At 49.5% G+C, this 70,596-nt stretch overlaps 4 protein-coding genes and 1 pseudogene across 4 annotated transcripts in view; 2 read left to right on the forward strand and 3 right to left on the reverse strand.

The window, feature by feature from the left end:
* Positions 1–14,227: 14,227 nt before the first annotated feature.
* Positions 14,228–14,620, reverse strand: LOC114625512 (annotated as a pseudogene).
* A 4,097-nt stretch (positions 14,621–18,717) lies between these two features.
* Exd3 (exonuclease 3'-5' domain containing 3) lies at positions 18,718–46,961 on the forward strand. The gene is given in 12 exon segments (XM_028772829.1): positions 18,718–18,851; positions 19,520–19,627; positions 19,886–20,027; positions 20,838–20,938; positions 21,175–21,347; positions 21,808–21,909; positions 22,516–22,685; positions 22,984–23,118; positions 32,545–32,676; positions 44,886–44,979; positions 46,739–46,900; positions 46,903–46,961. Coding segments are annotated over 12 exon segments (1,512 nt in total).
* Positions 46,962–51,347: 4,386 nt separating this feature from the next.
* On the forward strand, positions 51,348–53,207 carry Nrarp (NOTCH regulated ankyrin repeat protein). Its single transcript, XM_028772899.1, has one exon. The coding sequence runs from the start codon at positions 51,695–51,697 to the stop codon at positions 52,037–52,039; it is 345 nt and encodes a 114-aa protein (XP_028628732.1). The 5' UTR covers positions 51,348–51,694; the 3' UTR covers positions 52,040–53,207.
* Positions 53,208–63,288: 10,081 nt separating this feature from the next.
* On the reverse strand, positions 63,289–67,074 carry Tor4a (torsin family 4 member A). Its single transcript, XM_028772875.1, has 2 exons — positions 66,909–67,074; positions 63,289–66,251 (listed from the first exon to the last, which is right to left on the reverse strand). Exon 2 carries the CDS (start codon positions 66,213–66,215, stop codon positions 64,932–64,934), a length of 1,284 nt encoding a protein of 427 aa, XP_028628708.1. The 5' UTR covers positions 66,216–66,251; positions 66,909–67,074; the 3' UTR covers positions 63,289–64,931.
* A 2,775-nt stretch (positions 67,075–69,849) lies between these two features.
* The window catches only part of Nelfb (negative elongation factor complex member B), a 15,107-nt gene continuing 14,360 nt past the window's right edge, over positions 69,850–70,596 (reverse strand). The window contains exon 13 of the mRNA XM_028772935.1: positions 69,850–70,574. Within this exon, the coding sequence (XP_028628768.1) occupies positions 70,428–70,574 (147 nt within the window). The 3' untranslated portion in view covers positions 69,850–70,427. The remainder of the gene's footprint in view (positions 70,575–70,596) is intronic.

A 70,596-nucleotide genomic window follows, 5' to 3' on the forward strand; every position in this document is an offset into this window, starting at 1 on the left:
TTGTGCGTGGTAGAACAGTATGTGTGCCTCTGCGTACTGGTGTATTAATATGTATGCATCTAGTGTAAACAGGTGTGCATGTGTCTCTGTGGCTTGTGTACCTGTGTGAATGTATTCACATATGTGAGTATGTGTCTGTGTGATGTGAGGGGTTTCTGTAGGAGAGGGGGCTGAGGTGCCCCCTGAGGGTTGCTGCATCTGGAGACTATCCCACTGTGTTCTCATTGCTGGCCTGGGTGAGTAGCACATAGGTCTGAAGAGCCGTGGCTGTCTATCAGGCAGCAGTGGTGAGACACCTATGTCAAGCCTATGCAGCATCTAACTTGAAAGGAAGGAAGTTGGACCCAGTGTCAAACCTCCCTGGACCTGTTCTTGCTGACCTTCCTCCCTACGATCGGTGTGTGGTGATAGTCAATTCTAAGTTTCTGCATCCTAAGAATGGGGCACTATAGCTGCCACAGAGTGGCCATGATTGATATGGAGGAAACGAAGCATGCAGGGCCAGCCTGGGTCAGGCAGGGCCAGCCTGAGGCAGGCAGATAGCTAGCTGCTCTCGCTAACTTACCATAGTAAACAATCCAACAGAAAGCAGAAAGCTAGTGAAGGGGCTGGTCAGCTGGAACCAGAGCTTCTGTGGAGACAGGGGATATATGTCTGGAAAGTGGGCACACGGGGAAGTTTAGTGACAGATGCTGGCTTAAGTTAATGACTTAACATTTTCCCCCTACCTTTGTTCCCCAGAAGACTAGATGCAAGGACATCCCATACTAACAAGTGTGCCTAGCAACCAGATCTGGGTTTCTGAATGCTAGTTACCAGTAAAAGAAACAATGGCTCTGTCGAATAGACTGAATATCAAAGTGATGGTTCTTTGAACATTTAAAACTACGTAAGTCCGTGGTGGTGTGCAAGGGAAGTGCAAAGGCCTTATGGCGTATCTCAGACGAATGAAAAGGCATGACCAGACACTCTGCTCCATGTGACTCCCAAGGAAGCAATTGATTCAGGTACAAATTGTTAAGGAAAATCCAAATTACTAATTAAAAAGGAAGCAACAGGTGTTGGAATGATGATGCATCCATCCTTTGCTGCTTAATTAAAATGTATTTGACACAAGAGGATGAATACTTAAAAGGCAGTTGGGGGTAAATGTTGAGCAGTTCTATTTGTTAAAGGAACTGAATCTGTATTTTAAACTTTTGTGTGCAACAAAGGGAACATACTCTACACTAAGATGGCATAGATTCTCTCTAAAATTTGGAAAGAGAAATCACATCAATCCTAGGTAGGATTTTTAAGAGTATTGAAAGGATACAACTTTAATTTGCTTTATTCAGCCACCAAAACTTTTAAAAGATCAGTTTCTTTCATGAACACAAGTGACAAAATACGAAACAAAAGCCCTAGGGGCACGGCTCAGTGGCCCGGCTGATGCAGAGCTTTCATGAGGTCCTAAATTCAAACTCCAGTACTTCTAAGAAAAAAAACTAAAACAAGACAGTACTGCACACAACTGGATGACAGAAATCATATGTGTTAACCCTATGTGAATTAGTCAGGGTTCTCTAGAAAACAACTTATAGAATCTCTCTCTTTTGTTCTCTCACTCTCTTGCTCTAATATATATGAGATTTATTAGAAGGAGTTACAGGCTGTGGTCCAGCTAATCCAACAATGGTGCCTATGAATGGAAAGTCCAAGAATCCAGCAATTGTTCAATCTGTGAGGCTGGATGTCTCTGCTGGTCTTCAGTATATACCAGAATCCCAGAGAAGTAGGCACTAATGCTAAGCAAGAATCTCTCACAGGTGTGTCCCTCCATTGTTAGGGTTCAGCTCATCCCAGATGTAGTCAAACTGACAACCAAGAATAGAATATCCACCTTAAGTGCACCCTTTGTCAACTTGATACACAATTAGATCTCCTTCTGTCATGGTTAATTTCCAAATGAAATGTTGCAGGGGAGGTGCATAGGGTTGTGGGTCACAATTATGCCTAACATGATATAACTATTCCTTGTACAACTGCGAATGCATTATAGATTTAGAATGGGTGGTAATGTCCCCTGAGGGACTTTTTTAAAATATCTCAACCATAAATATAATTACCACTGATATTCTCTTAATTTATGTTAATTAGAAGATAAAGAATCCAAAGCTCCTGTAGCACTGGGAATGCAGGCCCTGACCTCTCTTGGGCAGTACAGTAGACCTGATGCTGGTGGTGGGGTGTAGGCAAGCAGGGACCCGAGGGTGAACTTGTCTGCTGTGTGACAGCATAGGTGAGAGAGAGATGCCCTTCCCCTCTTCATCTCTTGCCATCTCCAGCAGGTGGGAGAGCTGCCCTGGGATCATAATAGCAGAATTGGCCCTATCCCTCACCCTCTGTAGCAATCGGGAGAGCAGGCCATGCAGCTTGCCTGGGCAGCAAGAAGAGCTAGACTTGGACAGAGGGGTTGCAGGTGAGCTGCCCTGAGGCAGCGAGGCAGCTGTGAGCACAGGAGTGCTGGCCCTGTCTCTTGTTTGCTGTGTAGTGGCGAGGACTAGGGAGAGATGCCTTCCCTCATCCCTTGCAGGTGGGATCCCTATGGCAGGTGGGAGAACTGGCCATGTTCCTCACCTGCTGCAGCACTCAGGAGAGTGGGCCCTGCATCTTGCCAGGGCAACAGGGTACAGCTGGCCCTGGTTGTGGTGGGGAAGGGTTTAGGAGGTTTGGTGGGGGGTTGCTGGTGAGCCAGCCCCAAGGGCATGAGAGTGGGGAAGCTGGGGGGCTAACTAGCTCAGATACCTCTTAAGCCCAGATCCAGGGATTCAACTTGGCCCACCCCAACATCTACCCCATGGATGAACTGCTGGAAGGCATGAAGGAACCCGTCCTACAGATCCAAAACTACAGGGTCTCCATGACACAGGACAACAACAGAATATCTGAGAGGAGTCCCAGTGAGATTCCAGTATTGAAAGAGTAGCAGAAGCCAGAGGCCTCGGACCAGACTAAGGGCTCATTGCAATAAAGATTTGCAAGCAAAGAGGTATGGACAAAAGGGTGTCCTGTGGGACACACTGTGACACACTACAGCTTCCACAATGAGATTTTTCCCCCTCTGTTGCAGGGAAGTTGCAAGGGTGGAAGAAAGATATGAGGGGAGAGGGAGATGACTGGAATTGGGGTGCATGATGTGAAATTAACAAAGAACCAATAAAAAAAAAAAACAACTAAAAGCTGGGCATAGTGGTGCATGCTTTTAATCCCAGCACTCTGGAGGCAGGTGGATCTGAGTTCGAGGCCAGCCTGGTCTACAGAGTAAGTTCCAGGACAACTAGGACTACCTGGAAAAACTCTGTTTCAAAACAAAACACTAGAAATTGAAGAAAGAAAATATGAATATCTGTGCAAATACATTCTTAACAAAATATGACAGAAACACTCATGTCGATTATAATCCTCATTTCTGTAACTGATCACATGACCTTAGCTCGTTTTCATGACTACCTTCCTCAACTGTATCTCCTCCACGTTCTGCAAGACATTCCACAGGTCTTGGCTCTTTTCCTGGAGGAGGGGCCCATACTTTCATCCCTGATGGGATCTGTGCTCTTGGCCATCCTGGCTGAATTAGTTTCTTGGAGTTTCCCATTGGCTTTAATCACAGGATGAGGTTGCACTATGAGATGCCCTAAGGCAGTGGCTCTCCACCTTCCTATGGCCGAGACCCTTTAACGCAGCTCCTCGTTTGTGGTGACCCTCGGCCAGAACATTATTTTCATTGCTACTGTTATGAGTTGCAATGCAAATATCTGTTTTCTGATGGTCTTAGGTGACCCCTGTGAAAAGATCATTCAACCCCCATAGGGTTCACGACTCACATATTGAGAACCACTGCCCTAAAGGATCTCCTGCACTCCGGAGATAAACTTTCTTATCTCAACTGCAGAGAAGTGATCCAATTTTCCCTTGATAACCTGGATCTATCACTACTCCTAAAACTGTTATTCCTTTCTTAACCTGTTGACTTAAGGGCATCAAAAGGGCAAAGTGGTCAGGGGGTAACACTAGGGGTAACAGCGAGTGGAACTAACTATTCCGTTTTCCACCCATGATTTCTGGACCCATGGATCCTGGATATGGGAGAAACCATGTTGATTCAAAACTCTGGCCCAACCCTTCCATCTGTTGCCTCCTAATTAGGTCTGTAATTGTGTCTTCAAAAGGCCACTCCATCTTTCTATCAGGCCAGCTGCTTCAGAATGGTGGGCAACACAGTAAGACCGGTGGATTCCACGACCATTGGCCCAATGGCACACGTCTTCTCTGGCTGTGAAGAGTTCCTTGGTCAGAAGCAATACTGTGTTGGAGAATAGTGCATTCTGTAAGACCACAGATTGTGGTTTTGCCAAAGCATTACATGCAGGAAAGGCAAACCCGTAAGGATAATAAGCATCTGATCCAGCAAAAACAAAGCATTGTCCTCTGCATAGAGGAAGTTGAATACAGTCAATTTGCCACCAGGTTACTGGCTGGTCACCTTGAAAACTATGCCATATCTGGGGCTCAGTGTTGGTCTCTGCTGTTGGCAGATGTGGCACTCAGCACAGCTGTACCCAGGTCAGCCTTGATAAGTGAGTGTTCACACTGTCAAGCCCATGTATAACCCAATCTCTGCCACCATGGCTACTTTATTTATGGGCCCACTGGACAATGCCAGGGATGGCTAGGGAAAGAGTGACTGTCCACAGAATGTTCATCCTATCTCCTTGATTACTGACCTCCTCCTACTGAAATCACCTTTTGGTGAGCATTTACATGGGACACAAGTATCTTCACATGACTTCACCCATTTGGGGAGACCTAGCCACATACTTCTTCCCGAGATGTTTTCTTCAACAATTTTCCAATTATACTCTTTCCAAGTCTCTGACCATCCAGCCAAGACACTGTCTACAGCCCATGAGTCAGTAAATCATACATCTGGCCATTTCTCCTTCCAAACAAAATGTATGATGACCATGTGTACTACCTGAAGCTCTGCCCACTGTGAAGACTGCTCTTCACCAGTGTCTTCCAGGGTTGTCCCAGAAAGGGGCTGTAATGCTGCAGCTGTGCACTTCAGCATAGCATGAAGAATCATCAGTAAACCAGGCCCTAGTCTTCCCCTCCTCACCCCGTGAGGCCATAGGTATGTGCTCAGAAGCAGACAACATTGGAACAGAAGTAGAAACCATAGACTTCATTATGTAACTTGCTTGTGTCTTCAGGACCTGCTCAGGCTCAATCAGGTATAACCACTTCCATTTGGTAATGGATGCTGCTATGCACTTCCTACTTTATGGCTTCATGGGTCAGATAAAACCCAGCTCATGATGGGCAGGCAGTCAGGTCACATGGTAACTATGTGGCCCATTGCAAAAGGCTCATTTTCCACTAAAGCCCAATGGCAGACTCAGATCTGTCTTTCGATGGGAATAGTTGCCTGCAGATGATAGGGCCTTGCTCTTAAATCTCAAAGGTCTCTTCTGTGTTTCACATATAGGGGACTGCCAAGGTTACCAACAGCATCCCTATCTGTCACTGACACCTCAAGTACCATCATGTCTGTTGGATCATACACTCCAAGTGCTACAGTGGCCTGCCTGCACAGCAGCCTGGACCTATTGAAGAGCCTTCTCCTGTTCCAGGCCCCACACAACACTAGCAGCTTTCCAAGTCACTGGTATATGGGCTGAAGTAACACACCCAGGTGAGGAATGTGCTGTCTGCAGAATCCAAATAGACCCACTAAATGTACTTCTTTCTTGGTGGGGGGAGGGCCAGGTGCTATAACTTATTCTTCACTTTGGAAGAAATACCTCTGCATGCCCTATACCACTGGACTCCTAAGAATTTCACTTAGGTAAAAGGCCCTTGAGTTTTGGTTTTGAGTTATTTCCATGCATTGATTTGCATATGTGTGAGTCCAAAGTGATTGCAACGTCCTGCTCACTTGGCCCAATGAGCACAATGTCATCAATGTAGTTCACCAATGGGATATTTTGTGGAAGAAACAGATTATCAAAATCTCTTATAATTATGACACAGAGCTGTGGAGTTAATATATATATATATCTTTGAGGTAAAACCGTAAAGGTATACTGCTGGCTTGCCGACTGAAAGCAAATTGCATCTGGAGTCTTATGGACAGGTGCTAAGAAAAAGTCATTTACTTGATCAATAGCTGCATACCATGTACCAGGAGATGTGTTAATTTCCTAAAGTAAGGACACCACATCTGGTACAGCAGCTGTAACCACAGTCACTACCTGACTGAGTTTTCAATAGTCAGCTGTCATTCTCCATGACCCATCTGTCGTCTGCACTACCCAGATGGGAGAGTTAAAGGGGGATGTGGTGGGAACCATCACTCCTGCATCTTTCAGGTCCTTGATGGTGGTACTAGTTTCTTCAGTTCTTCCAGGGATGTGATACTGGTTTTGATTCGATATTTTCCACAATTGAGGCAACTAAAAGCTTACATCTAGCCTTTCCAACCATAACAGCCCTCACTCCACAGGTCAGGGAACCAATGAGAAGATTCTGCCAACTTCTAAGTCTATCTATCCCAGTTATACATTCTGGGACTAGGGAAATAACCACAGGATGAATTCAGGGACCCACTAGACCTACTGTGAGTCAGACTTCAGCCAAAACTTCATTAATCACCTGGCCTCCATAAGCCCCTACCTTCTTTAACTAGAGGCCACAGTGTTTCTTGGGATCTCCCAGAATCACTGTCAATTCACAACCAGTATCCAGTAGACTCTGGAAAGTCTGATAGTTTCCTTTCTCCCCAGTGTACAGCTACGCCTTTCAAAGGCCATACATAGATCTCTCTGGACAAAGACTGGAGAAAGGCTAACAGTAAAACTTTTAGTTACTTTATCAAGGTCCTTCCTCAAGGGAATCTGAGCATCCCTACATTTAAGGGGTTCTGGGTCTGCAAACTGACTCAAGATTGGAAATTGGTTCAGTCTGGTCAAATTGGTTCACAGGCCAAGACTTCCTTTGCCATGATCCAATGTGGCCTTTCTTTTACTTGTTTGAGAATTTTTTTCACTTATTCAGATCAAACAAAACTTCCACAGGCTTGTTATCTATCTCATGCCTGGAAACACCATGCCTGATTACAGTACCAAAGGTCCAGATGAGTGATGCCACCTCAGAGTTCACTTTGCCTGTCCTGACCATTACGGGTTGGCCATCACTCAAGGTCAGACATTGTTTGGTCTGGGCTGCCCATTGTGGCATCTACAATCAGCTCGCCTTTCACAACTCACTGCTGCCTTGGGCCCAATTACACCTCAGCATTTAATTCATTCAACTGAGCAGCAGCATCTCCAGCCAGCCTATAGTCTGGCACAAGAAAAAGGACGACGAAGCTCTTCAAATGTGCCGGTGCTCCTCTCCACATTTTGCATCTTACAGGATTAGTGAAGGGCTTGTCTTCTGGGCCTTCCCACTGTGGAGGACATCGTTTTATACAGTGTACCCGCTCTAGCATTGCAGTTTCCCTGAGCTTTACAATCCCTTCGTCGACACTAAGCCAAGGGATATCAGGCATCTCCAATTCCTTTTCAGTAGGCCCTCTTTTGACAAACATTTCAGCCAACCATTCAAACAATCCTTTGACACTTTTTTTTAACTGTGTGAGTGTCCATATTAAACCTAGATTCTTTACTTGGAGGGTTTTGAATTTTCACTGTAATTCAGCGAACTTTATAATGAGTACTTCGGTTTGACTTTCCACAGCTTGACTCTGCAGCTGCTGGAGGGAAGATTCTCTTACGGGGAACACTTAGAAACATTTAGACTGTTTGTGGCAGGGGTTCTCAACCTTTCTAATGTTGTGACCCTTTAATACAGTTCCTCATGTTGCAGTGACCCCTAACCATAAAATTATTTTATCGTTACTTCATAACTGTAATTTTGATACTGTTATGAATTGTAATATAAATATCTGATATGCAACACACACAGGGGGTCGTGAGCCACAGGTCGAGAACCTCTGATTTGTGTGTATCTGGAGCTGGTCACTGAGTTCATTGCTATCCTTTATATATTCTGAGATCTTAGAAGTTTGTCCATTTTATCATGAAGCTCATTCTTTTCCTTTGTCAATTTATCTAGAGATGCTAGGAGCAACCATCATTTTCCTTATTTTTCCATAAATGGTCAAAAGTTTTGGTCCATTGGCCTCACAATTGGTGAGTCAGGAGAGTCAAGTGCCTTTGTCTCCTTAAGTTTGTAAATTGTTCACACCATGGGCTTTCAGTACTCCCCGAGCTTCCAGGAGAGGCTGCAGGAACTAGAGAGGCTTTGGCAACTGTAGGTGATGGCAAATTGGAAAGCCTATCCGAGATACTTAAAAATCCATCCTTGTTGGGAAGTAGTGGTGCACACCTTTAATCCCAGAACTGAAAAGGCAGAGGCAAGTGAATCTCTGAGTTTGAGGCCAGCCTGGTCTACAAAGCAAGTTCCAGGACAGTCAAGGGTACACAGAGAAACTGTTTCAGTAAAAAAGAAAAGAAAGATTCATCCATATACTCCTGTTGCTCTAGAACCACTTCTGGTACCAAAATCTATATTAGTCAGGGTTCTCTTATTAGAATCAATCTCTCTCTTTCATATACATGAGAATTATTAAAATGAGTTATAGGCTGACAGACTGTGGTCCAGCTAATCCAACAATGGTGCCTATGGATGGAAAGTCCAAGAATCCAGCAATTGTTCAATCCGTGAGGCTGGATGTCTCTGCTGGTCTTCAGTATATACCAGAATCCCAGAGAAGTAGGCACTAATGCTAGGGAAGGAATGGACTTGCTATCAAGGCATGGGCAAGCAGGCAAAGAATGAAGCTTCCTTCTTCCATGTGCTTTATATAGGCTTCCAGCAGAAGCTGTGGCTCAGATGAGAGGTAGGTCTTTACTGCTCAAAGACCTGAATTAGAAGTGGATCTTCCTACTTCAAATTAAGCAAGAATCTCTCACAGGTGTGTCCCTTCATTTTGGAGTATTAGTTAATTCCAGATATAGTCAAATTGACAACCAAGAAGAGCCATCACATTATGGCTGCCAACAAAAAATGCAACAGCAGGGACTTGCACTCTGTTGGAAGGAACGTAGACTCATATAGCCACTTGGGAAAACATTTCCATTTCCCTGTAACCAGCCCAGTGTGTGTACCAGCTTTAACCATCACTTGAATTTGGAAGCAGCCAAGACGTCCTCTAGTGGAGCATGGTCCGTCAGAAGAGTAGACTACTTAGTGGTGAAAAGGAAGGGAAGGAACGACAGCCAGATGCTGCTACACATGCTGTAAGACAGTCACTTAAGCCCAAAAGCTCAGGGGCCAGCCTGGGTAACAGAACAGGGCCCAGATCTCATCTTTTAAAGGAGTTATCAAGTTCAAAAGCCCTTGGAAGAAGCAAATACATGTTGCTAACTGAAAGAAGCCAATCTGAAAGGCTGAGTCCTTTTTTTATTTTAACCAGGGGAACTTCTGGAAAAGGGAAAGCTAGAGACAGACAGGAAGGCTGATAGTGGATTTTTTTTCAAAGCACAAACTCCTCCTTTATGCTTGTTTCTAGAATTCTGTTGGCTTTAGATTTTTCATTTTTAGGTAGTTTTCATATTCTGTATGAGGCACAGGTCTGATTGTCTTCATGATGTCTGTCTGATTTCTCTCCCACTGAATCTCTTTTGTGAGATACTAGAGACCTATGGGTGGGTTAATCCATTAACGGGCTCATGACTTGAGGACTGGTGGGAATTTGAGAGAGACCGGGCCTAGCTGAAAGGAATAGGTCTTTGGGAACTATACATCTTGTCGTTAGATGGTTCACTCATTCCCTTCTTCTCTGTGCTAGTCTATAATGCCCTGCCTTTCACAGTCCCACAGCAACCGGGTCACACAGCCTCTGACATCATGAGCTGAAGTGAATCTGTCACCCTCTTAAGTTGTCTCACCATAGCCAGAGAAAGTTGACCACTCAATCCTGAATTTGTAATTTTCTCAGATTGTGTAAAATGTTGTAATTTTAATTACAATGTGCAATTTTAAGAATATTTGGGCTAGTCATGTTACTTAGTTTCTTTTAAGGAAGCTTCACATAGTCATCTTTCAAGAAATTTGTCCATTTGGGGCCAGAAAGAAGAGTCTGTGGAGAAGGGAGCTTGCCACCAAGCCTGACGACCTGAGTTTGATCTCCAGAACCTATGTAAAGGTGAAGGAGAAAACCAACTCCACAGAGTTGTCCTCTGACTTCCACTTGTATACTGTGACACACACAGACACACATATGCACACAAACACACACTCGTGCATGGATGTGTGCTCAAGAATGCACGTGCACACACACACTAAAATAAAATGATTTAAAAGGATATTTATGAGGCTGTGTTAATGGCTCAGTGATTAAGAGTGTCTTCTGGCCGGGCAGTGGTGGCGCACACCTTTAATCCCAGCACTTGGGAGGCAGAGACAGGCGGATTTCTGAGTTCGAGCCCAGCCTGGTCTACAGAGTGAGTTCCAGGACAGCCACGGCTACACAGAGAAACCCTGCCTCGAAAAACCAAAAAAAAAAAAAAGTGTCTTCTGTGGGGGCTGGGGAGATGGCTCAGCAGTGACGAGCACTGTGTGCTCTTCAGAGGACTCAGGTTCATTTCAAGCCCCACATGACAGCTCACAACTGTTTTAGCTGCAGTTCCAGAGGCTTCAATATCCTCGCACAGACATTTGTGCAGGCAAAACACCAATGCACATGAAATAAAAATAAATAAAAGAATTTTAAAGTATCTCCTGCCCTGCGCTCATACCAGGAAGCTTATAACTGCCTTGAATTCTATACCCAGGGAATCTGGTAACATTTTCTGGCCTCCATGGTCATGTGAGAGTGTGTGCACATGCCCATACACAGACACAAATAAATACATACATATACATTGATAAAAATAAATCTAAAGCTTGCTCATTTAGTCTGAGTTGTCAAATTCACTAGCTTTTAAACTCTTTATAATTCACCTTGGTACTTTTTAAAATTTATTTACAGTCAAGTCCTTTCTGGATAGGCTGGCCTGAAACTTAGTAATCCTCTGGCTCCACATCCCAAGCACTGGCACACCTGGCCTCCTTGTAACTTTTGTCACCAGCACGATCTGTATGGATGTCCTTTCTTCACTCCCAGTGTTTGCAGTTGGTATTCATGTGTTGTCATGTGTTGTCATATGGTTGAGTCATTTGTAGCCCAGTTTCCATGGACTTTCTCTCCCTTCACACCTTATATTTCTACTGGAGGACAGACACCATAAATTTTGCCTTTAGGCAAATTAGGGTGTTTGATATTTTTAATGTTTATTTAGTAGATTTTTTTTTACGTGCACATGTGCATGCAGCGCCCTCAGAGGTCAGAGGTAGTGTCAGATCTCTTGGAGCTAGAACTATGGATGTTGTAAGCCACCATGCAGGTGATGAGAACTGAGCCCTGGTTCCCTGAAACAACTCAGCCATCGCTCCAACTAGGGCTTGATAATTTTTTTCTTTGTTTTTGTTTTTTGAAACAGGGTCTTTCCGTGTAGCCCTGGCCAACCTGGAACTCACTCTGTAGACTAGGGTGGCCTCAAATTCAATCTGCCTGCCTCTGCCGCCCACATGCTGGGATTAAAGGTGTGCACCACCACACTTGAGTACCAACTAGTGCATTTATGTGAGGAAGCTCTTAAGCTAGAAAAGAAGGCCAAAAGGAGAGTTATCAGCCTTCAAAAACAAAACGATCAAAAAAAAAAAAAAAAAACAGGGAATATTGTGTCCCCAAGAGCTAGTATTTAGAAAAAAATTCATAATTCGTAGAGCATTGATTTCAGAACCAAGAAGCCTCTTGACTCAGAAATGATCTGTTCAACAATGCTCTGCCCATAGCAAATAAAGCCTATAGGAAGACAAGGAAGAGTCAAACTACTTCAAGCAACTTACACACAGGCCTCCAGTTCCTGCCCTGCTGAAGTTCCAGTCCTGACTTCCTTCACTGATGAACAGTGATGTGTGACCCAAAGCTAAATAACCCTTTTCCTTCCTAGCTTGCTTTGGTCATGGTGTTTCGTCGTGACAATAGAAATCCTAAGACAGAGCCTGTTTGTTTTCTTTTTTAAAAGATTCTCAGCTGGGCGGTGGTGGCGCACGCCTTTAATCCCGGCACTTGGGAGGCAGAGGCAGGAGGATTTCTGAGTTCGAGGCCAGCCTGGTCTACAGAGTGAGTTCCAGGACAGCCAGGGCTACACAGAGAAACCCTGTCTCGAAAAACCAAAAAAAAAACAAAAACAAAAACAACCAAAAGAGATTCTCAGTGAACTATGAAAGTATGAAGACGGGCCAGCCAGAGAGATGGCTCAGCAGTTATGACTTCAGATTGTTCTCTCAAAGGACCCAGGTCCAGTCCCAGCACCGTTGTCAGAGGGCTCACAACCAATGAGCTTCAACTCCGTTTCTATTGGTATTCATTTCCCTCAGCCTCCAGGGCACCTGAACTCATATGCACAAGCCAAACACAGACACCTACAAGTACAAATAATTAATAAAAATAGGGTTGGGTGTGGTGGCACATGCCCTTAATCACAGTAGTAGGGAGGCAGAGGCAGGCAGATCTCTGGGAGTTCAAGATCAGCCTGGTCTACACGCAGAGTTCCAGGACAGGCAGGGTTACATAGAGAGACACTATCTCAAAAAAAAAAAAAAAAAGCAATAAAAACAAATCTTTTTAAAGGCACAAAGAATAACATAAGAGATTGGCAACTTTTATTTATTTATTATTTATTTATTACATTTTTTTTAGGTAAAGTCTCATTGTGCACCTTTGACTGGCCTAGAACTCACTATGTTGGCCAGCTATCCTTGAACTCACAACGATCCCCTGCCTCTGGGAGTAAAGGTCGGTGCCACCACACTCACCTGAAATTGACAAGTTTAACTTCAGTGACAAAAGCCTCTCACATGTTCACAGCAATAGGATGGAGAAGACACTGCATTCACAGAGTAATAAAGGACTGAGCATGGTCACTCTTAGCCACATGATGAATGTCACAGATATGCATTGCATGGAAGACATTTGGAAACTTTGTGGTGCTGGAATGCTGGGGTGGTTTGAATAGGCATGGCCCCCATAGGCTCACGTGTTTGAATGCTTGGCCATAGGGAGTGACTATAAAGAGGTGAGGCCTTGCTGGAGGAAGTGCATCACTGTGTAGACAAGCCTTGAGGTAACATATGCTCAAGCTTTGCCCAGTGTAGCACACTGTCTCCTTCTGCTGCCTGTAGCTCTCAGCTCCTTCTCCAGCACCATCTGCCTATGTGTTGCTGTGCTTCCCAGCATGATGATAATAGTCTAAACCTCCAAACTGTAGGCCAGCCCCAATTAAATCTTTTCCTTTATAAGACTTGCCATGGTCGTGGCATCTCTTCACTGCAATAGAACCCTCACTAAGACAGATGTTTTCTACCGAGACTCGAGAGTAAGCTCACGAGTGCATAGGCACTTAGATTTTGTGTACTTACCATGGACCAGTTATGTCCCAACAGATAATTTATTTTAAAAATGATGCTTATGTCCAAAAAAAAAAAAAAACGGACTGGAAAACATTTATTGCCTCTACTTTAAAGTGAAGAAAAAATTCTAAGACAGGAGTGATAGTGACAGCCATTAGGGAGCTGGAGACTTGGAAGCAAGAGGTCTGGCAATGACTTCAAAAACTACAAATGCAAGAACATGTCAAGATAGTCATGGGGCCCAAGAGGACTCAGGAGCCAGAAGCCACATTTTTTCGAACAACCAGGATGAAAGCAAGATCCCAAGAGGCCTTGCCGGGGACAGGGTGAGCTGACAGAAAAGCTAAGGATGAGGCTGGGCACCTACAGAGAAAAAGAAGTGTCCCTCAGGTTAGCTTTGAAAGCTGAAATTACAAGTTCCACCAGCGCCATTGTTTGACCTCTCTGGAGAGGGTTCCTGCAGTCTACACCACAACATCATCATAGAGAAACAGACAGGAGAGTGCAGGGACACACACACACACACACACACACACACACACACACACACAGAGTAGCTATACTACAATTAACTCAATCCCAGAAACCAAGTCACACTTTTTTTTTTTCATTTGATTCAATAAAATTTTATTTTCCCAAATGTACAGCTGATTGAACCTGTTCATGCATCTTCACCAGCAGCTAGGGCATCTGTCTCCACCTTTGTGTTTCTGGTGTAAGTTACTTGGGCTCTGTGCTTTGAAACCAGCTTGATAAGTCTTTTACTAAGTAGCTCCTGAAGGGCTGCCCTGGCCAAGGAACCTCGACTCTTCAGTGTCTCAGAGCCCACAGCTGGAGTAACAAGCTTGTAGCTGAGAACTTCCTTACAGAGTTTGTCCAGTTTGTCGTGTGTAGCTGTGTCAGACAGGATGAGGTTGTTCAGCTTGTCCTGAACTTTACCTTTGGACAAAGAAGTCTTCTTTTTGGCTTTGCCACCAGATTTATTTATTGGGTCTTTGTCTTTTTTAGCTGACTTTCTGGCATCTTTCTTCTTGTTGTCATCTTTGGGTGGCATGGCAAAACTCAGAGACTAATGTGGACCACAGCAGCCTCACTAAGATGTCCCGCACTTTTTTTTTTAAGATTTATTTATTTTTATGTATATGTGTGCTCTGTCTGCATGTACACCAGCACACCAGCAGAAGGCATCAGATCACATTACAGATGGTTGTGAGCCACCTTGTGGTTGCTGGGAATTGAATTTAGGACCTCTGGGAAAACAACCAGTGCCCTTAGCTACTAAGCCAGCTCTCCAGCCTGAGCCCTGCCTCTTACTACTTCCACACCTCAGCAGAGCCACGCCAGAAGCTAAGATTCCAGCTCACATACCCATCATCCAAATCCTAGCAGGCTCCATGCTAAAGCTGAAAAGTTCTTAAAGAGATACCCAGTCCACACCCCATCCTCCAGGAGGGCAGAAGCTGGCAGACACTGTTACCCCTGCTGAGCCTTGCTTTGTAGAGCACCAGTTGTTATGCCTCAGGGTCATAGGCCAACCTTATACATACTAGCACAGATCACTCAAACTGGAGCCCAGGAAGGCAGAAGAAAACAGACACAGGAAATCTCTAAGTAAATAAATGCTGTCTTTCTCGTTGGTATAAAAAACAAAACAAAACACAAAGGCTTAACAAAATCAACTGAAGATGTCTTCTAAAAAGTACTATAAAAGAACTCGAAAAGAAAGAAAATAAGTAAATTTTTTAATTACAAATTTTGTCCAGAAAGCCAAACATCTAGATAATGATAGCCTTAGGGGAAATGAGCAGACACTGGCCATAGGAGAGCAGTGAGGACTGACAGACAGGCCCTGGACGAGAGGACACAGTAGCTTGACAAACAGGCCTGTCTAGGCATGATATCCTGAACTGTCTTAACACGATGTGGAGAACTTCCAAACTTCCAAAAGAGCAGGTCACACCAGGGGTCAAGTGTAGGAATGGTTCTCACTCTGTCACATGCCAGAAGCCTGTGTCTGGGAGCCACCCTGCATTCTAGATCCTGATCTCTATCCAGGATCCACAGTTCCACCGAGCCCACAAAGCAGCCTGAGAGGGAGCTACACCTCGGATGGACACCACCCCATACACATCCCAGGAACTGTGTGTAAGATACATCCAGAAGTTTTGTTTTATCACAACCTGAAAGGTGAAGCCTCATTTGCAGGAAGATGGGCGGGCCATCCTTGGTGGAGTGAGAAAGACTCATCATCAGAAATATCAGAAATAATTAGCTCAGAGGATGTGGCTGGGTTGTGGGTCACATGTTCATACTCAGAACGTGTTGCTTTAACCTGGACCTCTCCTGCTGTTACTTTTGGGCTGTTTAACCTCCTGAAAGTGACGACACTGGGATCACGCTCTCTCCAAGTTGACCTTCAGGTGGTTGGGCCTTGGGAAGGGATAAATTTCTCCTATAGTTCTGTAGAATTCCTGTTCACAGGAATGACTGATGAAAAGAAAAACCTTAAAACATAGTAACTTGATATCAGCAATAGACAGGCAAGGCTCTCTCCCTACAGCAATATCCCAGGAAGACCTCTGTGAGATGGGGAAGGCTGAGCCCCAAAGTCCTCATTTGGCATCTGCAGCAGCAATGCCATATGGCCCCAATGTTTCTAGGGAAGGGGTTTGGAAGAACACCCTTGAACTTCCCCCACTAAGAGCCCAGGGCCCCCAGTGTTTCCCAGGGAAGGGATTTGGAGGTACACTCTCAAACCCGCCCCACTAAAAGCCCAGAGCACTGTATGCCCTTTGCTCCCAAGCCTCATTGTCACTGTCTGCTTCTGGACAGCTGAACTTTTCCAGCCAGGCCAGGCTCTGACCGATGCAGAACTAAGTGAATGACCTTAGCTTTGGACTTCCGCTTCTCCTCTGAGCATCTCCTCTTCCCTCCTCCTTCCTCTCTCATCCCTCCAGAAGGTGTTACCAGGTTTTGGACACCAATTAGGGGTTTTTACCTGGCCTAAAGGACAAACACCCTTGTGTCCTCAGCCACCAGTCATAGTCTGGATAGCTGGCACAGTTGTGGGGTTGGACGTAGGAGGAAGCAGAAAGACACCTGAGGCTGCTCTAGGGAAATCTAGGCATAGCCTTACTAGGAACTGCCATCCTGGTAACCACAGATACTCAGTCCCCTCCTAACAGCCTTGCCTCTGGCCCCTTCTCTGAGTAGTGTAGATCCTATCAGCCCCTCAGACAACATCCTGCAGTCTGGAATGGAGGTCAAGGCTGGAAGCAAGGGCAGTCTTGAGGGAGGGCCTCTAGGTAAGTGAAGACCAACCATCCTGACAAGACAGCTGGCCCCAGCACCGAGAGGTAAGGGGAGAGGCGGCTCAGCATGGTGTGCTCTCTGTGCTCTTCCTGAGGAAGACAGAAGTGAGGCAGATTGAAGCAAGTGTCGATATGTAAACATCAGGCCTTGGTGTTTGCTCTGAGGCCTAATCCAGACACAGTAGAAAGTACTCACCCACTGCTGAGTGCTTTCTATTGAGGAATCCCAGTTTTAGTGGGAGAGCACAGGAAGCAGAAGTCATGCCACAATGTCAGGAAGGCCCTGCCCTTAAAAGAGACATAAAAGCCCTTAGCAGGGCTGCTGCCCCCAGATCACCTGGTTGAGATCTAAAGGAAGGGCCTCTGCTGTGCACAAAACACATGGCCTGACTGAAGGAGAGGCTGGGGTGGACTTCCGGAAAGGCAAGGCAGGCCTCTGTCCCTGGGATTAGTGGGACTGAGCCAGGAGAGGGACCTTGGGGACATTGTATAGCTCAGAGTAGAAATTGGAAGACACATACCTCTGCTGCCTCTCCTGTCTTTGCCCACAGGAGGCCAGGGCCCTGTTTTGGGTGTCCCAAAGTCCCCTGGTTCTCTTTCCACACTATGCCCAATGTCATTGTCCAGCACTGCCTAGGAGTACCTGTGCCACAAGTGGTTCACGGAGGTGCACGTATTGGTGCCGTGGTTAGTCTGTCATCAGTATGTGGCGACTCCACTAGCAGCTGAGCCCTGCCACCACTTATGGCCTCAGGTAGACACTAAGTACCACCAAAGGCCAACACCTATCCTCAGCCACATGAAGTGCCTGGGCTGCCAGCCTGAGAGGCTGCATCTTACCTAACCACGGCCATCCACTCACAGTGCCCTAGGTACAGGCTGGGCACTTCTGCCCATCTGCTAGGCTGATATCTGCCTGGCCTCCACACCAGGCAGCTGGACTCTAAGGTCAACATGTTAGCTGCCCGTGATGGGCAGATGGGCATGTGGGCCACTGTGCCGAGGATATGGTCCTATGTAGGGACCAGATGCAGACCTGTGATGAGAGCAGCTCACAGCCTCTGGGGCTGTCACTGATGACAACTTTCTTTTTGCTTCTGCAGAAAAGCATGTAACAAGATTTGGGCTGGCCATGCTGAAGAGTTATCCCGGGTTGCTATATACACACCGCACTGCCGCAAGGAGCTGACCGATTCCTTTGAAGCCTAGAGCAATCCTGGGGGAGGTGCTTTCCTGTTTATTAGTGTGCACTTCTGCGCTGTGTGGCTTCCTTAAGCATCAGGTGAGGTGCACATGCTGGGCCAGAGAGCTTTCCAGCTGCTCACAGGCCAGCTGGACCCCTGTAGGTGCAGGAATGGCATGAAACTGTGAAAGGTGCAAAGGAGTGGCAGGGTAGGTATGTGCACATGCATCTTCAAAGAGCAGCCACTCTGTGTGGATGTGTCCGTGTTGTAATTCAATCCATTCTTAGGTGTGCAGGTGGTCCTGGGGCCAGATCCCAGAGTCGTCTCATGGGTGCAAAGCTGTCCCTGGTCTCCAACTACAACATCCTGGGAAAATGGAGGGGTTCTTGAAGTCTCGATATGGCACACACAGGAGTATGGCTGACCAGTGAAGCTAGCCCTCCTCCCCCGCCTGGCAGAGGGTGGCATCCAGCCAGAGCAGCAGTAAGTCACTGGGGAGGAGAGACAGTGAATCACCAGAGAGGAATGCACAGCCCTTGGGTGAGGTCCGGAAGGCTAGTCCCCCCTGGGTGCCAAGGCCGAGCTGGCCGGAAGGGCAGCGGATATCCTGAAGAATGTGGAGGAGTTTCCACATATTGTCGTCCACGTGGGAACCCATGGCCAAGGGGAAACAGACACCTCAGGATGCAGGGGGCACTGAAGCCATCTGGGCAGGCAGCCCTATGGGGGCCAACATGATCTCCTTGAGGGACATGAAGGCCATGGAGGCTAGAGGTCATGAGGGCAAGGAGTCATAACTCTTGGGGGTCCCCACACTTAAGTCATTCTGTGGCTTCATGGACATGAACTTGTCCAGTGTATGTCCCTTGATAAAACTTATGATGCCCAACTGTGCCATTGTCCCGGGTTTCCCTGGATCTGAGGGGCTCTGCTAGCTTCGTTGCCACTTCTGCTCCTGCACTGAGCACGAGGTGCTGGATTAGGGTAGCCAAAGTAGGAGGACTCAGCTCCGTGAGGAGTAGGTCACTACTGCTCTGGTGCTGATTCCTGCTAGCTGTCTCAACCACAAGCTACCTGAACAACATGCTTGGTCTCCCCATCTCCCTAGAGCTCATCTGATCACAGAGGATAAAGAAGGGAAATGGCCAGCATATTGTCTACAGGGCAAGGGTCAGAGGGAAGAAAAGCAGGAGACACTATGTTCTAGGAACGTATTCTGACCAGACAGAAGGGCTGATGAACACCCCTGCCACATAGCTGTATAGAGTCAGGGCTTAGAGATGCAGACAGGCCTGGGTAGAGGTGGCTGCATGGTAACCTGGTCTCTCAGGGTCCTCGGACAGGAGAGGTCACTGTGGTTTAGCCAGACCTGCTGAGATCAGCTGAGCCCCCTGGGCCTATGGAAGTCCTCATTGATGATCCCCATAGGACCTAGTAAACCAGAGACTCTGGCTGCAGGAGCTGTCAGTGTGACCCTGTCACTGCTACCCAGTGTGCCCTGGACTTCTGACCACCCAAGGAGCAGCTGCCAGCTGTGGTAGCTTAGAAACTGAGCCAACTCAGGAGGTGAGCGCCTTGCCTCAGGTTGAAGTTCTGCTTGGGACAGCCCCATTCCTTGGGCTGTCCATGACCAAGCTGGACACATCCCAGGACCAGAGAATTAGATGTCTCATAGCCATAGATGGCAAACTGTGCTCCCCACTACCAGCCCTAAGGACGAGCCCCAGAAGATAGAGCCTTGTGAGCCCTTTCTATGAACAAGCCAAAAGCATGCCACTGTGTCAAGGCACAGGACAAGAACGTCCCCAGTTCTGCTCCTCTTAGGGTAACCCTGACTGATTCAAGCCTGTAGGAGCTGCAGGAGAATATGAAGAAGGGTTACTGCCAGCTGCCCATTGCTAGGGATAGCATCCACTTCCTGGCCCCTTCGGAGGGTGAGGCCAAGCATGAGGCTACACTGTTGCAGGTGGGTACTTTGGTTAGGACTGTGAGCATGCTACCCACTAGCCACTCTGTAGAAGTCTTAGAGGTTGGTATGTGTAGATCAGGCTAGACCTCGATACCATGCGCAGCAGACCTCACCCTCTGACCTCTTCCTCCAGGCCCCCTGTGAGGGTGGCATGGTCCCTATGGCAAGAATAGGGACCCTCTGAGGCTGACAAGGCACCTGGACTTCTTGAGTACCAGTGCTTATAAAGCATCATGCCAGCCTGCAGAAGGTGCCTGTGTTAGTCTTTGTATCAATGGTACCAAATACCTGACATGTGCAACTTAAGCGAGAGAAAGGCTCATTTTAGCTCACAGATGGAGTGTACAGTTCATCATGCCAGCAGACATGGCAGGCAGAGTGTGGGGTGAAAGATCATTGCATCCATGATCAAGAAGCAGTGAGGTGGGTGCTGGTGCTCAGTCTCTCTCTCTTTTCCTTCAGTCCAAGACTTCTGACCATGGGGTAATGAAACGCACTGTCGGGATGAGTCTCCCATGGCAGTTAACCTAGTCTAGAAACAGTCTCACAGACATGCCTCGAGGTTTGTCTCCTGGTGCTTCGCGACTGTGAAAAGGTGACTGTTAGTCATCACAGTCACAATGCCCAAGGCCTCCCTGCTCCCCTGCTGGGGTCTGAGCTGCCTACGGACAGACAAGCACCTCCTCCATCTGGCCACACAGCTGGGCAGGCTGGGCCTTGATCCCTCTGGTTGCTCTGGGTCATAGTCCCTGCTGATCAATGCTACCCCTGGCCATCCATAATGTCTGTCCTTCTCTCTCCATATAGCCTGGCAGGGTTGGTGCGGACGTGGAGTGGAAGAGATCTTCATTTGCTGTGCTGGGCCAGTCTCATGCATACTTTCTGCAAGTGGCTGAGGAATGTGTTCTGTTGGATATGCCTGAACTCTCGCACCACCTGGACGGCAGGACACAGGCTTTCTCCAGGCTACTGTCCTAGCTTCTCTCAGACTACTCTGTCACCAAACTAAGTGAATTCAACTCCCCAGGTCCCTGCCCAGTACACTCCTCTGCACCAGGCCTTTCCCCTCCACATGCCCTTAGGAAGCACTAGGCAAGCTCTAGAGTCAGAAACACAAAACCACCTGAGCGCTGGATTTCCTCAGCCTGTGGACGGTGGGAGATCTGAAGAGACTAGGCAATGTCTGTCCTGCCTTGACTGGTGCAGAACAGCAGACTCTGAGCACTGTAGACCTGCTGCTGGTGCACAAGCAGGATAGCATCTATGCTTCCCCAAACCTGAAGCCCTCTCCTTGCTGCCAAACCTCCCAAAAAGCTGGTCAAGCAGCTTCTGTGGGATGATCTGTTTGGCCTTTCTTCCTTGGCTGGGTTACCAGCAAGTTGGTGCTCCAAAGGGCAGAGCAGAGTCCACAGAATTTAAGAGAGGTCCCTGCTGCCTGCACAGCACCCCCAAACCTCCTGATGTAAGGCACTTTCTTGGCAGTGTGCTCTGAACAGAACCCCTAATAGGCCAGGTATCTTCCCTGAAGGGTCTAAGTGGCTGGTGGTTGCAGCCCGTGGCTTGCACACAGCCATCCTCAGTGTCCTGGGCACCTCCTTCTGCACTGGCAGGATGGAGGGGACAGGGGCTTTACTGGCACAGGGGTAGGATGACACAGGATGATGTGGCAAGCCATCATCCCCCATGGCCAGTGCCTCACCCCAATAGGGTTTCTTTGGCAGATGTGTGGGGTCAGGGGTGGCAACATTATCTGTGCATAAGACTGGAGAGCCATGAGGTCTGAACCTCCGGGTACACCAAGTACTGGGCAAGCCCTTGAGCAAGACACAACAGCTCTCCAACTGGTACCAATGACCACATTGTGAGGAGGAGCTTGTCTAGATGGGTACAGAATGACAGAGCAGGACTGTAAAGACACACACAGACACACACACACGGACAGACACACACACACACTTACCTCCTTGCCTTCTGCACAGGCTAATTGTATGTTGACACGGGTTAGAGTCATCTGAGAGGAGGGAATTGCAATTGAGAAATGGTCCATAAGACCAGGCTGTAGACCAACCTGTAAAGCATTTTCTTAATTAGCGATTGAAGGGAGAGGGAGGCCCAGCCCATTGTGGGTGATGCCACCCCTGGGCAGGTGGTTGTGGGTTCTATAAGAAAGCAAGCTGAACAAGCTAGTAAGCAGCACCCCTCCATCTCCATGGCCTCCACATCCATCCTGCCTCCAGGTTCCTGCCCTGTTTGAGTTCCTATCCTGACTTCCTTTGATGATGATGATGATACTGTAGTGTGAACCAAATAAAGCCTTTCCTCCCCAAGTCGCTTTGGTCATGATGTTTCAGCAGAGCAATAGTAACCGTAACTAAGGCACCTCTGTACGGTGTAACTAAGGCACCTCTGTATGGTGTAACTAAGGCACCTCTATACGGTGTAACTAAGGCACCTCTGTACGGTGTAACTAAGGCGGTCTCTGCCCACGTGGCTACAGATGCCTCCTGCTCAGTGGAGGTGCACCAAATCCTATGCAGAAAGCCTGCCCACTTCTGCCACCCAGGGAACCTGGGCAGGAAACAGAAGTCCAGACACAGGGAGAGACCAGAATCACGGGAGTCCATGCTTCAGGTGGCTGCAACCCTCCCCAGGAAGGCAAGAACTTGAGGCTCCTTACTTAGGACTCTTGGGGAAAGGAGTCAGTGTCTAAGCCTGGGACACACAAACAAGAGGCAGCAGCTGTTGCTCTAGGTCATGGTGGGTCTTTCCTGAGGGTGGGTCCAAGGCAACACCTGGCCATTTACATGAGTTTCTTCCTCCACTCCAGTACTTCCCACTCTGTGCACCTACCCAAGGTCCTCTGTGGAGCATCGTTTGTTTGGCCTGAATTTCTGAATTCTGGAGTCCATAAAGCTGGTGACCTTTCATAAAGAGCTGACCTCTCGCTACACAGGTGACTCATGGCCAGGGCTTTCTGCAGGTATCTGTGGCCCCCAGGGAAGTTGCTCTCTCCAAGGTCCCTGCCAGAGCCTTCCATGTAGTACGTGACAGGATGCTCTGGGGGCTTGCACGGAGCCTTGCTGTCTTGGTACAGATGAGGATATGCTTGCTAGACAACAGTGAGGAGCACCACGGGGCAGCTGAGATGGGAGGAGTCCTGGATCCTTACGGTGTATACCAGCAGCCAGCACTCCACCTGCCTCCTGCACATCCACGGCTGCAGGAAGGGGCTGTGAATGAAGAACTAGCGGGGAGCCAGTGACCAGCGAGAGGCTTTCCACCTGAAATCCAGAAGACACAGAGGGTGTTGTCAGTGACGGCCTGTGAACAATGACCGTAGCAGACATCACAGTGCTAGGCCTAGGCTACTATAGCAAACTTCTGGGCAGTGCTTAAACAACTCTAGCTCACCGCTTAGCCTAGTGCCCAGTCCCTGTACCAAGGGATGAACTAGAAGTTGGTGGAGGAGCTTCTTTCTTCTTGCCTGTTGATCTTGTCGGTAGGCACCCATGTTCCTCACTCCTGACCTCCTCCATGCACCTGTCCCAGCTCTGGAGAGTCAAAGGCCCAATGCTTGTTCTAGTGAAGGTCTCTAGCAACACCAAGCTGAGCAGACAGCATCATGGTGAAAACAAGAAGCAATGATCACATGGCGAAACTGCAGGGCAGCCTGCTCTTCCCCAGTGACCTGCTCCTGCAGAAGCTAATGGGTCCCATGAGAACTACACCAGTCCCTTCCATGGCTGCCTCTCCCACATCTGACTGCCTCCAACAGGCTCTCCTCTTAAGCTCAGCACTTTAGCATTTCCACATTAGGGACCAAGCTTCCTGCGAATAGCTCTCTGGGAGTGCCCGCATCAGTCACGTGTAGCTCTCTGCCACAATCAGGTATCAAAGCACTAAGAGCCTTTTCCAGAGGCAGAGAGAATGCTAGTGGGCCATGTGGTGAGGTGAACATTGCTCAAACTTTGTTGTTCAATAATCTCCAGTGCGTGCAGGACATGGTGGTGTATGCCTTTAATCCCAGCACTTTGGAGGAAGAAGCAGATGGGTCTCCATGGGTTTCAGGCTAGCCTGATCTACATAGTAAATCCCAAGTCGCTAGAGCTACACAGTGAGATCCTGTCTCAAAGAAAAAGAAAAGGGGAATGGAAAAGGAAAAAAAAAACGCCCAGTAGGTATCAGAAAAGCAGCCTTGGATGTTTGAGTATCTGCTACTGCAGAGGCTCTCATGGGAGTGTCAAGCTTAGTGGAGGACCCTGAGTGTGCTGGGAGCTCTGACCATGCCATCCTGGCTCTAACTCCACATAGAGGAACTAGCCTATAAGTTACCTTATCTCAGCCAAGCATGGTGACAAATAAATCTGAATCTGAGACCAGCCTGGGACCTGAGACCCTGTCCCAAAAGTTTCCGGCTGGGCACTGCAGCACATGTCTGTAATCTTAGCTCTGGGGGGTTAGAGACAAGAAGACCAGGAGCTCACGGTCAGGGTAAATATCAAGTTCAAGGCTAGCCTGGCCTACATGAGACCTGTCTCAGTAAACAAACAAACAAAAAGTAACTTTTTTCCTTTTTACAGTGCTGCTAATCAAACCCAGAGGCTCATGCCTGCTTGCAAACACAGCTACAGCCCCAGCCTTCAGAGAAATTTCTCTTAAATGCTGGAGTTGTGCTGGGATAGCATGCTTGTCTCTCAGGCTCTAGGCTTAGTCCTCAGCATGAGATGACAGGACATGACTGGAAAAAAAGAGAGGAAAGTCTTTTGTCCCCTATAGCCATTTTTGGCTAGTTTAGAACAGAAATAAAATTCACAGTTGGCATTAGTAAACTGTGTTTCCCAGGCTTGCTGGCTTGGTTTTATTTTACTGCTGGCGTGTCTTTCCTTGTTTTGATATTGTTGTGTCACCAAGTGTCTTCCTGAAAGTGACCACATGATAAACCCAAAGCAAAGGATGGCCTAAGAACCCTCAATACTTGTCTGTGAGAGACACTAGCACACATTTACTGTCTGAATCCCTCATATGCTGACATATGAGTTTGGGCAGAAAGCAGTCTTCCTAAAGCTGGGGACAGCTATTAAGACAGTACAAAGTAGCTCCAGAAGTCACCTCAGGGAGAAGCAATGTTCCCAGGAACTGAGTATTTTCAATCTCTACTCTGATGCCATCCAAACACATTTAATAATCTTGTCTGAAAGATTGTGTTCCATTTGTTACGATTTTCTCCCAAGAACTTTATTTTCCAGTGCTATTATACACTATGCTGTTCTTATTTTCTGCTCATTGCAGAGCTGAGACTGTCTCCTCTGAGATTCGCTCATGCCTGGTGATGTCAGCAAATGTTCCATAGCTCCTCATTGAGCATCTCCATGAAGAGGTATTACCTACAAAGTTAGGGCCAATCCTATCTTCTACTGTTTTTCTTACCTCACAACATTAGTGAAGACCACAAACTATTAGTGCTGACGGTGCTGTCACTTCACTCCTGACTAGAAAAGAATATTTTTTGGAGGCATGGTGATGGTAAATGCCGTGGACTTGGTGTCTAGTAATAGCTACTCGGTTGTCTGTACCTTACGAGTCTCTGTTGTCAGTTTATAACCTTCCTGGAAGATGTTTGTCATATGCCACACTCATAGGGACAGGGTGCTGCTAAGCTTGCTGGCCCTGCTTCAGGATCTACATGTCATGTGGTCCTGTTCTCATTCTTCTTGTTCTTGCTCTTGCTTACCCTTCCTCTTTTTTTTTTTTTTTATCCAAAGAAGGGTCAATTGAACATCTTTGTTTTTAAAAGATTATCCAATAGATTTATATATTTGGAAATGCTCAATTAACAAGATGCCCTCACAATTAGAATTGTTGCCCAATTATCTAACCTAGATATTATAACTACCTTAGACTCCTAGAGACGTGTACATCTGCAGCCATCTTCTCTCCTCCTCTGCCTCCTTCTCTCAGTTGAACATCTTAAGAGATGGCCTATGCTCCTTGTTAATCCTTCCCTTTGCAGTTTCTTTCTGTCAGGACTTTGAACCAACCTAAGGCAAGCGCTCTATCACTGCATGTCGGCTTAGCCCTGGCTCGCTCATCCCTGTTCTTGTCTTGATGCTTTCTTGGGATTGGTCCCAAGCAGAACACATAAGGCCTCAGTGCTCAGCCTCTCTTACTCTGTGATTAATGCTCCTCAGTCTCCCCGAAGCCGGTTTTCACGGCATCCCAGCAGCTTCTTGTTTGTTTGTGTTTTGAGTCAGGGTTTCTCTGTGTAGCCCTCGATGTTCTGGAACTTGCTCTATAGACCAGGCTAGCCTTAAACTCAGACATCTGGCTGCCTCTGGCTCCCAGGACTGGGAAAAAAGGTGTGTGTCACCTGCCGTAACACATTTTTAAAATTTCAAGTCTTTACAGTATTTTCTTTTTAACACATTAATTAAATTCTACTTGTTATAATAACTGATAGAAATTGGAATTTGCATCTCCATTTGTGCTTTTTTATTTGTTTGTTTTTTAAACAAGGTCTTACTATGTAGCCTTGGATGGCCTAGAACTCACTATGTAGACCAGGTTGGTCACAGAGTTCAAACTCCTAGCCTGCCTCTGCTGGGATTAGAAGAGTGTACCACCACACCCAGCCTTCAGTTTGTGCTTTCTGGTTACTTTTCCCCCTTTTATCTAAGACCAAGTATAACTTTTTCTGTTCTCCTTTCCTTCTTCCTGATAGTCTTAACTTTCACACTGGTTCTGATTTTCCTGTTAATCTGAAATTTATAAGTTGTGTTTCTGTTCATGAACAGAAATGCCCATGTTTACTTGAACTATATTTAAAGTCTGGCTGGACGTATGGCTCGCTGGTTTGAGGGCTTGCCTAGCATGCATGAGGCCCTGGGGTTGATCCCCAGCACTGCATAAACCAGGGATAGAGCTGCAAGCCTGTAATTCCAGCACGTAGGAGCTAGAGGTAAGATGATCATAAATTCAAGGTCATCTTCTGCAGGCTGGAGGTTATCTTGGGCTACCCAAGACCCTGTCTCAAAAACTTAAAGGTGTGGCACACACCTTTAATCCCAGCACTGGGGAGGCCGAGTCAGGCGGATCTCTGTGAGTTCATGGCGCACCTGGTTCACAGAGTGAGACCTTGTTTCAAAGAATTAGAATAAAGTTAATATAGTCAACTATAGGACAATTCAGCTTTCAACTTACCTGTTATTTTCTAGCATTTAAATACTCTGATTTTTCCTACAAATCACTACACCTAACCTTATGCATTCCGTGTCATTTAGAGCTGGTGGTTCTCTGGGGACATATACTGCACTGCTATCCTCTAAGAAGAAGCAAATGCCTCCCTGTGAGTTTCCTGTTCTGTGCTTTAACCGGACTGACTTTCCCTCAGTCTCTGCTCACTGTCTCAGAAGATTAGATGGACAGAACTTTGAGAACACCGTCTGCTCTTGGCTTGGCTTGTCCTTTGGACTGCAGTGTTGCCCTCTGTAGGCAGGCCAGCTTCTGCTGTAATGCCCTTTTGCTTCATAGCCTTGTGTCAATTTAACAGTTTTGTAGACTTTTTTATATATATTTTCATTTATTCTATGTGCATGTGCCATGATGAACAGGTGGAGATTGTAGGACAACTTGAAAAAAACAGTTCTCTCCTTCCACCTAGATACAGATACAGGCGAACGTTACCAGCCTTGGCAGCAAGTGCCTTTACCTACTGAGCCATGACCTTGGTCCAAGTTTGTTTTTATTTTTGCTTTTTTATTCATCATGTAAGTATATTTTTCTTTTTTGAGATAGGGTCTCACTCTGTAGACCAGGCTGTCTTTGAGCTCCACCTGCCTCTGCCTCCTGAGTACTGGGACTAAAGGCATGTACCACCATGCCAAGAATATGTATTTTTAACATCACAAAGTATCTGTTTATTTTCCTTAATTTTCATGGCAAAATATACATCATAAAGTTTTCCAGCCAGGCATGGTGGCACACACTGTTCATCCCAGCACTCCAGAGACAGAGGCAAGAGGATCTCTATGAGTTGGAGGCCAGCCTGGTCTACATAAGGAGTTCCAGGACAGCCAAAGCGACATAGTAAGACCCTGTTTTGAAAGGATATAATGATAATGATAAAGGTTTGGGGCTGGAGAGATTGCTTAGTGATTAACAGCACTGTCTGCTCTTCTAAAGGTCCTGAGTTCAATTCCCAGCAACCATATGGTGGCTCACAACCATCTGTAATGAGATCTGGTGCCCTCTTCTGACCTGCAGGCATACATTCAGGTAGAATGCTGTATATATAATACATAAAAATAAAAATTAATAATAATAATAAAGATTGCCATTCTAACCATTTGTAAGTATCTGATTCAGTGGCATGAAACAAGTTGGCAGGGTTGACAGTTCACTACTTCATCATCTCAGACAGAAACAAAGTAGCCAATGAGACACTGCCTTGCCTCCCCTACAGTCCCTAGAAACTGCTGTTATACTCTCTGTTGCTATGGATTCCGATATCCAAGGGCCTTGCATAAGTGAAGCTATGTTGTATTTGCCCTTATATGTATTGGTTCCAAGACTCCCTACAGGTGCCATACTCTACAGTCACTGAGACCCTTGGGTAAATGGCAGCCTGGCCCATCACCACATCTCTTGATGACTTACAGAACATAAACATCATACTATGTCATTAGGAAATCATGGTGGAACAAAGAGTGTAGTACAGATGACAACCCTCGTAGACACGACTGTGATGCGCAGCAGATATGGGGAGAGCCCATACAACATTCATCAGAGGGCCTGATGCATGGCAAATCTGTTTTGATTTCTGCAGCCCTCTGGAATTTTTAAAGAACACTTTCAGTATGCAGTTGATTGAATCTCCAGACGCAGGGCCTGTGGATATAGGGAGATGATTATTGTATACAGCACATTTACAGGATTCATCCACATCCTGTCACGTGACAGGATCTCCTTCCTTTTTAAGACCGAGTAATACTCCATGGCATATTTAGGCCATTTTTTGTGTTTATTGTGTTGACTCCCTCTTATGGCTGCTGTGGGTACTGCTGCTGTGAATACCAGTTGTACACATGGCTGCTTTTGATTCCCTGGGGCACACACTGGGAACCTTTGATAGCTAGGTCCCACAATTCTGTGCTTACCTTCTTGAGGAATGAGCACACTTCGTCCAATGACCCCATTGCCTGTTCTCCAGGTCTTAAACACTTGTCTGTGTATTTTGTAGCCCAGACTGCTCTCCTACTCACATCAATCCCTCTGCCGAAGCTTCCCAAAGTTGGCAATACAGGTGTGGGCCACCACATGATTGATGTTGAGTGTACTTTTGTGTATGTGGTCATTTGTATGTCTTCCTTAGGCAAATATCCTCTAAGGCCCTTTGTCCTTTTTAAATTGGGCAGTTTCTTCTTTCATTGTTGAATTATTGAAGTTTCTTTTATATTCTGGATGTTACTGCTGGGTCAGATGTTCAATCTGCAAATGTTTTTGGCTGTGTGTGTGTGTGTGTGTGTGTATACATGTGTGAGTGTATGTGCATGTGCACACGAATGTGTGAGTGTGTGTGAGTGTCTGTGTGTGTGGTTGTGTGTATATACATGTGTGAGTGTATGTGTGTGTGCACACGAATGTGTGAGTGTGTGTGTGGTTGTGTGTATATACATGTGTGAGTGTATGTGCATGTGCACACGAATGTGTGAGTGTGTGTGAGTGTCTGTGTGTGTGTGTGTGTGTACCTGTGTCTTGGAGGAGGCTGAGGTGAGACAAGGTCCTGAATATAACTGATTCTGGCCTTGACCTTTCTATGTAACTGAGAATGACCTTGAAGTTTGGACCTTCCTGTTTCTACCTCTCAGTGCTAGAATTACAGGGGTGCGGCAGCTGCAGTATTGAGGGTCTAATCCATCACTCTGTGTGCTGGGCCATGTCCAGACCTCTCTTCCTTCTCTGGAAGGTGGGTTCTGATTTTGATGAAATGTGGTTTGTATGTCACTCTGTTGTATTTCCTTAGTGTCAGAGCAATGAATGTGCTGTCAGGTCAGGGGCATGAAGTTTCCCTGTTTCCTTCTAAGGACTTTATAATTTTCACAGACATGAGTTGGCTTCATATTCACTAAAGATCACTGAAGACTTATAAAGAACCCTTCTGCACACAGACATCCTGTGTCTGCCTCCTTACACACATGGTATCCACCACTTTGCCCCAGTTGTCTCTCTTCTGGCTTCTACATGTCTTTTACAGAGAATTTTCTGTTTTTGATAACTTCCTTGTTTCTTAGTGCAGCGAAATGTTCCTGTCTCATTCATTTTCTCCATTTTGACTCCAAGAGCTGGAAGCAGCCATTCCTTCCCAAGGCTCTGACTCCTTTCCTCACTATAGACACTTGAGAGCGACAGGCAGAGCGGCTTTCAGCCCCAGGAGTTTGTCTTGTTTCCAGGCCTCAGCAGTAGGCAGAATGGTGAGAGACATCTTTGTTTAAAATGAAGTCTAGGGCTAGGGAACAGCTCAGTCTGGTAGACTGCTTGCCTAGCATAGCATGAAACCCCCTGGGTTTGATTCTCAGAACCACATAACCCAAACTTGGTGGTACTCACCAGAACTGGAAAGACAAAGACAGGAGGTAAGAAATTCAAAGTAGGGGCCAGCCTGGGCTACATGGTACCTGTCTCCAAATTTTAAAATAGTCTGTATGGTGGTACAATACTTTAATCACAGCACCCTGGAAAGAAAGTCAAGTGGATCTCTCTGAATTGAAGGCCAGCCTGATTCACATAGTGAGTTCCAGACCAGTCAGAGCTACATGGTGAGATTCTCTCTCAAAAGACCAAAATTACCTAAATTAATAAAAACAGTGTACATCAATTCAAATTTTCTACTCAGATTTGGACATTTTTTATAACATCCTTAATTTAATTCATATACTTTCCCTCTTAGCTCCAAGCCCCAGTGCCCCTACCATCAGCAAAATTAGCCATAGTCAAGGCTAGAGAAATGCTGAAGCAGGTAAGAGCACTGGCTACCCTGGCAGAGGACCTGGGTTGATTCTCAGTATCCACATGGCAACTCACAACACACTCAGGTAAAGCATCTATAGACATAAAATAAATAAATTTAAATCCTTAATACTGAGGAAAAAATAGGATCATGCAAGGTGACACAGTGGGTAAAGGCAAACCCAGCAAGCTTGACTTTGAGCACCACAAAGAAGAGCGCGAAGCCCCATAAGCTGCCCTCTGACCTCCACATTAGTTCTGTGGCATGTGTGCGTGTATGTGCACTCTCTGTCTCTCTGTTTTTCTGTCTATCTGTCTGTCTCCCTCCCTCTCCCTCTCCCTCTCCCTCTCCCTCTCCCTCTCCCTCTCCCTCTCCCTCTCTGTCACACACACACACACACACACACACACAGAGACAAATAATTCTTTAGAAGGTTTCAGCATGGCAGGATCAACACTATCACTAACACTGATATTTGATGGTATAGTGTGTGCGTGTGTGTGTGCACGCGCACGCGCGTGTGTTGGAAGAAGGGAGTACGCTGTGCCACAGTAGCACATATGAAGGTCAGAGAATAATAACCTTGAGTGTTGATCCTCACCTTCCGCCCTGAGACAGGGACTCTTACAAAGAGTTCATCAGGGAAGTTGAGCTAGCTGGGAATTCTGCCTCTACTGATCGACCATCTAGCAACGGGAATACTGGGAAGCACAGCCTAGCGTGTCATGAGTTCTAGGGATTCAAACTCAGGTCCTTTCAAGTACTTATCCACTGAGCCATCTCCTCAGCTCTGTGGGTGCCATTTTATCCTCAACATGTGTATGATATATGCATGTGGACACCCGTGCCAAGGTGGGAAGTAACAGGACAACTTTGTGGTGTTGGTTTTCTCCTTGTACCTGGGTTTCAGGGATCAAATTCAATTAGCCATGATTGCAGAGCAGATGTCTTTACCATTGAGCCATCTCACCCACGTGGCACTTAAAATTTTTCTATCTGTTGCTTTTTGCCTTAGTGGCAAATTTATTGTTGCCGGCCTCTCAGAATACCTTTCTCCATTCTCTGGTCATTTTCTTCAGGTCTTTGAGAATTGCTTTTAAAGTTTAATTGTGTTTGTAACTAAATACAATATTTGCATTGTTCTGTAAGTATATCCGTAAAACAAGGTGGGCTGCAGGCCTCAGGACTCTGGGCTGGTGGGAACAAAGGTTGATATCAATTGACAAAGGAGACAATCCTGAGTGTGTGAGAGGCAGTGGGGCAGCCTTACCTACTGGTATCAGAAGGATCATCCTAGCCTCAAGGATGGCATACCACAAGGACAGAGTTGGGACCTGTTCCTGTCTAAGCCCCATCTATTTACCAGGGGACCTCAGTCCCACAGGTCCCTTAGGCACTCTTCATGTGAGGTTGGTGTGAGAGAGGGCTTGCCCTTCCCTGGTAGAGCCAGAAGAAGCCAGGAAAGATTTTGGAATATGTGCACTCCAGCACTCTCTGGTCATGTATCTGCAGCTCTGTGCCCAAGTTGGGGCTGGTCGCTGCCTCTCTGTAAACAATACCCTCAAGGCCCAACAGCAAGCCAAAGACATGCTCAGGCACTTCAGCAAACAAGTCATTCATGCAGGTATCTTCAGCTGCTGCCAGGTGGGTCCTGAATGCCCATCCCCCAAGGTGGAAAACACCCTGGCAGGCTGGCAAGAACCGGTGTGTCCCTGAATGGTGGTCCCTGGATGGTGGTGGGCATATGTGCTCTGAGTCCATGGGAGCCACAAATCATCCTCCCTCCCTGTCTAGGCACCTGCACACAGGCTGCATGTCAGGGAAGTCACTACAGTCTGGGTCAGTTTTTTTTTTTTTTTACACAATTCCAGGTAGGCCAGCATGACCAAAGTAGTGGCCCTCATGGCCACTGGTTTGGGGAATTTACTCTGGCCCTTGAGGGGCCTCTGGGATGAACCAAGAGAATGTGAATCTCGAGGTCAAAGTCTTCACAGGTTCACAGGACCTGGAGGACCTCCAGGACACACAACCGTCTAATACGTATACTGGAGTGCTCTTCCTATCTGTGAAGGAGGGAAGAGGCGGAGCCTCTCCTGGCTGCCAGGTGTAAGGGGCCTGATCCTGCTGGTCTGGAATTAGGTTCCTGCATGGGAATACTCCCTAGAGAGCAGTAAGGAAACTCCCCCAAGCAATGGTATTTGTTTTGGACCCTGGACTTGGAAGCCTTCTATGGGAGCAGTGGTCTGAGCCCTTCAGGTAGCCATTACCAGGTTCTCTACCCACCTCCCTGGCTGGACAGGACAGAGCTCAGCCCCACTTTCCCAGACTTGGGCAGACTAGCTCACCTGGCTGGGGAGGGACCAGCCAGGACCAGTTCCTCTCCCCCTGGAGCTTGGTTTGTGTTTCTGGACTTGGCAGTCTCCTTCTATGGTGCTGAAAGTACCCAGGACAGAAGCACTCTTCAAGCTCCCAGAGCCCCTGCCTCTAAGAGTTGGGATGCAAACTGACCTGCTAGCTTCACTGCCCCACAGGGACAGTGGCTTCCTCCATAGCACTTTAGTGCAGTGAGGAAGTGTGTTCCCAACCTTTTCCTTCAGCATTGAGCTCCAGGGGCGACAGGAACCACGTCTGTCCGCTGCCTCTCTTTGTCTGAGCTCTGCCCGGCAAGTGTTTTAAAGACCCCAGGATGTCCGGGACGCCTGGGGAGGCATTTTAATGAGCTTTTCAGAACCTGGGCTGCTGCTTTTTCTTGAGAAAACAGGAAGTTGGGTAGCTGGGAGGAAACCCCTACTCTATCCAGAGCCGCGTGCAGGCAACAGCCTGCTGTCTGGATCTGCCCAGAGATCTTCAGACTTGAAGACGTCCCTCAGCACTTATGCATGAACAGTGCGTAGAGACACAGACAAGCCCACAGCCTGGCTGAGCAGAATGATAAATTTAAACCTAAGGTCAGGTTCTGAGAGGTAACTTGGGGGCAATGTTGCAACCAGATCAGAGACCAGCAGATACCCAGGCCAAAAGGGGCAGCAGCTGGCTATCTCGGGACAGAGAATAGGCATGGAGCAAGAGCAAAGAAGAGAGCAGCATGAGGGCTTTGGTTACAGATGCTGCAGACATGAACACTGTAAGGGGCTCTTGGGGGACTGTCTTGGGGGGACCATTCTTGCAAATGAGGCAGAGCATGGAGAAGAGGCTCATAAGCTGCTTCCGTCCTTGTCCAACTGCCCAGATGCAGCTCTCTTCAGCCCCATCCCTGATACCACGCCCAGCCTTGGGCACCCCACAGGAGGTCATGCTGCTGCCCTGGTCAGGGAGTGGAGCCCACCACAAAGTCACATTAGAAGAGGAACATATAGACTCAGCTGACTAAGGTCAGGACCCTTATTAGTGGAAGAAACAGCCTTTGAAAGCATTCATTGGTGTTCACGGGGACTCACAGGAAATGGTAGGAGTCCAGTGAGTAAGATCAAAGTCATTTGGAAGCAACCATGAAGATGCTGGACAGAGAGGGCAAACAGACCTTGCTTTGCACAAGCGCATCTTCTATAGATGGCTCTGATGTTCAGGCTACAGCCCAGAGGCCTGTATGCAAGTCAACTCCTGGGTCTATAATCCCAAGAGACTCTCAGGGCTTGGAAGATCAGGGCTCTAGGCCACAAGGCTGTGTCTGAGTGTGTGTAACTGGGCATTCTTCCCAGCTCTGCACAGGCCTCGGCCACATCCTCACTGCCCTTCTCAGAAATCCTTCAGAAGCAGCATTCTCGGTAGACCTGGGAGCTTGACAGCAGCAGGCAACTTGGAATCCCATGGACATCACATACTTAAACACGTGCACCAGCTACCCTAATGTCCTGCCCCAGTGGCCGAGGAAGGCTGTCCTTAAGGCCAGTGAAGAGCCTGAGAAAGCATCTCAAGGTGAAGCAAAAGAGACTTTGTGTAGGGTTGTCTTCAAAATGGCTGCAGATGTCTGCTGTGACTGACCCCCCAAACACACACACACACACACACACACACACACACACACACACACACTCACGGCTTCAGCCATGGAGACCAGTACACACAAGCCATGCCTACACAGATCCCCAGAACCCTCAGCCTGGCTTCTGGCAGTATGAGTCTTCCATCTTAAACCTATCCCACAAGACCCTGACTCAGTCCTTGGATTGGTGAGAGCTGACCACCTCCCTGGAGAGTTTCCACCAATAGAATCTTCTCTTTTTCTTCCTTCAGCTATCTTGATGCTTTTCTCAAAGGGGAAAAGCCTCTTTTGACAGGCAATACTCCCAAAGCAAAGCTCCAGCTGGTGCAGGAGGTTCAAGGAGGAGCTGAACAGTGATTGATTGTAGAACGGGGGGTGTGTTACCACACTGCTATCCCGAGAAGTGTCTGTGAGAGTCGGATTAGAGGAGACCTAACCACAAAATGATGACTGCCTACCTGAAGCCACAGGGAGCTGGGGCGTGAGAGATAGTCTCCTGGGGAGGTCACAGCCTTGTAAGCTGGACTCTCAGCGGCTGTGGGGATAGAGGCTGAATTGTCCATTAGCAATGTCTATCAGAGGGACATTCCCAGTACTGTCCACCATGAGAAAATACTTTATCAAAGAAATTTTAGTTTAAAAAAAGAAAGAAAGAAAAAGCTAAACATGAACGCTGAAACACCCAGGGTAATATCTATTTTTACTGTCCCTTTGGTCCCCTGACCCGTGATTAGGGAATGGACTGTGGCCCTGTGAGGGTGTGTTTTGAAAGAGTGACGTCAAGCCTTCAGAAATGTGTGTCCCGAGAGGCCAGTGACCCCACCACCTCAGGGAGTTTCAGGCAGAGCCAGCAGAGGGCTTTCCCTACCGCTGAAAGGAGCCACAGTCGGTAAAATAGGCTTTAAGGGTCCAACCAGGCACTTTGAACAAGAGGGGGTTCTCAGTGGAGGATGCCAGGGAGAATATGTTCCCTGCCCCAGCCTCCACACATAGACACAGACTCCTGCCAGCTCTAACTGCTACTCTGTAGAGGACCTAAGGTCCCTCTTGTCAGCACCTATTCTGATAGAAGACTCAGGAATACACAAGAAGCAGAGTCAAGTTAGGAGTCTCACCAACCAGGGGTGCAGGAGAAACCTAACCCAAATCATGCCCTGAGGTGTCTACACACCAAGGAACAGCCTCAGAGGAGGCTAAGGCCCCACCAGTGCAGGGTCCTAGAGAGTGTAAGACAGAGCGAGCACTTCAGGAGAGCTAGGAACCTCCCCCAGGCTCAGAGTGCAGATGGAGCAATGGCTTCAGCACTTTTTAAAGCCCTGGATCTTAGAGACCAACCTAAGTTCTTACCAGGTAGCCCCCAGGAGACTGAGCCTGGGTTCTGCTGTGGAAAGACCTGGCTTCTGGTGGCCTAGAGCAAGCCCCAGCCACTTTCAGAAGACTCTTGGCACTGTTGGGCCCATGTGGCAGCTATACCTCTCCCTTTAACTGAAGAAATTGTTCTCGTGTCCCATTGCCACCCCAAAACCTCAGCCTTCACAACATGGGGCAGGCCTCCCTGGATCTCAGTCCTGCCCCTACAATGCCATGAGCAGTCCCTAAAGACTACTCTTAAGTTTTCAACAAAGCTACCTAGAGGCCTCCTGTATGGCCTGCCCTACTATTCCCCTGAAGGATCCTCCAAGAATTGTCTAGGCTGAGGCACCCTTTGAGCACATCTGGGAGGGCTGTACTGCCCCTGGAGTATTGGGAGAACTGGGCCACCCTGACAGTAGCAGGCATGCATGCTACCCACTATGGAGCCTCAGCAGTGGAGAAACAGGGAAGAGAAAAAGTCAGAGCTAGGAGGTTTCTTTCTGAGTAAACACTGGCCACCTGGACCAGGGTGACCTCTCCCAGGACAAGCCCATGGTCACTCAGAACCATTACACTACTGCAGATTCATCCACAGGCTGAGTTAAGAGTCAGTGGGCACTTGGGAGACAGAGCCAGGCAGATCTCTGTGAGTTCAAAAGTAACCTGATTGACTGATTGAGTTCCAGGACAGCCAAGACTACAAAGAGAGACCCTGTCTCAAGACAACAACAAGAAGATTCAGTGGACAGTGTAGGAGACACAGCTCAGGGGTTAAGAGTACTGGTTGCTCTTCCAGAGGACCCAGGTTCAATACCTAGCACCCTTATGGTGACTAAAAACCATCTGTAACTCCAATTCTAAGGAACCTAATACCATCCTCTGGTCTCTGTGGGCACCAGGCACATGTGATACATAGATATACATGCAGGTAAAACATCTATACACATAAAGTTTAAAACAAAAAATGAAAAGGGGGTAGGCAGCAAGTAGAAGACCCTATCAGTGCCCAAAATAACATCCACTGGCTAGACATGTGAAAAGCCAGCTTCTAAGTCCCCACTCCCGCTGGGCTCTAGACACCGAGGAAGAGAGGACGAGCCCTTGGCCAGGAAGATCTGGCCTTCCCAAGGGATGAGCACAGTGTTTCCCTCATCCCCAGTGTGGCCAAACTGCTGAGATCCCAGAATCCAAGAGACCGTGCCCGACACATAGGCTATTGCCCTCACTGGGTGGCTGAGCCCAGTCTCCAGACCATGAGGTCTTTTCTACTTCCACTGGCACTGTGATGAAGGAAGGAAGACTCTCCTGAGGCTGCAAATAAAAAAGTGAGGTTGGTAGGGATAGGAAAAAAGGCCACAGGCAGTTCAGGAATGGGTCTAGAACAGTGCTGAGGGTAACAAGGCCAGGCCTGCTGTGCCTTGTTACTGTGCCTCTGGGGCACATCCTGACCCGCAGAAACACCTGGATGGACAGCTAAAGCAGGCAGACACACAGTCCTCTTCTACCTGCACAGGGCTCCAGATCAACCCGGAAAAGACACAGCCCACTGACAGGTACATCTGGGGTCTCTCCAACCCGCCCAAGCCAGACTTGTCCAGGAAATGTCCATGGCCACTTTAAGGAGAGCAGGAGAGCTTCTCTAGGATCCCAGGATATGGATTTGTAACAAAGCAAAGGAGAGGCCCCTGTTGGCCACGTGTCCACCACGCTGATATCTCTACACTAGGTCTCACACCTTCTCAACTCTGGTCCAAGTGGTTGCCTTCGGTCGAGTCCCTATGAATCAGTGTGCTGCTTCTGATAGTTTGATGCCACCGGCCCCTCACAATCCTTACCCATTTTTACTGGGTGGGTGGGTCTCTCTCTGGTCCCCTACTTCAAGTCCTGAGAACCCTGGCCACATAACCGCCTGGCAAGGAATTGTTTGGGATCTACCACCTGCTGAGGGTGGTGGTCCTGGTGGGGGGCCACCCCCTGACCTATAGTGGGCAGTGCCCAACCCGTGGAAGGCAGGGCAGCCTGCAACACGTACCCCTGCGACTGGGGCGGGAAGGCAGTGGCGGCCGTTTGCTTTTGAATCCCCGCCGGCGCCCTGAGTGGCCCTTTCAAAGGCAGTGACGGGGGCGGGGGCCGTTCCCAGGCGTGCCCCGCCCGCCCTGCGCCCCTCCTCCCGCTTTCCCACGCCTGCCGGTCCGGCGCGTTCTCACGGCTGCTGCCCATCCCCCGTCTGGGAACCTCCTGCTCTGTGCAAGGACTAGGGGGTGGGGGGTGAGGGTGGCGCCCGGGAACACCGGGGAGAAGTGAGTCGGGACCTGTGGGCAGAAGGGCACCCTGTGGCTTGGGGAAAGCAGCCTCCAGCACAAGCGGGAAGGGCACCCTAGAATCTTGGGAGATGGAAGAGAAGGAGGACCTGCGGGGGTTGGGGGGGGGAGGCAGAGCCCAGAGAGAACGGCGCTCCAGGGACTGAGGCGGGGCCTCAAGAAGTGGGGGTGGGTATTTCGTTTGTGAGCTGGGTGGAGGGGGGGGCCCTGCCAGGCCTGGGAGGAGGCGTCCTGTGTGGCCCAGACCCTGTTTTATTATTTCTCTGACAAGAGTGGCCCCGGGGCAGCAGAGCCGCAGTCCTCAGAGACCCCAGTCTCCACCTATACTCACTGTCTTGCGCCTGAGCTGACCATTGACTGGGATTGGGGCTCCTGAAGCCCGGCCAGTTTTAACAAATGCAGATTTCTTCTAGATAAGAATTCCTGAAAACAACGTTTGCCCCAGGGCTGGAGATGCAGTTGGTGGAGTGCTTTCCTAATATGCAGAAAGCCCAGCCTCAATACAGTCTTCACCCTACCCTCCCCCATCCCCAAGCACTGCAGAAACCCCATCTCTATAACCTGCACAGGAGGATCAAAAGTTCATGGGTGCCCTCAACTAATTAGCAAGGTCCTAAGACCCTGGGGTTTTTGTTTTGTTTTGTTTTTTTCTTTAAGGTAGTTCACACTTTACTGGGATTCATATGTAAGGACAGTGTTTTGCCCTTGAAGGGAGCTGAGAACTTGTAGGCTATGGCCCATTGTCCATACAGTGATCCTACCTTAAAATCTGATCCACAGAGGGACTGAAGCACCCATGAAATGTTCACATGCTGATGAATAGACAAGACAGGCCACCAGCTTTTGAATCTGCCAGTCAAATGGCACAACCTGTAAGACCCTGGCTCAAGGCTTAGGCCTAAGAACCCAGAGAAGACTGAGGAAAAGGTCCCAGCACTGGGCCATGGCTTTCCAGGGAGGTAAGCAGGACCGGGCCTAGTGAGCCCCCTGCTGGGAATCAACTTTAATTCTGTAGGCAGGTGTAGGATCAAGAGAGGAGGTCAGACTCTGATGCTGGCCTCCCCTAGTGTAGGGTGTGGTACAATGGACACCTGCAGTCACATGGACTTCCATATGTAACCTGACATGCACTCCTGTGCAGACTCAAGCTGAGTGTGTTGTTGAGCAGTCAAGCGTTTGCCCTCCCTCATGCTTGACACCCCAGTTTCCATCTCAGCATTAAGAGAAAGGGAAAAGTGACCCTGGGTCCCTGGTTCTTTTGAGATTCTGAAGCACCTTCACCTTCACCCCATTCACCCTGCCTTCCTGGGATACACACCCAGTGTTCTCTTCTTGACAGCTCTACAGTCTGAGCACCAAAGTACCAGCTGAGCCTAGCTGTCTGTGACCCCTGAGGGGACCCTCACCAGGAAGACAGTCCCAGGCACATCTCCACAGCCCATCCCCCACTTGTCTGTGGAGACATTGTCCCAGTTGCACAAAAGGACTGGGCAGCGGGGAAGGTGGGGGAGGGGTCAGACCCGTGGGAACTGCCCTTCCTTAGCCAGGGGGTGGGGCAGGGGCCAGAGGGCAAAGCCCTTACCAAGGGCTGCCATCTTCACTGGTTCCAAACACACTAGGAGTGTGAGCCCCCCAGTAGAGGGCATAGCTCACCACATAAGAACAGTATGGCATTATGACTGGACTTTAAACAAATCCTTCACACAAATAAGCGGACCTCTCCATATCCCCAGGGTCCTGAGACCCAGACCCTTCTGCCTCTCCTCAGCCTGATGCCAGCAGAAATCAGAGTCATGTTGTTAAGCTCCCAAGTGTGTTTGTCACATGTGGCTCAGAATCGATTTATTTCCCTTGAGAGAGTCTGAGCAGGCGACGCTCAATCACATTAGGGCCTGAGTCAGCTCAGGGCCCAAAAATGTTCCCAGGATACTCTGGGAAAGAGAGGTGTGAACCAGATCCAGACCATGGCAGGCTAGCACCTCACTGATTTTTCCTGGGCTCTGTCCCGCCCTGTCTAGGAAGGTGTCAGGCCATTTGTCCAGAAAGTCCCTAAGAACATGTCAGAGGGGCAAGTAAGGCTACAATCAACCCTGTGGGACTGGGAAGGAAGATGCCCCTTGCCCAGAAGCTGGATCCCTTGCCAGGGCGGGTGTGTCCAGGTATTGCATCTGCTATTGATTTCCTGCCAGACAGTGGGGCGTGATGTGTTCACTTCTCCGTTCCTTTATGTTTTGCTCCTCCCAGGTTGTGAGAAATGGACAGAAATGGCCTGTCACTCTGGAGCGTGTGCTCAGTATCCGAGTTCCAGATAGCTCCTGGGTGAGGGTTAGAAGTGAGAGCGCTTTTGAGCCAAGCCTATGTCTGGACCTGCTGGTGGAGTGGGGATAAGTGGGAATGCCCAGGTCAGGATGTCCCTCAGATGGACATCTTCCAGCCCCTTTGTGAGGCCTAGGTCCAGCTGGAGGTAGGGCACAGGAGAAGACAGGCCTTGATCAGATCCCCAGAAAACTCACCAGCTGGCAGGGGAAGCACTGGTATCAGGTCTGGCCAAGTTGGTATGCACCTGTCCCTTTGTTCAGAGGCAGGAGGCCCTAAGAAGTTCCCCCAATTTCTGGGTCCCTCACCCTATCCCCTAGACTTGGGGAGAAACCCTTTACAGGCCATCAGGTCACCCATCTTGTCCCCAGCTGGGAGGTGGAACATGGACCTCATAGCTGTGCCAGGTACCTGCTGTGCAGGGAGAGCAGGCTGTGGGAATCCCTGGGGCGGCCTGCCTGTGGGAGGCGAGCTCCGGTCACCTCTGCCTACACCCAGAGATCAGTTCCCATTAGCAAAGGCTCCCCATCTGACAGGCCACCACTTGCTGCCCTGCACTTTAGGGCACATGGCTCCTACAGGATCCAGGTTCTGAAGGACTAGGGCTCATGTCCCACTCTTTCCTCAGTCCCCAACTTGATAGGCATAGGACCTCAGGAATGCCTGGGGCTGGAGGACATTTGAGAGGCTAATGGCCTCTTCAAGTTTGCATTCTGTCGCCTTTGGCCTAGGGAAGGCCCAGTGAACTCTGGGGAAAAGAGCAGAGCCAACTAAAGCTGCCTTTCCAGCTCTGCTCCTGTACCCATTGCCCTGGCTTAGGGCCTTTTCTTGAGTTTCCTCCCTATGCTTGCCATATCTGTGTGCCATCAGTCCACTTTTGGGGGACACAGGGCAAGCATACCTGTAGGCACACAGTCCTTTCTTGTGGTCCATATAGCAAGTAGACATAAGGACAAATGGTCACCCAGGCATACATGCTCATGAGGCAGTGAAGAATAGCTGTTGTGACCATGACAGCTGATCAGCTTTGGACCTTTCAGCCATGATCATCCCTTGTGACATCACCATGATCACCCCTTATGATATCTCCGTGATCGCCCCTTATGACATCACCATGATCACCCCTTATGACATCACCGTGATCACCCCTTATGACATCATCTAACAGTAGCCCCACTCACGGTACGACCCTAGCATTCTGGAAACAGATCCTCACCCAACAAATCTCTGCTTCAGTTGGAGGAGCAGGCAGATGGCGCCCCAGAGGGAGCTATAGGGTAGGCCTGTGTGTGTTGGCCTCTCTTTGCATACCCTAGAGGCCAGAGGAGAAGCTGTAACTGCTTGAAGGATCAGTGTCCACCTCCCAGGATTGCCATCTTGAGACACACTTGAATGAGCTCTTTCCCTCATTCTTGCCCAGGTGTGCAAAGAGCAAAATCAAATTAACATCTGGCTGTAGCTTCATAAGCCCACCAGTACCCAGCTGGTGGCCAGCTCAATAAGGCAGCTTCTCCCATGGGGCTCAGAGCTTACCAGCAACACTCACAGGCAGAAGAATCCTGTGTCAGAGCACTGTTGGTACCTCACAGATGCCAAGAGAATGAGGCACACACGGGGACCCCTGCGACCAAGCAGCAGGAGTCTTCCTAACTTCTCCTGCCTCCACTTACCTAGGCCCTCCCACACTCTCTAGGTGTTCTTCCCTACCTGCCAGGCTGGCCTACTAGGCATCAACACAGCTGTGCTGATCTAGGTTCAGGCCTTTGCTCAGCCTTAGCACCCCCAGCCACACCCCTGCAGGATCCAGTGACATCCCAAAGTTGAGGCTCCTGGCTTCACACTAGTGGAGAGCAGTATAAGCATCTTGGTGTGGGGCCTTGGACAGTTTGAGAGAGTCAGCTGGTACAAGCCTCCTCTCTGCAAAAAGTAGGCTGCCGGGCCCCCAGGTGCCAGGAGCACTGGGCATTAGGCAAAATTCTTCAGGAATGGTCACTATCTTAATGACCTAGTGTGTACTTGGCCATGATGGCCCTGGTGGCTGATCCTCTTATGGGCTGCAAGCCTGAGGGTGGAGGGTGGGTGCTGTGAACAGTGCAGAACTGGCTTTTCCAGACCAGGCGGGGGCAGGGTTCCCTGGGCCCCACAAGGGTGACAGCAAGGCCCAAGAGCGGGCAACAGGCCGTGGGAAAACCAGCACTCATGGTTCCCGAAGGTGGGGCCAGGTCCTTGTGGACAGCACCAGGCGTTTGCATGGTGGTGACTCAGCATGAGCCAGTTGCCTCACCCAGACTGCACACCCGGCTAGATCCTAGGAGGGCTCGAAACACAGAGGACATGCAGCCTTTAACACTACTGAACTATATACTGTTGCCCCACCTACAGAAGGCCATTATAAAGCAGAACGGAGCCTCGGCTTTGTAATGTGCCCAAGTAGCCTTGGGCGCTTGGTAGAGACTCAGGTGCCCACCGATCTTCCAGCCTTCCCTAACTAGCCTAGGCAGTGGCTTCAGGCAATGCACGGCTCTCTATGTGCACACCTGCTGAAAGGAAGGCCCTGCACTCAGAGCTGTACCCAGAGAACAGGTGAAATGATGGCGACAAAGGAGGTGCCCTCATGAGTACGGGGCTTCATGGTAGGAAAGATGGGAGCTAGAGCAAAAGCAGGGCCGGTCCTAGCCCTCTACCAGCCCCAGCCCAGGCCCCTGGCCAGCGGGGGCTGCAGAGCTGAAGTGGTGGCTAAGCCACAGGTAATGCAACCTTGTGGTGTCGAAAGGCCCGTGGGAAAAGGATGTGTGGGTGGGGCAGGTGCCGCCCAGCATGGCACACCCTGAGGCTGCAAATGTGTTCTTCCAGGACACCTGCCTGGTTCACCCAAAGCCCCCAAGAGGGGCGGGGACACAGCATGATCACTAGAGAGCAAGTTGCCAGTCACCTCCCTGTAGCCCTCCTTTGTGACTCAGGGACCCTACCTCCTTTCAATTGCTCTGACACTCAGAAGTACATATTCCTATAGACATATACATGCCTGCCCAGGACTCCCACTCCAGCTTATCCTGAAACTCAAACTCATTTATTTGTGTAGGTAGCAACCAGTTGGAGGTCATGAGCAGGGTCATCTGGGATTAAGTCCGACCTTCTTTGCCCTGGTCAATGGTAGCAGTCAGGTTAACAGGCACAGGTTAACAGGTTTTGAGCTGAGGTATAGCAACGAAGTCCTAACAGGCCTTCATCAGTCCTAATTAAATGTCCTAGAGGACCATTGTATATCCAATGTCCCCAAAAAGATCCAAAATGGGGTTCATTCCTGGCCCACCATGGACTTCAGGGCCACAGCAAACCCCTGTGGCTTTAGCAGCTATTCCAGATGTTATAAAATATAGACCGATCAGAGGATCCAGGGAAACCTATAGCTGGTCACAGTGATCCTTCATCTCACACATGAGCCTGGCTGTCCAGGAGGGTGCAGGCCTGGCTCTTCCCTAAGGTTCTGGGTCTGGAAGTGACCTAGGTAGTTGCAAAGGCCTTGGGAAATGGAATAGGCAACTCATGGCCTAGAGAGACCAAACGTAAAGAAGGGCTTCTGAGGACCAGACAGTACATAGGCCCTGTGCCCTAAATTTAAATGGTGACAGGCCTGTGTGTAAATCAACCCACAGAAACAGAGGGGATTGTTGACTTAACCACAGAGGAGTGCTAAGTGTCCCAGCTTCCTGGTCTCCAGGGTCAACTGCATGGGAAATAGGGCAGCGAGCTACAACCCTCACCTTACACACCATCCTTCACATGCTTATGGGTGAGGAAACTCACAACTATGTGCGTTTCCAGTTGGGGTATAGCAAGGAAGTCCTAAGCATGACTCTGACACCCTTTAGACTGCCCAGGCCTGTAACAGTGACCGATACCTTAAGGTCTCCAGAGAGTCGATGGGGCAATTGATACAGCTCAGTGGTGGGCAGGAGGGCTGGAGCAGAAAAGGTAAGGGCATCCCTGAAGCAGATGGGGAGGCTGGGGGTCCTTCAGAGGTGGATCTCAAAGGTGGCTGGGGAGGTACCTAGGGCCCCCTCTAACCCTGAACTTCCTGGTAGTGGCATGTAGAAGGATGGTAAGGGGTGGAGGCCCAGAGGCCTGTTCCTCATGTAGTTGACCCTAGACTAGGTTGCTGGAACACTCAGAACCCCTTTGGGGGTCAAGTCAACCACCCCCTCTATTTCTGTGGGTCTGCAGACTGCTGGATGCTTTGCACACTACCACCTGCCTAGCACAGTGACGCGGCCCAGTCATTCGCTTTAAGTGCAGGGGATAGAGCCTGTCTCTCATTGCAGTGGGCAGGTATACGGACACTTCAGTCTGTTTACTTCAGCCCTCAGTTCTCCATAAGTCGCCTGGGAGTGGGCGGAGTGAAACTTTCCCTCCTTGGTGTCCAACAGCTGAGGTCTCACAAGTTGCAGCTTGGAAGGCAGCCTCATGCAGAGACCTCCGTCTTGCATTTCCTAGCAAGCGGGTAAGTACCCCGATTAGCTGATGTCACAGAGATCTGCAGAGTAAACGTAGAGCTCTATAGACTGGGCAGGTAAACGAGACAGAGGTCATGGCCTCCTAAGACTTCACCTTGTGGGGAGCCGCTGTGCCCATTCATGTCCTGCCTATAGTTGATCTGGGACCTTCTGTAAAGAAATGTTTGACAAACAAGTTAAGGGGGTCACAGGAGTCGAGAGGCTGCCCCTCAGTCTGCCACCCAGACTCCCTTCAGTTGCTCTCAGACCTGCAGGAATCCCTCAGCTGGACATTGCCCTCTGCCCTCTGCTCACAGTCTGGACAGGACCTGCAAAGGCCAGCAAAAACCATCCCCAACGATTTTTGAGGCCCTGGGGGCCCCACCCTGGTACTGGCTGATTTCGAAATGGGCTCTTTGGCAGTGGGCTTATCTCTTTATCACTACAAAAGGTCTGCCCCACCCCCACCCACTGGTTCTCAGGCCCTTGGATCTCTAATCAGCAGATCTCATGCCCAGGACTTGTTTCCCAGGGACCTTTGAGCCCTAAGAATGGCCCAAAGTTTAAGTTCCCTGGGGAGGAACCCAGAAGCACCAAGGCTTCTCAGCCTCTGCTCTTTGGACTCTCCATTTGGGAGATGGGGGCAGGGCAGTGAACCAGTCACTAAAATAACAGATTCAGCTCACAGTAGCCTTCTGGGCACAGGTGAGTCTCTGCCCCTTATGCCACTTCCATCAGGCTCTAGCATCTTTTTTTTTCCCCCTCCCTCCTTTCCCTTCTCCCTCTCGTTCTGGCCCCGCTCGCTCTGGCCCAAAGGTTTTTATTTATTTATAATATGTAAATACACTGTGGCTGTCTTCAGACACCCCATAAGAGGGCATCAGATCTCATTCTGGGTGGTTGTGAACCACCATGTGTTTTCTGGGATTTGAACTCATGACCTCCAGAAGAGCAGTCAGTGCTCTTAACCACTGAGCCATCTCTCGAGCCCCCATCACCTTTTAATAGGCAATGAAGCCACCAGGAGCAAGGACTCAGATGGAACCAGATGAGTTCCACAGAAGCTGCTAGAAGGACCACGACCTTGGGCACAGCTAGTGGATGCCTGGAGCCAGCTCAGAAATCGAGTTCTGTCTCCCTGCCTAGACCTGACCCCAGAGGAGGAGGTGTGGACAGTGCTTCACCTATGTTCCCCTTGAGACTGGGCAAAGTCTGAGGACCTATATAGGCCAACACTTCAGCTACACTGACCAATGGCACACCACTGCAGCTGGAAGGGGTCCTATCTGGCCTGGTAAAGAAGCCTTAGCTGCAACATTTCTACTGTTTTTAGCAATGTGGCAAGATTTTCTGGAATAGTTCCCACCTGGGCCTCCTAATCGCACACTTCCCTGAGGTCCTGGAGAGGCCCCCAGCTGCTGTGGGCCAAGCCAAGCCCCCAACTCAACCAGTAGCCCTTTTTGAAGACAAGGCAGCCAGAAACAGCCAAACAATAAACCTGAAAAACATTTGACCTATGTGATTCAGGCTGTAGCCTTGTCTATTTGCTTAATCTACCCTCTATGCCTATGCCACATGCCTTCACGATGTTAGAGACTCCAAAGACAAATGGATTTCTAGATGGTCAGGATTCTTAGGCCCAGGATCCAGGTGAGACCTGTAAGCTCTCCGTCACCCTGGATCAGGGCCTAAGGATCAGGCAAAGGTGGTTCTCTGGGGAGAGAGAAGAGCAGCCTCCTACTGGGAGGCTGGAAGCACCAGGCTACCTACTAATGCAGCAGGCCTCTCACCCATATGATGGGCCCCTCCCTAGTCACAATTGCCCAAAAGTAGATGATGCTGCCTCTGCTCTCTGAGGAAGCTGAGGCCCCTATAAGCAAAGCTAGCTACCCTAGAGGATCTGAGAATGCTGATGTCAGGGATCACAGAGGTAGGAAAGCCAATGGGAACAAAGGGAAAGTGGGGGGCAGGGAGGGAAGAGAAGACCCAGGGTGGAGGCTCCTGCATTCAGCCAGCCTGCAGCCAACACACTTGGTGTTCTAGTAGCCTGCCTCCTCCTTGCTCACTCCCCAGGAATGTGCCACCTCCACCCCTTGCTCACATCCCTTTCCTTTGCTTCCTGCCTCAAGCGGAAACCAGCTCAGATTTGGCTGAAAAACCTAACAGATGCCTTCAGGCAACAAGGTCCTGAGCATTATTTCTGCTTAGTGCAGGGAATACCTACAGATCCAAGTGTGTGGTATTAGGACCATGTCTACCCACTGCCCTTGGAATCTGGGACCACCCTACAGCCCATGCATGATATGCCACTCGCCCAGATGTGCCTGGGACCTCCATCTCAGGCCATTCTGCCTACAGCAAACTAGCTGACACTTCATAAATGAGGAGAGTTGGGCAGGAGAGATGGGCAGAGACTGTAGCAACTCCCAGTGTGCCTCTGAGCCACCTCTAATCCAGACCTTCCACCCAACCTGCTGGGCAGTCTTGGAGCCTGAGCTTAGCATCCTAGTGTTGCGGGCATCCGGGGTGGAGCTCTAGTTTCCTCCAGAAGGAAGACCTCTAGCTCTGTGTCTCTACTGGAAGAGTTCCTGAACACACTCTTCCCTACTCCTGGATTACAAGGACAAATCAGGGAGCATTTAATTGCTTCCCAGCACAGCTGCATCTTAGGCAGCTGCAGGACCAAAGGTGAAGAAGACCTGACCACGCCATCCACCTTAATCCTACCCCTAGGTCCATCCTTGGGACAGCCATGCCCACTGTCCCATGTGTTTCCCTTGCCCTTGCCTCCTCCTTGATGCCCAGCATAGGGCTCACTCAGTGAAACACTTCCACCCTTGCCATTTCAAGGGGTTGGAGGCTGTTTGCCCCATGCAGGCTCAGACATTGGAAGCAAGCCCCAAACAGAGACTAGTTGCAATATGGCTTTCTCTGCTGCATAGACAGGTTGCTTCGAGGACTGGGTATAGTCACAGTGGTAACAGAGGAGCTATGGTGTCTATCCAGTGTTGGCTTGCCATGCTGAGTGGCATGGGCAGGAGCCTGGTCACAGCAATTGTCTGCTGCAGTTCCTGCCGGCCTCCTTCCTCTGCTCTGCCGGCTGGCTGGAGCTCAGTGTTTGTTATTTGATTCCTATCCTCTCTCTTCTACCAGGTGTCTGGGCTGCTGGGAAGAAACACTCTCCTCTTTCCCACGCTCCCCAACACATTTTAATGAATTAGCTGGAAGCCCCGCCCCCCACTGCCCACTGGCCTCCCTCCCCTTCTCAGCGCCTTTAAGGTGGCTGCAGGCCTGGCCCAGCTTTGGCCAGCTGCCCTGTCTGTGCTGTCCTCCTATGGCCTCTCAGATTGCCTGGACTACCCCACCCAGATTTCCCCAACAGATTCCAGAACGCTGTGCATGCTACCCCTTTACAGTGTTGCTTTCAGGGCTGCTGGCTGCTAAGCACCCACCTAAGCAAGACAGGGAGCTGGGCATCTGGAGGGAGAAGGATGCCCTTCCCACTGCTTCCTTCTAGGAATGAGTAGATGGTGGGCAGGATGCTCCTGGAGCAGCATCCTTAGGACCTGGCAGGAAATAAAGGGCAGAGTCCCCTATCACAGCCAGTAGGGGGTCTCCTAGATCCCAAGCAAGCATCACAAACACTGGAGCTTAATACTAGGTCCCCTGAGACTCTCTGGGAGCCCCTCCCTCCCTCTCTTAGCACGGAACAAATGTCCACCTTTTGGAAGTGTCCCCCAGCAAACACTTGGGTGGTGCTTACTAGAAACCAAATGCCCCATGGCCTTCCCCAAGCCCCTCCTTATCTGAGACAGCTACAGGAAGGCAAGGGTGTGGGCCAGAGCACAGCCATGGTGAAGGAGCATGAGCCAGCAGGGGATCCCGTAACCATCACCTAAGAAGTCCTTCAGGAAGCTGGTCATCTGGCTCATCTCAGCTGCACAGGTGGTGGCACACCAGGCACATCTGTCTGTCCTTTGAGCCTGACACAGGGCAAAATGTCCTCAGGATAAGCATTTACCACCATAGGACTGCCACACCAGCCATGCTATTCTGTAAGAACTAGCTGAGCCTTCCAGCTCTCACAGTCCCTGTGGTGCGGCCTAGCGTTCCCACACTGAGCTCACACAGGGCCCCTTTGTCTGCCGCCTGCTGCGGATGTCAACAGGACTTTTCTCCCAGGCTCTGCTCTGGGCAAGCATCTCAGATGCCCTTCCTCAGGCCAGGCTGAAGCCCACCTAGGTAGGGGCCCATCAGGGGATCCATTCACCTTCAAGGGACAGCCCTGGGCTTGGTGAAAGCAAGAACTCTGCTCACCCCAAGGTGTGGTCTCTGACTCCTGCCTGTCTAAAGCCTCCAGGCCCTGTGCAGATGCATTAAAACCATGGGCCAACCAGGAAGCAGATCCTGTCCTCCTATGCTCGCAGAACTCCCTTTTCTCCATGCCCACCTTATTCTGGGTTAGTGTTCTGTGAGACAGCCTGCATCAGGGTATCAGTCAGAATCCTCAACTGTACTTCAATCTACCTGTACAGTAGAGAGAGCCATAAGGTTCCTCTCAAGAGCTGGAACAGTGAGGCATAAGGTGTGGATAGGGGACCAATGGGCAGAACCCAACAGACTATGGATCTCAGGAAGACCAGAGAGATTCAGATTCTCAGGTTACCAGAAGGGAGTGTGACTCTTAAACAAGTTGGCCTGACAGCAGCTGGCCAAAGATGGTCACGGGGAGGAGCATTTGCCTATTTTCTCCATTCAGTTTAGCTATGGTTCCTCCCAGAGCACACAGTAAGGTTGAGGGCATGCCCTGGTGAATATGATACAGTTCTGAGTCTGGGGCAGGAGCATCCACCCAAAGGAGCTTCCCCAGATGGAGCCTGGCAGGGTGGTCTGCCCAGCTGAGGCTTACAGTTGCCTGCTTGGAATTCCCAGTTAGCTTCAGAAGAAATCAAGCCCTGACGTGCCCTGCCTCCAGCTCTGTCAAGTCTTAAGATCATTCCTCCTCTTAATTTTCAGCAACCACAGCGAAGATGTAAGCTGTAAAACATAATGAGGAAATGTGGAGCCTCCCCAGCCAGCGCCAGCACCTCCTGCCTCCTGGTCAGCTGTTAAGAGTGCTCAATAAAACGTGGGACTTATGGTTTGGAAATGAGTCATTTCACAACTCCCTCAGAGGGCAGTGCTGTGGGTCTCACAAGCCAGCACTATGTGTCCTACATGCTGACAAGGGAAACACATAAGGAGGAGTGGTGACAGACTGGCCTCCGTGAGAGAGAGACAGAGGGGGGGGGAGGGGGAGAGAGGGAGAGGGGGAAAGAGGGAGGGAGAGAGAGGGAGAGAGAGACTGACTGGGGGTGGCTTAGGGCATGGAGCTCCTTTCATCAGTGTAGAGGGGCCAAACACAATTGCTGCTCAAGCTCCCTGGGAAGTTACACTTGAGTAGAAAGGACAAGAGTGATGGTGGACTACACAACCGAGCGGTTCGTGGAATTGCCACCTGTGAACGCCAGGTCCAGTCCTGGGAGTGGCTGCGCGAGGAACTCGCAATTCCCGACATCTATGAAGGAAGAAGAAAACTGCGGAAGGAGGTTATACACTGGAGCAACCGGACCCAGGATCCGGCAGCGGTGCTGGAAAACCCCCGAGGCCGCCTGACCACCCCGTCTGGTGCGGGCTGAGAGCAGCGCCCTCTAACGTGGAGGAAGCAGCCGCACGACCCCGCCTCCGCCCCGCCCCCAAGTGGGCACCACCCAATCGAAAGTGCCCTGGTGTGCGCGTCAAAAACGTCCATTGTTATGCAAATATAAGAACCGTAAAAGACGCCGGGAAGCAGCGGGCGAATTAGAACTGTTTTGCAAAGGGACGCGGGTGGAGTTCAGCTTGAGCGAAGCCTAACCTCGAAGGCACCACGACTGCGAGTGTCGCGGCCTCCGGCTGCCCCAGCTCCTGCGAACCAGCACCCAGCCCGGTCGTCCGCCCGCTTGGGCGCGGCTGGATGCAGCAGGGGTCCCGCGCCAGCGGCCCTCGGCCCCGAGCGCCCGGAGTGAGCAGGGGCGGCGTGCGGGGCCCGAGGGCGCAGCGCCCTCCATGCGCCGAGGCGTACCTCCAGACACGCCCCGAGAGAGCCCGGGGCCCACATTGCAGCCGCCGCCCGCGCTGAGCCGGGGCGCGGCCCGCGGCCCTAGCTCTGCGGCAGCATGAGCCAAGCCGAGCTGTCCACCTGCTCGGCGCCACAGACGCAGCGCATCTTCCAGGAAGCGGTGCGCAAGGGCAACACGCAAGAGCTGCAGTCGCTGCTGCAGAACATGACTAACTGCGAATTCAACGTGAACTCGTTCGGGCCGGAGGGTCAGACAGCACTACACCAGTCAGTCATCGACGGCAACCTGGAGCTGGTGAAGCTGCTGGTCAAGTTCGGAGCCGACATCCGCCTAGCCAACCGCGACGGCTGGAGCGCGCTGCACATCGCCGCTTTCGGGGGCCACCAGGACATCGTGCTCTATCTCATCACCAAGGCCAAGTACGCGGCCAGTGGCCGGTGATAGCCACTCCGACCCCAGACCCTGGCCCTCACCCGCGTTGTCTCTGCTGTACCTTCCCGCCAACTACCTCGGTGTGCGCCAGGTTTGCTGGTCCGCGTGGAAATCGGGCTAGGTCTCTACGTCCGCAGCCACGACCAAAGCAGCGCGTCCGTGGCCCCCAGGGTTCGGTTCTCCGCAAGAGAGCGCCTCCCCTCAGCTGTCCTCCGAGCCCCTCGGAGCCCCAGAGCCTTCCCACGGCCCCCGACTGCCTAGAGGGTGGGGGCGGGGCGCAGGCTCCAGTCCATTTTGAAATTTGAGTCTCACACCGGGAGACTTCGGAATCCCGAGATACCGGATCCTCGGCTTGAAATGTTTTCTCCGGAAGGTGAAAGGCGCGGGCGGACTCGCGCTCCAGCCGCCCGTGAGACTCGCCCGCCCGCAGTGCGGCTCTCGCCGCTGGCGGCCGCCAAACAACCACTACCGGGCTCCACCATCTGCGCGCCCTCGCACTAGGAAAGGGACGCTCCGGGTTCCTGATGTCCTCAACTATTTATCACGTGTGTGTATATTTGTGGGTGAAGTTTGTGAGCCTGAGTTATTTGTTTGGAAATATTGTGCGTGGTTATGGGAGAAAGATTTTTTTTTCCTTAAAACTAAAAACTTGAGTCTACCATTTCTTGGTTGCACTGAAAATACCACCTACCCCTATGGTTTTCCCATTGCTAGCCCCTCCCCCACTGAGTCCCTAATCTTCCACACCTTATTCCTCTGTTCCTCTCCCGGGATTCTGAGTTTAGGGAGCCTAGGATCTGTCTCCAAAGGGAGACCCCCTTCTGTGAGAGGCCACCATTCCCCACACCGGCTGGTTTAGCAAAGTTCCAAAGAGACTTTGAAGCCAGTGTGGCCAGTACGTGGAGATTCTGAGAGCATGTTACCCTTCCTAGTGACTTCTATTATAGTTAATAGTCGGTTGCACACTTTTTTAAAAAAGTAAATGAATTTGCCACAATTAAATGTCATAACATTTATGACAGAATATAAAATATTAACATATTTTAAGCCAAGTTTTAGGTGTATTTTTTTGAATCTTGGTTGTGAACCCAATTTTAAAGGGCGTTGTATCCAGCGTTGTCAAGGCTGTTGTGTACCCATATTTATATTTTTATAAAATTCCGATAAAGACTGTGAATCTCTCGTGCTATTGGTGAATGAATGGAGGGGCTGCTGTGCCCTTTCTGCCTTCCCCAACCCCCTCCCCACCCTCAAACCCGGCTCCAGGACCCTATTGTGATCTGAGGGTCTGCCATGAGGGAGGGGCTGTGCCAAGGACCAGGACTGGAGGAGGAGCTGGAGCGTCACTTGATGTCCCTGAAAGGAGACTTCCTGGTTTCTGTGGTTCCAATTTTCTATGCAACCCCACACCCCTTCTTGTTTTCATCCTGGGAAATAAAAAGGGAGGCTGAATTATTCAAATTTAAATGAGGTTTCCCCTTCGTAGAAGTGCTGCTGACCCTGCTTGCAAAAATGGGGAGCACTTGAGGACACAGGTGGGTGGCGCTCTTTGTGCTGCCTAGCCATATTCTTTGGTCTTCTGCGCTTTTATGAACCAGTGTGGGAGGAATAGTGATAATGTCGTGAAACTGGCAGACATTGAGACAAGACAGATTACTTCAAAAGGAGTTCGCTGTGGTTTTTCTACATGCAAATGCCTTTTTAATTATGTTAATTAATGTTAAGACTTCCTAGGCCTATGTTGAAGCCTCAAGTTGGTCCTGGTTTGGTCTCGTCTATCTGTATGAAGTCTGTGGCACACTCCTGAGCGTACGATATAGACTTGTAGCCCATCGTGAAAAATTTATAAATAAATTTTTCATTGGTCTTTTTATATTAAAAAAAAATACTGGTTCTTAATTTTGGCACAAGTCTAAGACTAATTCCACAAGCTCCCCTCTAAGGGGATGAGGGTTGAGCCACAGCCTGCTGTCTTCAACCAGTGGATGCTGGCTGCTGGGCTTGTGAATCTAAAGACCAAGCTGAGTAAAATGTGAACTCAGCCTAGCTCAGCTGTCAAGTCCAAGTCAACCACAGGGGCTTTGGGAACCCAGATACCACTTTAGCAGCTCTTGTCTCAGCTACTTCCTAGTATTAACAGAGTGGCTGAGACCTCCCCCAGAGAAATACCTGCTGTAGCTTTCTTGCTTCTACCCAGCCTGAGAGTTGAAACCCTGGAGGAACTTCACAGATGAGGGTCTCATTAGATTTAGGAGAACATTCCAGTTGCTCCTGGGCAAGCAAAACACCTCCCTCTAGAGATTTGGGCTTCCAGAGTCCAGGGCCAAATTCACCAAAAAGTAGATCTAGGTTAGGTCCAGGGTTCCCATATCTGTGATTTGAGAAGATGCAATGGAGGAACATGGACAACCCACTCCTGGAGTCCTGAATGGGATTTAGGGGAGGAGGTGCTTGACAGGACCAGAAGAGCAGCAGCCATCAGAGGAGCTCCAAAGAAGCCATGATGTAAGTGGCTGTTCTCCTGACACAAACCCCTCAGGTTCCTGCTTCTGAGGTCTTAACATTTTCTCCTCGGCAACAGTACGGTTATTAAACTCCCAAGAGTGAGCAGACTGTGATGTGATACTCTGCAGAGGGATGGGTCTTCCTCAGGAAGTCCTGCCCCAGGAACTGTCCCCACCAGGAATAGCCATGGCTTCCCTCTGCTCTACACTATTTTCATGGGAATGAGACAAGCCCAAAGTTGTACTGTTGCTGATGTCCATTTCTCTGGAGTACAGTGGCCAACTATTCTTCCAGCTCAGCAAACTGCCCACAGCTAGAAGGATGTGGCAGTTAAGTCGTTAGTCCTCGCCCTCTCCCCAGACTGTACAGTACTAACTTGGAGTGTGAGGAGAGGAAAGCTTAGCAAGAATCACTGCCTTTACAGCACCTTTAAAATCCCCCACCTAAGAGAGGCTCCAGGGCTTCCAAGAATTCGCTTACCAACCGCAATCCTGCAACTCCCCAAAGTTCTCTCTGGAGGGGTCCAACAGACTGTGTGTGTCATGAATGAAATGAAGCTAAGAAGAGATGGCAAACCTGAGTGTGGTGGCGCAGGCCTTTAATCCAAGCACTGGGGAGGCAGAGGCAGGCAGATCTCTTGAGTTTGGGGCCAGCCTGATCTACACAGTAAGTTCCAGGACAGCAGGGCTACACAGAGAAACCCTGTCTCTACAAAAAAAAAAAAAAAAAAAAAAAAAAAAAAATGCTGAGGATCCCATGCTGTCTGGCTGTAGTGACAGCTCAAGCCTCTTCACAGTGCATTTGGAGGCGGGCACTCTGACACATGCCCAACACTCACAGCACCTCTATGGTGAGAATGCCAGTTAGGCCCACCGAGTGCACAGAGCCAGCCATCTTGCCTTAACGGGGGCTGTAGGCAAAGCGTTCCAGAGGGGGTGCTGTGCAAGCAGGGGCAGGTTCAGGAGGGCTCTGCAGGCAGAGTGGTTCACAGCATGACTCCCATGACAGAGCATGTAGCTTTTGCAGTGGGAGCAGACATAAGTCTCTGCTCCCTAGATGTGACCAGGTCAAGGTTGCCATATCTCTGGTGCCCATTTCCCTAGATGGTGGCCAGTGGTCCTTTCATCTCAACAAAGTGCCCACTGCAGTGGAGTGGGCAGTGATATTGGCTAGATGAGTCTACAGTAAATTCCCATCCTCTCCCCAAACTGGGCCAGGTTAGGGCAGATGAAAAGAAGTTACAGATGACCCAGGTCCTCCTCTGTCCTGGCCTTCCAGAGCTGCAGATGTGCCTGTTGCCAGGTGAGGGTACAACCCAAGAGCCACTGAGAGGACCTGGAGAAGGATTGGGCACCAGAAGAAGCATTGGGGAAACCCCGAAGACACACAGAATACGGGAAGGTCAAGAACCCTGTTCTCAGGAGAGTGCTTGGCTCCCATCCATCCATCTAACCCATTACACAGAAAACGTTTACTGTCAGAAATGCAGAAATATCGTTCACTTGTAAGAGTGGACTGGGAAGAGCCAACAGGGAGAGCAGGCAAGAAAGGGAAAAGAGAAGTGGTTATGGGGCAGCCTGTCCCTAAAGCTCATCACAAGAATGGACAGAGGGGGCGTGCACCACAGATGAAGGAACAGCTACCCTTTGACCTGGGAAAGCCAGCTGTGTCTTGGTACTCCCTTGAGGCCTGAAGGGAAGAGGCAACATCCACAGGCCTTGAAGGAAGGGAAAGGAGGCCTTGTGCCTGGGACTGCTAAGCAACAAAGCCCAAGCCCTCTCTATAAGGGCTCAGACCATAGGAGGGGCCGTCGAAGGTCTGGGAACCTCAGCAACTGCTCCTTCTGAGGCCTTGGCAAGACTCTCCTGGGGCTCTAGGGTCCCTAGAGGCCACCCTCCCCCACCGCCTCAGCTCCGCCCCCATGCGGCGCATTCTTCTGGTTGGATGTCCTTCCGACAGTCCCCTGCGCGTCCGTCTGTCGGTCTTTCTTCTCTCGCCCGCACCAAAGCCGCGGCCCCATTCATTCCGGAGGCCTCTGCCCTCTCCTGAGCGGGTCCTCGCTCGGCGAGCAGCTGCTATGCTAATGAGGACGGCGGCGGGTGGGGCGGGCAAGCACTCACAAAGGCAGAGTCTTTCCATTCAAAGCCAGCGGGGCCTTTCCTGCGAGCGCGCCAGGCGAGGCGGCCGGGAGCGGCGCCCTCCGGCGCACCGGCTGCCCAAGCACCCACTGCCGGGCTCCGTGTGAGGGCAGAGACCAGCTGTTGTCTGCTCGAGGTCACGGCCTAGGACCCGCAGCTCCTTAGGTGGACCTGCCTGTGCCCTCCAGACGCTTCTCTTAGTGGCTCGGGACTCCTGGTACACGCGTGCAGGGCTGCGAGCGACACTGCCGCCATCCCCAAGACAAGGAGGTTGGATGAGACCCATGCAGAGTCTGAGAACACCCTGGTCCTGACCAAACAGGAGCAGAGATCTCCGGTCACCTCCCGCGAGCAGGCGGGGTTCCGCTTCGGCACGGAGGGACACGGACGGGGCTCGGGGACGGGGTGGAGCTGGCAAGACTGGCTTTCTGGATCTTGAACGCGCCTTGCCCAACCTGGACCTCCCCAGCCTCTGATGACCTCGGCTCTTCCTGTGGAGCTTGAAGCGAAGTTAGGGGGAAAGGAGTGGAAGCTGGGGAGGGGGCTGCTACGGCTGCGGCTGGCCTGCGAGACTATGCTGCCTCCCTGTGGTCACCGCCCGCACTGTGGTCCCTGCCAAGAGCGTTAGGTGTGTGGCCGAAGTGGGCAGCTGCGTTTGCGCACCTGGTTACCTAAGACTCCAACCTCCATCCGAGACATGCCGCGAAGGTTAGGTGAAGTGCTTAGGTCACGAAGGAGCAAGAGGTGACATGCACAGGTCAGAAAGGCATGACCAGCTGGGGCTCTGCCCCAAGTTCTCAGAACTGGTGACACCAGAACCAAACAGGACAACTCTGACTAGACAACCTAAAGCAGTGGGAGATGGCGTTAGTGTGTGACGAGCAGGATAGATGGAGAGAAAAAGGGAAAGACCAGGAAAGAAATTCACAGTGGGCCTTGGCAATGTTGCTGAAGTTGAAAGACTGACCATTTGTGGGACGGACACAAAAGCAACAGATCAGAAGGTTAACCATTAGGCAGGAGAACTACGCAAGCTGTATATGATTGAGGCCAACTGCCCAGATGGGACCTCGGCCCACTCCTGCAGTCCCTACAATGCCTTGCCCAAATAGAAAAAGGAGGATATCCCAAGGCCCAAGACTTCAAAGATGGTTAGCAAAACACCGACAGTTGTAGCCCTGCACCCAAGGGCCACACTTCTAATGGCTGCAGGATATAGGACACATTCCAAATGATCGTTACGATATTAGAGGGTACCTCTGGGTGTAGAGCCTGGAGTCTCTGTGGGACCCATGTGGGGGCTGGCACTAGTGGGCTGCCTCTCCTCCTGCAACCTTATGAATGATAAGCGTATGAAACCATAAGTCAAGTAAATGCTTGCGCGTTCTCTATCTCCCTCCTTCCCTCCCTCCCTTCCTCTTGTCCTCCTCCTCCCCTCCCCGCCTGTCTAGCCCTGTCCTGGAGCTTGATTCTAGGCCTCAAATGTAGAGATCTTCTTGCTTCTGCCTCCCAGTCTTCTGGGATTAAAGGGCTGTACCACCATTGCCTGGCAATTAAATGGTGTTTTTCTAAGTTGCTTTGGTCATAGTGTTTTATCACAGCAATATAAAAGCAGTTAAGATATACATCTATCAAAAACTACCTTTGAAGGCTGCTGAGATGTCACAGACGCTGGCACTTGCTACACAAGCCTGCTGACCAGATCTCCACCTCCAGAACCTACGCTAAAGGGAGGGGAGAACAGCAACTCCACAGGTGTCCTGTGACCTCCACACACTGGCCGTGGCACACATGCTCATATGCATACGCACGTGTACACAAGCTAGGCTTGATACTTGCTGCACACCAACAATCTCAGCACTCAGAATTTGTGAGTTGAAGGCCAGCCACAGCTACATAGTGAGACCCAGTCTCAAGAAAATAAATGTTAAAATTAAAAATAACTTTTTGAGCTGGGCAGTGGTGGCGCACGCCTTTAGTCCCAGCAATTGGGAGGCAGAGGCAGAGGCAGAGACAGGCAGATTTCTGAGTTCAAGGCCAGCCTGGTCTACAGAGTGAGTTCCAGGACAGCCAGTTCTATACAGAGAAGCCCTGTCTCTAAATAAATAAATAAATAAATAAATAAATAGATAAATAAATAAAATAACTTTTTCAGCCAGGTGTGGTGAATGCCTTTAGTTCCAGAAGTTGGGAGGCAGAGGGAAAAGGTTCTGATTCAATGCAAGCCTAACCTACAGAGTGAGTTCCAGGACAGCCAAGGCTACACAGAGAGACTCTGTCCAAACCTGCACACTCCCCCAAAAAATAATTAAAAATAATGTAAGTGGGGCTGGAGAGATGGCTCAGTGGTTAAGAACACTGACTGCTCTTCCTAGAGTTCCTAGAGATCCTGAGTTCAATTCCCAGCAACCACATGGTGGCTCACAACCTCTGTAATGGGATCTGACTGTGACAGTATACTCACATATATAAAATAAATAAATAAATCCGTGTTTGTGTGTGTGTGTGTGTGTGTGTGTGTGTGTGTATGCGCTTGGTGGTGGTAGCACATGTCTTTTTTTTTAATTTATTTTTTCTCAAATCGTAATTCATTCACACATGGGTTATAAACACAGAAAGGCAGGATGTGGGGAAGGGAATGACACTGGAGTGTGGGTGTTCAGGGGGAATACAGACATCTTCAGAACTGGGTATCGGCTGGGTGCGCACATGTCTTTAATCCCAGCAGTAAGGAGGCAGAGGCAGGTTGATCTCTGAGTTCGAAGCTAGCCTGGCTACACAGAGAAACTGTGTCTTGAAAAACCAATGATGGTGCTGGTGAGATGGCTCAGCGGTTAAGAGCACTGACTGCTCTTCTAGAGGTCATGAGTTCAAATCCCAGAAACGACATGGTGGCTCACAACCATCTGCAATGAGATCTGATGCCCTCATATGGGTGTCTGAAGACAGTGACAGTGTACTTACATATAATAAATAAATAAATAAATAAATCTTTTAAAAAACCCAATGATAATAATAATAGTAATAATAATAATAATAAAAACTAAAAGCTTTGGGGACTAGACATGTGTTATCATGGTGGAGCATTTGTTTTTTTCGAGACAGGATTTTTCTGTGTAGCTTTGGCTATCCTGAAACTCAGTCTGTAGACCAGGCTGGCCTCAAACTCACAGAGATTGTTCCTGCCTCTGCCTCCTGAGTGCTGGGATCAAAGGCATGCGCTACCATATTTCTTAAAGTCCCCAGAACAGGTTCCTGTCTAGGTAATTGATGGGCCCATTATGGGAGAAGACAATAGTATGTCTTTTGCTTATTTTTTTTTGTGTGAGTCTTAATATATATCTTTGACTGTCCTAGAACTTACTCTATAGACTGCAAGCTGCCTCAAACTCTCAGAGATTTACCTGCTTCTGCCTCCTGAGTGCTGGAATTAAAGCTGAGTACTACTATACGCAGCTTGAAACAGCATTTTTTAAAGTTAAAGAAAGAATGAAAATGATTTTACAGAGCTGGAGAGATGACTCAGTATTTAAGAGCTCTTGCAAAGGACCTTGGTTCGATTCCCAGCACCCATGTCTGCCCCCCTGCAGCTGTCTGTAACTCTAGCTCCAGGAGATCCAGCATCCTCTTCTGGCCTCTGGAGACACCAACACTAACATAAGCATAAATTTAAAAAAAAAAAATTTTAAACAGGGGCTGGAGAGATGGCTCAGTGGTTAAGAACACTGACTGCTCTTCCAGATGTTATGAGTTCAATTCATGGCAACCACACAGTGGCTCGCAACCATCTGTAATGGGATCTAATGCCCTCTTCTGGTGTGACTGAAGATAGCTACAGTGTACTCATATACATAAAATAAATATATAATTCTTTAAAAATAAAATAAAATCTGGTTTGGAGAGATGCTTCTATGGTTAGAAACACTGGCTTCTCCCGTCAAGGACCCAAGTAAAATTCCTAGTACCTGCATGGATGCACACAGCTGTATGTAACGCAGATCCTGAAGAATCTGACTGTCTCTTCTGGCATCCCTATGCACCAAGCATGCCTGTAGCGCACAGGCATAGACACAGGCATAGACACAGGCAAGACACCCATACACACAAAATAAACAAAACTTTAAAATAATAATAATAATAGGCCTTTAAAATGATTTCACAAAAATAATAATGTTTTGCCAGAAAGAAATAGTCTTCTCTTGAAGCTCTTCATCAAAATCTTGCTGCCTCCACCTTCATCCCTTTTGTCTAACTTAGCTATCCTGTGGTCATGCGCATACTATGTCAGAAACACTAATGGTCACATTCGTGCTCTTCTACACTGTTAAGAGTTTATTGGATAAACTCATAAACTAGGTCAGTTGCGGTGGCCGCAAGTGTCCAAGTCGTCCTGATTTCCCTTGATAGTTGACCACTGACAAGCACACATTTTCTGTCCTAATCCTAATACCATATTGTACTGGCTGGTTTTGTGTCAGCTTGACACAAGCTGGAGTTATCACAGATAAAGGAGCCTCCCTTGAGAAAATGCCTCCATGAGATCCAGCTGTAAGGCATTTTCTCAATTAGTGATCAGGGGAAGAGGGCCCAGCCCATTGTGGGTGGTGCCATCCCTGGAATGGTAGTCTTGGGTTCTATAACAAAGCAAGTTGAGCAAGCCAGGGGAAGCAAGCCAGTAAGTAACATCCCTCCATGGCCTCTGCATCAGCTCCTGCTGCTAGGGACACCACCACAAAACCAAGCTCAGCGTAGTTTTGAGTCAAGTCCCAGGATGGAGGCAGACCTGCAAAGGCAAGGTACAGAACTAGACTGAGTGGGTGGCAGTCTGAGCTCCTTGCCTGCTGGTTCCTTGATCCTGTGGGTGTTCAGCTGATGGGTCAAGTGGAGCTCTTGTCATTGTGATATAAGTGTCCTCCTCTTTATGTGATTCAGGGAACTGTGGAGCACCTTTCCTTAATCTGGTTGTATTCATTAATTCATCATTTTTCTGAATACATTGATGTGTTCATATGCCACCTTCTTATCTTCAGGCATTTGTGCCTTGTGGGTACTGCAGGGAAGGTGGTGGTATGTACAAGCATAGAACAGTGTAGTCATTCTGCCTCTGTATCTCTTAAAATGGAGTCAAACTCTGCTTTGTAAAATGAAATAACCCAAGGCAAGGCACAGACTAGAAGCCACTATTTTATAATTACGGAGTGCTTGGAGCCCGACAGTGCCTGATCTCAAACCAGTTTGTATTCTTTCTGATTGTCAGGAGGCAGCTGTTAGGGTTCCTTTAACAGTTCTTGTTTACAGTTCTTAAATTAATGTGTTTCCAAAGACAAAGGAGATGACACCTAAAGCTCTCAAAACAAGTTTTTGCCCTCCAGACTTACAGGTCAAGAGGTCAGAAAACATGTTTTGAAGACAAAGAATTTTGCCCAGTGTTGGAATCTTTCACCCCTCACACCTACCAACACCTTGATACATTTCCACTTTGGAAAATGGGAATTTTTCCTTCTGTGATGGAACTATCACTCCACTTTCCCAAACCTTCACATGAATAAAACGATTCCCTCTTCCAGCTTCTGTCTCGACATCTGTTTTGGTAAAGGCTCTGGATGGTAGTTTGCGGGAAGCAGCCTTCTTAGACTCATACATTTGGATACTTGGTCCCTGGTTGGAATAACTATTTGGGAAGAATTAGGAGGTGTGACCTCCTCAAGGTGTGTCACCAGAGCTTCATTTGGAGCCAGTGCTCTCTGCTTCCTGCTTGTGGATCACAGCAGAGTTGATGCAAATTCAGAGTCTGAAGCCAGTCTAGGCTACAAGGAATTCAAGGCAAGCCTGGGCTATATAGCAGGATCCTGTCTCAAAAAACAAGACAAAAAGAGAAAACAGAGTATTGAGTTCTGGGTCACCTAGGATCTCATAGCAAGTCTGTATCAAAAGAATAAAGACATAATAGTTATTTGTCGACTTCCTGCTCAGTTCTGCTGGCTGAGGTATCAAAATATCAAAACCTACAAAATCCATTTGGCCAGCATGATGGCACACAAGTATAATTCTAGCATTTAAGAGGCTTGAAGCCGGGCAGTGGTGGTGCACGCCTTTAATCCCAGCACTTGGGACGCAGAGGCAGGCAGATTTCTGAGTTCCAGGACAGCCTGGTCTACAAAGTGAGTTTCAGGACAGCCAAGACTATACACAGAGAAACCATGTCTTGACAAAAAAAAAGAAAGAAAGAAAGAAAGAAAGAAAGAAAGAAAGAAAGAAAGAAAGAAAGTCAAAAGTTCAAGGTGAGCCTGGGCTACAAATGTAAAATGCTGTCTGAAAACATGAATTATCATTTTAGGGGGATGATTCAGGGGTTTTAAGACCCCTTTGTTTTCCTTTGTAGCCCTAGCTGTCCTGGAACTTGATCTGTAGACCAGGCTGGCCGTGAACTCAGAGATCTGCCTGCCTCTGCCTCTGAGTGTTGGGACTAAAGGTGCACACCACTACGCCCATCTCCAAAACCAGGAATTATTAAATAGATGCTTAGCAAGAAACATTGGTGAGTTTACCACTGACAGGTTTCAGTATCCCTTTCTCAATTCATAGACAAACAGAAGAGAAAAAGAAGACGGTAGATGGGTAGATTTGAGCTGCGGTTTATTTTTGGGCATGATGCAGCCTACTCAGCGCTGAGTGCATAGGCCTCCTTAGACCAGAAACTAGTCTCCATGAAATTATTTTAGAAGTACACGTTTTATAAATAAATAAAAACGCTTCATGGGTTTGGATCCTCACTAAATCAATGCCCTGTAGACGTTAAATGAACGGCTACAAGCAACACTTGGTGGGAGACACTTCCAGGTAGGTTTTCAGGTGACAATCCTGGGGACCTTCTTGGCATCATCCTGCAAGAACTGAACAGTACCCACACACAGATCCTCAGACCACGCAAGGCGCACGTAAGACAAACCTACAGGACCTGCATGGTAGCCTGCTAGTGAGCTCTCTGGGGAAACCTGAGCCTGAGTGGTTTTGCAGCAGGCCTCCCCCAGTGTGGCAGAGAACATATAACCCCCATTGAGAGGCTCCTCCTCCTTTCTAATCTCTTCTAGTGTCGCCACTTGCTGTGTGCCCTCAAGTCCCACTTTTGGATGTGCCACTTTCTAACCCAGAATGACATTCACAGGCAAAGTCTGGGAGCAGCCACTAGGTGGCAACACAGACATGGCCAGAGTACTAAAATGCCCCCTGCTTAGCAAATTCCACACAAACAGAAACAGAGGCTGAACCCAGGACACCAAAGGCTACAAGGAACCTTACCCACATGTAACTGTGGTAACCAGACAGTTACACTGTCAGGGGAAAAGAGGTCTTCAAGTCCAGCACAGTACAGGCAGGCAGAGGCCTTGGCACCTGCCCACCCGACCCCACCCCACTGGCCTCATGCTTCCGGCTTCCCACAGAAAGCCAGCCAGTCTCAAGGCACGGTTCACTGCCACTGCTGCCACTATTTGCTGTAGACTCAACTGCTGTTACTCCAGAGGTGGGGGTTGGAAGGGGCTACTACAAGGGGTGAGTTCCTCAGCAGGACAGACTTTCTTGGGAATCCTGAGCTTGGTGGTTTCACAGGAAGTCTCCCTAGGGTGGGTGGAGACACATCACCTCCTCCTCTCTAACCTCTTCTGGTGAGCAGGACCCTGAATCTTGTAGCTGACTCCAAAGCCACTCTGTATATCTATCTCTGGGGCAAACAGGCAGCCAGTCTCAAGAGGTCTCTCCTTAGGTCCATACTCCAAAGCACTGGAAGAATTCCACAGGATCTACTCATTGGTTTGTAGGCATCTAACCACTCCACTGCCTTCTGAGGCAGGCCTGAGAAGCATTCCCCACCTTGTGGCCTCTAAGCTAAGGAGGTATTCAAGGGATGGGATTTTGTGAGCATCATGGAGGCTGCTACATGTTCCAGAGGACCAGAATCCTACCTACCACAGCCTCACACCCTCTGAGACAATCTCACGTAAGTGCACACTGGCTACCCCCTAGAGTTATGGGAGGCCCTATCACATGTTTCTGGGACATAGTGGGAGCTGGGGGTGTGGGGAAGACTCCATACAGGAAGGTAGCTGCTTTCTTGGTGACCGTAGGGAATCTCAAGGCTCGGGGTGAAGAGGAAGTGGAGCTCAGCCTCCCTAGCTCCTGGGGTGAACCAGCTTGGGTGCCACAAATCACCGGACATTCTTCCTGTTTTCTTCAACAGTTCAAATGCCTGGGCCCACAGGCTAATGTCCAGCATGTGCAGGCTTGGGCTGCAAGAGATTGACCTTAGCTACCACCTGTTTGCAGCCAGTGATGGCAAATTCATGTCCAGCAACATGGTAATAGCTGAGCTGCTCTGCCAGATGCTCTGCCAGTGCCTGCTCAGGAAAAAATCCCTCCCCTGCCATCTCCTCTCTGAAACAGTTGACCACATCTGGTTTGTCCAGTAGCAGGAAGGGCACGATGGCTGCAGTGTTCCACAGAGGGTGTTCTCTGGCCAGGAGCTCTCGAAGACTGGTGTGTAACTCCTCAGCTGGTGATTCCTCAGTCTGAGTACTGCCTGCACTGTGGCGGGGTGGGGGCAACATCCGTGAAGCATTCTGCAGCACAAAGTGTGTGATCTCTATACCCCCCGCGCCACTTAGGAGTACATAGATAGCATTGTGGAAATGGTGCGAGCGCTGTGGCTGCAGGAAGTCGTGCAGCTCATCCAGCAGCGCAGGTGGCAAGAGGTCAGCCTCGTCCAGGACCAAGAGAGGAGTCTTCTCCTCAGCCTCAGCCTGTGCCACCACGTCAGCCACACGCTGTGCCAGTTCCTTCCGACAGTCCTGAACCGGACGTGGCTCCGGACAGTGATGTCTTGCATGGTACTGCAGAACCAAAGCACCGTCCTCCAGCACTGCGCGAAAGTGGTGTGCCAGCAGGCGCCCTACGTGACTCTTGCCTACACCACTGGGCCCGTGCAGTGCCAGGAGCAAGGGATGACTGTGCACATGTGTAGCCAGATAATCTCGCAGCAGGGCCATGATGCGGCCCACAGCAGCTGGCTGGCCGAACACAGAACGCTGCAGCACCTTCTCTAGCCCGTCGAGGTCGTAACGTTGTGCATTATCGTCCAGATTCTCAATGGCGTTGAGAACTTGGAACCCCACAATGGCTACAAGAAGTAGCAGGCAACGCTGTGCACGACTCTGCCGCTGCTCTGTGCGAGGTCGGCACTTCCGTGAGGTTTCCGGGTAGAGCACCACCCGACTACGCCTGCGCCTCTTGCGGGGTGTCCTAGAAGATAGCTCTGTCAGGCTGTCGAAGGTGAAGAATTTAGGTTGGTCTAGGTCGGCACGCAGAGTCCCCAAGCTGCCGCTGGGCCCGAGTTTCTCAGTCCCAGCGTCCGGCTCAGTGCCTGGCTGTAAGAAGCGCCTCTTGCGCAGGACGCAGACTCGGCGGCGCAGACGGAGCACGGCGCGCACTGGCGCGATCACACCTGGTCTCTTGGCCTGGGACTCTAGGCTAGCATGGCTGCGGTCCATGGCTCAGGACCTGTGCTGGGCATGCAGTTCCCCTCCCTGCAACAGGAAAATGAGAAGACTTCCTGAGTCCCCGATCTTACTCTCTGGGTTCCTTAAGGCGTTTTACAGCCAAATACTGGCCCCACCTCGCCTAGCTCCACTAACCAGGAAGCCCAGCTCTCAGCAGGAGGGCCCCAACGCATGCAAATCTCTTGGGTCCTCTCAGAAAAGGCCTAGGCCTTGAGGAAGTGTGGGGGTGGGGTGAGGTGTATAATTTATCAGACTGTTGACTTCTCTCTTGGAGGAATAAACAGGAGGTTCGTTGTTATACTGTCACCGATTAGGGGTACAGAATGGTCAAATTGGACCCTGCACACACACACTCAGCACCTATCAGACTGCCAAAGACCTTACAGGTCACAGGTCCCAGAGAACACCCCTAAGAGTTGAGACTCTGCCCATACTTAGGACAGCTGGTGGAAGGAGTGTGCAAACTTTCATGTTTTTTGAGAATGGACTTTAGCACTGTCCCTAGTCACAACCTAGGCCTTTCAACCCACTCCACCCTTAGCCCCCCATCCAAGCCCAAATCTGGAGTTCCTCAGCATTCTTCCAGAGAACACAAGAGCAGAAAAATAAACAAAAAGAGCCAGGGACAGCGTAGAGCCTTGACTTTGAGGAGGCTGGCCTGGACCTCTCCGTATCACTCCCTACCTGCGGCTGCTCAGACGCCCCAGCTCAGCCACTCCCTTCCGAGGCCAGTAGCCAGCAACTCAGGAAGCAGGAAATGCTAGTCTTCTACCCAAAGGGTGAGGTGGGTGGGCCAAGGTCTGGCTGGCCCCACTTAGGATTGAAGGGGTAGGAACCCTGCAGGTCCTGAGGGACAGGAGCAGAGGAAGCTCTGGGGAGGTTTCCGCTTAGATACAAAGGAAGTGAGTCAGGGGTGCTGGCAGGCGGAGCTTGGGCTGTACAGATCCACCAGTGGGGGAAGGTCTGGCTGACTGGCCCAGAACCCCTATCCAGGGCACAGAGGAGGAGGGGCAGTCCAGCAGCTCTTCCCGTAGGTTCCCAGGACTCCTGAAAGCTCAGTCTGCCCTCTACTGACATCGCCTCTACCAGGATACTACTTTCCCTGACCTAGAAAAACTGAGGAAGGGACCCTAAACACCCTACTGAGGCGCTCAGCTGAGCAGGTCATTTGCTCAGCTGGGTGCCGCTAATCCCTTTCTTTCCTTCTCTGTTTCCCGTCCTTCCTCTACTCTAACTCCCATCCCCACTCCCCAGCCCGCCTCTTTGCACATTCAGCTCGACATTTCATAGGTCAGGACCCAAGAAACAAGTTCTAGAGCTAGGGATAGATAGGGTCCTTGTGGAGTGGGAGGAGCAGATTTAGAAATGTTCGTGTGCTGAGAACTGGGAGACAGAAAAGGTTTAGACTTTTCATGGCAACCTGTTTGCTTATAGCCTTTCCCACCTCCATGCCCATGTATGCAGGAAGGGGCCATTCAGGGAGTGCAAGTCCCAGAGTTACTCTTTACAAGGATAAGGCTTTTATAGACAGAAGATTCACAAGCCTCAGTGCCCGATCCCTTGTCCAACCCTATTGTAGAATCCAACCTCGCCAGCCCCAAACCTGACCCTTCACCCATCACACCCTTTCCTTCCACAGCTCCTTGCAGGCACACTTGGCCCACACTAGCAGAATCCAGCCACACAGGTCTGTTGTCTCTCCCAGCCCTCAGCCTCTATGAGCCTTCCCTCTGCCCAGTGACCCTGCCCAGCATCCAGTCCACTTAGAGCCTCTGTCCTCGGCCCAGTCACCATCCTAAGCACATGAACACAGCCCCAAGAGCCTTAGTGTTTGGACCTTACAGTCCTCCCCTTCCTGAAATGTCTGCTGTGTAAGGAGCAGCTGCCTGGGTCTGACATCCTACAAATCCCAGTGTCATAAGCTGCTGCTGCTTTTTCTTCTTCTTCTTCTTCTTCTTCTTCTTCTTCTTCTTCTTCTTCTTCCTCTTCCTCTTCCTCTTCCTCTTCCTCTTCCTCTTCTTCGTTTTTGGTTTTTCGAGACAGGGTTTCTCTGTGTAGCTCTGGCTGTCCTGGCACTCACTCTGTAGACCAGGCTGGCCTCGAACTCAGAAATCTGCCTGCCTCTGCCTCCCAAGTGCTGGGATAAAAGGCGTGAGCCACCACCGCCCGGCATGTGTCATAAGCTTCTTGCTAATGGGTCATTACCATCATCCTACAGACATGTCTCTTCCACTTTTAAAATAATCAAGCAAGGCAGGCCTGATAGGAGGCAGACAAGTAGGTGGTGGATCTGTGACTGAGGACAGCCTGGTTTACACACCAAGTTACAGAGACCCTGTCACAGAAAATAAACAGGAGAATCCAGCAGCACTTCCCCCAACTGAAGGCCTGTGTTTTTGACCTGTGACCTCTACACAGCTGGAAATTTAGCAGCGTTCCTGTGGTCCCACAGTGATCCCACTGGTTGGGGTGTCGTGTGTTGAAGCCTCCTCCAGCCACCTAAAGGGTGGTAGAGGCTGAAAATTCAATCTACTATGCTGTGCCTTCAAGATTGGTGGTTATGATCAAACAGGGTTGTGGGAATATCACCCTATCAGTCCCATGGCTTTAAAGAGAGAAAACAGAACCCATACATATTCTCATTCATATTCTCTCTCTCTCTCTCTCTCTCTCTCTCTCTCTCTCTCTCTCTCTCTCTCTCTCTCCACTCCCTCCCCCCATCACTGAAGTACTCTATGCTTCAAGCCTCTGTTGGAAAGATGGCTATCATCAAATTTATCCTGAACTTTGGACTAGGTCCTTGAGCCAATATAAACACACGTTCTTTATGACTCTAGCCTATAGTGTTACTTACAACAGAAAGCTGAACAGCCCCTTCCCCTTCACTCAGCTTCAGGGATATTCATCAGTGTGCCCCTCCCCACCTGGTAACAAACAGCCAGTTCAGCCAGGGTACATGCCATTCATTCACAAGTGGGAAAAGCTAAGCACAGACCGGGGTGTCCTGCAAACACCCACACCTGCCTGATCCCATCACAGCAAGAGAGCTCTCATTAGGCCTCAGATAGCTTCCCTGCTTAGCGATTCTGGTGGTTCCTGAATTGAAGGTACAGGAATGCCCAGTGCCCAGCTGGACTTTCCCTAGCTACCTAGGGATGACTAAGCTGCCACAGAGCTATAAATTTGATGTTGAGAATCACTCTGACCTAGGGCTTGTCCTTGGTCCTCCTAGGGCTTCCTAGCTCTCATTTTGAAAGGAGTAAAAGGCTGCACACAGAGATCAAGACACTCTGAGAGGTCTCTGAAGTCTTCCTGCTGGGCCCTACACCAGATTACTCAGAACAGAGTTGTCAGGCACAGAAGCTAAAGCACTGACTCTCCAGAAGAACGTTACATCCAGATGTGATGGCACACACTAGTCCCAGCATGTGGGAGGCAAAGGCAAGATCTCTCCAAGTTCGAGGCCAGCCTAGTCTACACAGTGAGTTTCAGGCCAGTCAGAGACATGTAGTGAGACCTAACATTAAAAAAGAGAAAGAAAGAAATAGCAAGAAGAAAAAAGAACATTCTTTGCATTCACCTCTAAACCCAGTTCCAGAACAAACAAAGACTCCTTACAACGGACTTATCAAAATGTGCTTTATTCACATAAGTGGAAACTTCAATGTGTACATCCAAACTCCTCTACTCAAAGGCTAAAACACCTAGCTGGAGAAGGATTTGCTTTCTATTGCAAAGGTAAACTGAGGCAGGGAGCTGTAGGAGGCAGAGCTCTGCTTACAGATCTCAGTCAGCATGGGCTATGCATTGACATGAGCAGGCTCAGGCCTGCTGCAGACTTTCCACCTGGCTTCTGTGGAAGGTACCACTCCTGTGCTTGGCATATCAGGCCCAGCAAATCTACTTTGGTGAACCCAGCATGCCTTTCCCCTTGGACTTTGTGCATATTGAATATCATGTCAGTCAGGCCTCTGCCCACTGCTTTTCCTATACCCCAACCACCATCCACCTCTGCCAGGGTCAAGCAGGGGCCAAGTCCCACCATGCCATCATGGGCCCTTTGATGCCCAAGTAGACCAGCTCCTGACAGCAACTCAGAGGGAGAACCTAGCCAAGGAACAGCCCTCTCAGCTCAGCCTACTACCCTAGCCAACTAGAGTACCCTTCCATAGGGGTACTACTGTCAAACAGTTCCCCAGAGCCTCACAGTGTGGCTGGAGCAGGCACACTGGGAAGAGGCAGTTCCAGTGCTGGTGTCTCGGCAGCTTGGGTAGGACTGGGCTTCCGATGGTCTAACTGCTCCAACTTCTCACCAAGCTGGGAGTAGAGCTCCTTCACAGCCTCCCCGCTCTGTGGGAAAACCAGACATAGG

Source organism: Grammomys surdaster, unplaced genomic scaffold (genome assembly GCF_004785775.1).
Source record: "Grammomys surdaster isolate TR1022 unplaced genomic scaffold, NIH_TR_1.0 219, whole genome shotgun sequence".
Taxonomy (NCBI): Eukaryota; Metazoa; Chordata; class Mammalia; order Rodentia; family Muridae; genus Grammomys; species Grammomys surdaster.

Bases quoted from the DNA above. Each gene is read 5' to 3' on its own strand.
- Nrarp (XM_028772899.1), top strand. From the start codon at position 51,695: ATGAGCCAAGCCGAGCTGTCCACCTGCTCGGCGCCACAGACGCAGCGC.
- Tor4a (XM_028772875.1), bottom strand. From the start codon at position 66,215: ATGGACCGCAGCCATGCTAGCCTAGAGTCCCAGGCCAAGAGACCAGGT.